The sequence below is a fragment of the Salvia miltiorrhiza genome, chromosome 1 (genome assembly GCF_028751815.1).
Source record: "Salvia miltiorrhiza cultivar Shanhuang (shh) chromosome 1, IMPLAD_Smil_shh, whole genome shotgun sequence".
Classification (NCBI taxonomy): Eukaryota; Viridiplantae; Streptophyta; class Magnoliopsida; order Lamiales; family Lamiaceae; genus Salvia; species Salvia miltiorrhiza.
The window spans coordinates 1,177,786-1,249,874 of record NC_080387.1 but is presented as its reverse complement, the minus strand read 5'-3'; the positions used below and the strand labels follow the sequence as shown (position 1 = coordinate 1,249,874).

At 42.0% G+C, this 72,089-nt stretch overlaps 2 protein-coding genes and 2 long non-coding RNA genes across 4 annotated transcripts; 1 reads left to right on the top strand and 3 right to left on the bottom strand.

Annotated features, from left to right (window-relative positions):
- Nucleotides 1–13,171: 13,171 nt before the first annotated feature.
- LOC131006457 (uncharacterized mitochondrial protein AtMg00310-like) lies at nt 13,172–13,993 on the bottom strand. Its single transcript, XM_057933616.1, has one exon. The coding sequence runs from the start codon at nt 13,991–13,993 to the stop codon at nt 13,172–13,174; it is 822 nt and encodes a 273-aa protein (XP_057789599.1).
- Nucleotides 13,994–30,924: 16,931 nt separating this feature from the next.
- On the top strand, nt 30,925–35,354 carry LOC131007215 (uncharacterized). The gene is made up of 7 exons (XM_057934367.1): nt 30,925–31,231; nt 31,336–31,410; nt 33,272–33,329; nt 33,596–33,651; nt 34,444–34,506; nt 34,586–34,654; nt 35,023–35,354. Exons 1-7 carry the CDS (start codon nt 31,172–31,174, stop codon nt 35,200–35,202), a joined length of 561 nt encoding a protein of 186 aa, XP_057790350.1. The 5' UTR covers nt 30,925–31,171; the 3' UTR covers nt 35,203–35,354.
- Nucleotides 35,355–44,451: 9,097 nt separating this feature from the next.
- LOC131007214 (uncharacterized) lies at nt 44,452–47,110 on the bottom strand. Its single transcript, XR_009095972.1, has 3 exons — nt 46,744–47,110; nt 45,295–45,355; nt 44,452–44,689 (listed from the first exon to the last, which is right to left on the bottom strand). It is a non-coding gene; the product is annotated as an uncharacterized LOC131007214 (long non-coding RNA).
- A 6,869-nt stretch (nt 47,111–53,979) lies between these two features.
- On the bottom strand, nt 53,980–56,800 carry LOC131007213 (uncharacterized). The gene is made up of 3 exons (XR_009095971.1): nt 56,507–56,800; nt 55,058–55,118; nt 53,980–54,452 (listed from the first exon to the last, which is right to left on the bottom strand). It is a non-coding gene; the product is annotated as an uncharacterized LOC131007213 (long non-coding RNA).
- Nucleotides 56,801–72,089: the final 15,289 nt, after the last annotated feature.

Below are 72,089 nucleotides of genomic sequence, written 5' to 3'. Positions count from 1 at the left end.
AGAGAAATCACCTGCCAGAGAAATCGCCTGCCAGAGAAATTGTCTGCCAGAGAAATCGCCTGCCAGAGAAATCGTATGCCAGAGAAATCGCTCGCCAGAGAAATCGCCCGCCAGAGCTAACTTCCAGAGCTAACCTCCAGAGCTGACTTTGGCAGCTAGAGCTGTCTTCCAGAGCTGACCTTCAAGGCCAGAGCTGACTTTGCTCGGCAGAGCTGGAAATTCACTCATGCTCAACACACACAATCTGTCTTCATGCTTCTCTCTTCTAACATCCCTCTAAACTTAAAAACTCAACTTGCATGCTCAAGACATCAAAATATATCTATCATGCTCAACTTCCAACTTATAACACATAAATTCAAAGGAAAAGCCTTAACATGCATCATCTTGAACCTTACGGATATTACAGCCATGCTCAACAAAACAAACAACTTAACATGCTTGGTAAATACAATTTTTAACAAAGAACAAACCTAGCATGCTCCTAAAACACAATCACAAGTTACAACGATTAAACAAAAATCGAAGAACGAGTGACGACGACGAAGAACACCGTCGGGCTGCCCTCATGGGTTTCCTAGCTAGGGTTCGATCCGTCCTTAACTCCTTCATTAAACATGCTTGACATCTACCCAAGAACAACATACTAAAAACTCACGACGATCCGACGTCGTTTCAAAATAAAGTCGAGAATCGACGTTTTTCGACGTCGATGAAAATCGAAAAGAAAACCATCAAAACGTAGGTAGAGATGTTACCTACTTAGATACGTGATCGAAAAGATGATCGGGGCTCGTCTCCTCGCTCAAAACGGAGCTCGAAAGCTCCAACTCCAAGCTTTAATGGAGCATGCGTGAGTTGTGTGTGTGTTTAGTGTGTGTGAGATAATTGAAAAGTGTTTGGCTGATCACTTAACGTGATATTTAAGGGGAAAAGGTGCTTTGGGCGGTTGGGGGGTGGTTAAGGGTAGGGTAGGTTAGATATTTAGTCGTTAAATATCTCGTTTCGTCTCGTCTCGTCTCATTTTAACGACTAACTACCTGTACTCTTCGTTACTCGCCCTCTCAACCTCTACTCACTTTCACTACACTCGTAATTCTATATAAATATAGAAAACGTAAGTTCGTTCATGAAATTCTGATAAACGAGCTCGGTTCGTTTATCGAGAAATTCCGGTTTACTATTCACTCGTCGTCCAAAAATAAAAACTTTCGTCGTTGGACTCGTATCGAAAAACTAAGAATATTTCTCGACGACGTGCACGTAAGATTTTGAAAGTCGACAAAAAGACGAAATAGCAGTATTTTACTATTCATCGTCAAAAAGTCAAAAATTTCAAAAAAAGTCTTAACGGACTCAGATCTCACTTCCGAGTTCATCGTTCTCATTCAAATAATTATCTCAAATTATTCGAATACTCAAACTCCATTACGGATATAAAATCCCACATCATCCTCACATCATCAAAAGAACATCTCACATCTTTAAAAAAATAAGAAACTTCATATAACACTTCACATCATTACACAAAGTAATTTCTAACAAGGGATCTAAACCCTAATTACTCAAACTTAACAATTAAACACGTCATCAAAAGCCCGGGTATTACAAGCATACTCTAATGTCTAAAATCTCAGTTTTTTATTAGTGTTTATTTATTTTTAATAAAATTATACTTCATTTGTTCATGATATCGTTTCTACTTTGTGGACGGCAAGAACTGTCTAGATTTTAGTTGATAATAGTGATATTACTGTGAGTGGAGTTTGTGTTTCACTATTATTGTGAGTTTATTATTATAAATGAAAGTGAAAATAATATTATGGACAAACTTAAATGACAAAAATGAAAATAATATCGTGGGTAGGGATGTCAATCCAGCCCGAAACCCGTGGGTTGACCCGATTAACCCGTCAATCCGAGAGGGTTAGGGTTGAAAATTTTCAACCCGATAAAAATTACAACCCGACTAGCCCGGAACCGAGTAACCCGGCACCCGATAGGGTCGGCCAGACTTACCCGATGGGCTAACCCGAAATCCGAAAACTTAACATAAAATATTTAGCTATAAAATTTCAAAAAATGACAAAATATTATAAAGTCCCATCATTTCCCTTTTCTATATTTTTAAGATGCTTTGTTTCTATAAGTTCAAATTATTGTTGGATATTTTATTATTTTTTCTTTAATAAAGTTGAACATTTTATTGTTTTTTTTTAGACAAAGAAGCAAACTTCAATAAATCAAGAAGAAGAGTTCGCAACAGCGAGAAGAACATCAAAAGAAGACAAGCAACTCAAAGAACTAAGAGAAAAAGAAGCTAAGATATCAGCAGTGGAATTTCTTTCACACAGCGTCCAGCTGAAAGCTAACCGTTGGAACGAACTTTTCAAAAAATGAATCTCATCAAGAGTATCACTGATTTATGCTTAATTGTTCTAATTTTAGGGGTTTGAATGTGCTCATTGTAAGATAAATCTTCTGGAAATTGGTGCGTTTTATGGTGTATTTGATGCTTTTCAGGAGATTTAGGTTTTAAAGGTGGAAGAGTATAATTTTGGGGATTTTTGGCTAAAAATGGCGTTTTTACGCCAGACCAGACCAGAGCAGAGAAATCGTCTCAGACAGAGCAGAGAACTCGATAAGTCAGAGAACTCGCTAAGTCAGAGAACTCGCTAAGTCAGCGAAATGAAATGCCAGAGGAGTCACCAACCAGAGGAGTCACCAGCCAGAGGAGTCACTAGTCAGAGAAGTCTCTAGCCAGAGGAGTCAAAAGTCAGAGGAATCGAGAAGCCAGAGCAGAAGAATCACCTATTCCTCTGCCGAGAAGCGCCAGCATCAGAGAAGTAAAGTCCAGCGCTCGATAGCAGAGAACTCACCGTTCCTCTGGCGAATGCCAGAGAGGAAGCGATTCCGCTGGAGACCCATTCCTCTGGCGAATGCCAGAGCGGAAGCCATTTCGCTGGCGAGAGCCCCGAATTCCACCAGAGTAGGAGTGTTCCCAGAGCGCGCATTGCAGCTGGAAGTTGCCTTATTTTGCACGATTCTATTGCCTTTAGAATTCTTCTTTGCATGGCAACTTCCATGGTGATCCATAGGGAATTGAAGTCTATAAATAGGGCCATACTTTTCATTGTAATAATCAATCCCTTGCCCTAGTTTTAGACGCCATCTTTGCAATCTGTTGGCATCCGAAGCTTAGGAATTTACTTACTTTCATAGTTTCAAGTTTTTATTGTTCTAAGTTAGATTTCAATTTCGTTTTTAGTTTAGTTTCTTGGATTGTGATTGCGTGACACGATTACACGTTCAAGGATTTTACGGTATTTCGTATTTAATTTAATTTATTTCTGTTTAATCATGTTTACGTTTTTCATTCATGTTTATGCTTTCTTCTTAATTATGCAATTTAAATTATGCACTTTAGTTTATGCCTAGATTAGAAGTCTTTACTTTTACAAGTATTTACTTTCATAAGTAGGTTTAATTTAAGTTCTTTAAAATCTTGTCTAGGGTTTAATAGTTCAATTCGCCTAGCTTAGTTTTACAATTCGGTTTTTACTTAAGTTTTTAATTCTAAGTTTTAGTTTAATAATCAATCTCTTTACTGCTTTCTTTATTGTTTTTCCTGCGATACTACTAAAAGCCCTTAAAGACTTTCCTTGAGAGATGACACTGGGTCAACTTACCATCACTAGGATGTCCTTGTTCTATTGCAAGTCAAACTAGAGGTGTTCTAGGTTGAGTCAAATGTTGGCGCCGTTGCCGGGGAAAGTTTTAGGCGTTTTAGTTGTGTCATTTTTACTTGCTTTATTTAAATTTCTGTTTTTCTCGTTTTTACTTTTCCTTTCAACCGGTGCGTTTGATCCGTGTGTTAAGTGTTGTGTATGCAGGGACGCCGTAGTCTGAAAAGAAAACTTACTTCCCCGCTGGATAACACTCGCACACATACCTGAGCAGACGTGTTATACTCTGACTCTGATTCTGAGGCACATTCTGAATTCTGCTCTGACTCTGAGACTTCAGAGTAGAATACATACGAGGAGAAAGAAGTCATGGCGCAGAATATGGAATACATGGGAGACTATACTAGGCCGGTGATTGGAGATACCAACACGTCGGCAATCGTGCTCCCTGCGGTTGTGAGAAACTACAATCTCAAACCCAATGACTCGAATTTGCTGCCGGTGTTCCACGGGATGCCAAGTGAGGATGCTCTGCAATTCATCCGGGATTTTTGCACCCAAGTGCAAACGATTCCTCTGCTTAGCCTCACGGAGGACCAACTCAAGCTCAAGTGCTTTCCCTATGCACTTAAAGACCGGGCAAGGACGTGGATGCTATCTCTGCCGCCCAACTCTATCACTACATGGGGAGATACTTGTGAAAAATTCATGCTGAAATACTACCCAAGTCACAAGACGCAGGAGCTGAGAACAAAAATAATGGAGTTCACCCAAGGAGCGGACGAACCTTTGCACGAAGCTTGGGAAAGATATGAAGAACTCCTCCGTCAATGCCCTCAACATCAGTTCACTAATGTGATGTTGATGCAGTTCTTCTACGATGGGTTAGTACAAACTGCCCAATTTATGGTGGACAGCACGGCAGGAGGAAACATAGCTCGGAAGACTGCGGCAGATCTGAAAGAGATTTTCAAGACCTTGGCCGAAAGCTCCCAACAGAAGTCAATCCGTGGACGGAGAGTGGAGGCTAGTGCCGTGACAAATCAGTTTGAGCTGCAGAAGCAAGTTGCCGATCTTGTGAGACAAGTGGAGCATCTTAAGATGGGAAAGATGGAAACTTCAGCTCCGGTGCAGAATCCAGCGCTGCCGATGTCAGCACCGCCGAATCCAGCCATGCAGTACGTTGAGCCTTGCGGTATATGTGGAGATTTCAGCCATGGAACCAATGAGCGCCATCGAATGGGAGAATTTACTCCATAAGGGCAAGCTGAGGTCTATGCGGCACAAGGATTTCAAGGCTACAATCAAGGGCCAAGCAGACCCTATGGGCAGAACATGAATCAAGGCCAACAAAATGCCATTGGAGGATGGAGAAATCAGCCGAATGCTGGATGGGGAAATCAAAATTTTGGGGGGAATCAATTCCGTCGACCACCCCAAATAGGCTATCAACAACAACAACAGTATTTCCCACCACAGCAAGGGTCTTCTCAACCATACAGACCACAATACCAGCAGCAGCAATCCATTCCGTAGCAGAGTGCACAGCCGATTCCACCACAAAAATCCACGCTCGAAGAAACGCTGCAAACCTTTATGGAGATCAGCAAACAAAGTATGGAGGCCCAAGCATCTACAATCAAAAGGCTCGAGACAACGGTTGGACAACTTTCCGGTGCCTTGAATCAAATCCAACAACAACAGCAGCCTGGGAAATTTCATGGCCAACCTGCTCAGCCACATCAAGCTCTTGCTGTAACTGTTCTCCGCAGTGGTAAGATTTTGGATAACAAAATGGAGGTTCCAACACAAACCAGAGCAGAGGAACCGTTCCGCCAGAGCAGAACAGATCCCTCTGGCTTTATCAGAACAGAGCTGCCGAACTCTGCTCCGTTCAGACCAGAGCTGCCGAGTTCAGATCTGCCCAACTCGACTGATGGAGAAAAGGGAGACCAGCAAAAGGAAGAAGAGAAGGAGAAGGAGGTCAAGCTCCACAAAGCTTCTACACCTTATCGACCACCGATTCCCTTCCCAGGCAGATTGAGCAACGGAAAGCAAGACCAACAGTTCACCGACTTCTACAACATGCTTGCCAAGGTGAACGTGAATCTTCCTCTCCTTGATGTGATCAGAAAAGTCCCAGCATATGTGAAGTTTTTCAAGGAATTGGTCTCCAACAAGCGGAAGTTCGGGGACAATGAGAAGATTCTAGTCTCAGAAGTAGCGACCTCAATCATGCAGCAATCCTTACCACCAAAGCAGCGCGATCCAGGTAGCTTTGTGATTAATATTGCTTTGGGAAATGGTAAGGAAGCCACGGGTATGTTAGATCTGGGAGCGGGAATTAATTTGATGCCTTACTCTATTTTTCAACAATTAGAGTTAGGTAATTTGAAATCCACTCGCATGTGTCTACAACTCGCTGATAGGTCCGTTAGGTATCCCCGTGGGATAGTTGAGGATATTCTGGTGCGAGTCGGGGATTTGATTGTGCCTGTTGACTTCGTAGTCCTTGAGATTGGGGATGTGCATGAGAATGGCAGAGACCACACTCTGCTATTAGGACGACCCTTTATGGCGACCACTAACACTTTGATTGATGTCAAAAATGGAACTATTAAAATGACAGTGTTAGGGGAATCAGTGTCTTTCTCAGTGCATGAAAATCGGGCTATGCCTTCTGCCAACTTTGTGACTGAATGCTCATATATAGATGCTATTAATGGCTTGGTTGAGAAGGTATTTTTACAGGAGCAAGAATGCGTGGAAATTTGCGCAGGATCAGCCGACATAGAGGAATTAGCGAGGGAAGCTGAAGAGTTCAGCGCTGCCCAGCCGCCTCTGACGATGACAGAGCTGCCGAAGCCAGCTCTGCCCTTCAGCGATGCCCCACCAGCCCTGCCGAGCTCAGCGCTGGAACTGAAGGAACTCCCCGCCAATCTCAAGTATGTTTTTCTGGAAGAAGGCGAGGAGAAGCCAGCTATCATCTCGGCTACTCTGACTTTAGAGCAAGAAGCAGCGCTGCTCGAAGTATTGAAGAAAAACAAGGCAGCACTGGGATGGAGCATAGGTGACATCCGTGGCATTAGTCCAGCCACATGCATGCACAGGATCAACTTGGAGGAAGGAGCTACACCCAAGAGAGATGCCCAGCGACGCTTGAACCCTATGCTGATGGAGGTTGTGCGCAAGGAAATCCTTAAGCTTCTGGCCGAAGGGATTATCTACTCTGTCGGTGATAGTGAGTGGGTGAGCCCGGTGCATGTCGTGCCAAAGAAAGGAGAAATGACGGTTGTGCGGAATGACAAGATGGAGTTGGTGCCAACGCGTCCTACCACGGGATGGCGGATGTGCGTCGACTACAGGAAACTCAATGCCGTCACCAAAAAGGATCACTTTCCTCTTCCTTTTGTTGATCAAATGTTAGATCGTTTAGCAGGACATGATTTTTATTGTTTTCTAGATGGTTTGTCAGGATACTACCAAATCGCAATCGCACCGGAAGATCAAGTCAAGACTGCCTTCACCACACCTTTTGGGACATTTGCATGGAAGAGGATGCCGTTCGGATTGTGCAATGCACCCGGGACGTTTCAACGATGCATGATGTCCATATTCTCTGAGATGATTGGTAAATTCGTGGAGGTTTTCATGGACGATTTTTCGGTTTTTGGGCAGTCTTTCTCTGATTGTTTGCACAAGATTGATGTAGTTTTACAAAGGTGCATTGAAAGTGGCCTAACCTTGAGTTGGGAAAAGAGTCATTTCATGGTTACACGAGGTATTGTTTTGGGTCATGTGGTGTCTAAGCATGGACTAGAGGTCGACAGAGCTAAGGTGGAGGTAATCCAAAAGCTGCCGCCCCCTATTGATGTCAAGGGAATTAGGAGTTTCTTAGGTCACGCCGGTTTTTACAGGCGTTTCATTAAAGATTTCTCTAAAATTAGCTAACCTCTATGCAAACTGCTAGCTCAGGATGTTCCTTTTAATTTCGATGACCCTTGCATGCATGCCTTTGAAACATTGAAACTTAAGTTGAGCTCTGCCCCGGTTGTGATTGCGCCTGATTGGTCATTACCTTTTGAGATCATGTGTGATGCGTCTAACTCCGCTGTAGGAGCAGTGCTAGGTCAGTGAGTGGATAGGATGTTGCGTGTAATTTACTATGCTAGTTTAACTTTGAATAGCGCTCAAGTAAATTACACCACTACTGAAAAAAAGATGCTTGCTGTGATCTTTGCCTTGGATAAATTTCGAGCATACATCATTGGTTCTAAGGTCATTGTCCATAGTGACCATGCTGCACTTCGATACTTGATGACTAAACCTCAGGCTAAAGCTCGTCTCATCCGTTGGGTCTTACTGTTGCAAGAGTTTGATGTAGAAATCAGGGATAGGAAATGGAGCGAGAATCACGTAGCTGACCACCTTTCCCGATTGGATAAAAATCGGATAGAATCGAGTTTCAATTGCATCCCTGAATCTTTTCCTTTTGACCATACATATGCATTAACCCTTGATAAGAGCAGCACTGCCGAGATCCACTCTGCCCAAGCCAGAGCAGAGGAGTCGAATACCAGAGCAGAGGAGTCGGTACCAGAGCAGAGGAGCCGACATCTCCAGCGCAGAATCGAAGCCAGTTCTGCTCTGACCAGCTCTGCCAATATCACCTCTACCAGCCTTGCCAAACTCAGCGCTGTTCAGAGCAGCCCTGCGAGTGCCGAGCCCTGAAAGAGATTTTTAGCTCAATGCAGACACTATTATTGGGAGATTCCTCACCTTTTCAAGCTTGGAAAGGATGATGTCATTCGACGGTGTGTGCCGGCAGAGGAGGTACAACAAGTGTTGAAAATATGCCATGAGGATCATTGTGGTGGACACTTTGGGGGGCAGAAAACAGCACATAAAATTCTTCAATCAGGTTTGTTTTGGCCTTCCATTTTCAAAGATGCACACACCTTCACTCTTGCTTGCGATCGGTGTCAGAGAGTAGGAAATATTGGCCGCAGAAATGAGATGCCCCTCCAAAGCATTTTAATTGTCGAGATCTTCGATGTGTGGGGCATTGATTTCATGGGACCATTTCCTACTTCGCATGGATTTCAATATATTTTACTTGCTGTAGATTACGTGTCCAAATGGGTTGAGGCTATCCCCACGCGGACATGTGATGCTAATGTGGTGCTTAAGTTTGTGCAAGAGAACATTCTTTCTAGATTCGGATTTCCTAGAGCTATCATTAGCGATGGAGGCAAGCACTTCTGCAATAAGTTGTTTGCAAAGCTCATGAAGAAGAATGGGATCACGCACAAGGTTGCAACACCATACCATCCACAGACCTCTGGACAAGCTGAGACGAGCAATCGGCAGATCAAAGGAATTTTGGAGAAAATGGTGCAGCCCTCGCGCAAAGACTGGTCCGCAAAGTTGAATGACGCTCTCTGGGCATACCGAACTGCCTTCAAGGGAGTGCTTGGGATGAGTCCATACCGTCTAGTATATGGCAAGGCTTGTCATCTGCCGGTGGAGATAGAGCACAAAGCTTATTGGGCGATCAAAGCTGCCAACTATGACCTGGACTCTGCTGTGAAGCAGCGCACGCTGCAAATGGAGGAGTTAGATGAGCTACGCAATGAGGCGTATGAGAATACAAGCATTTACAAGGACAAAGTGAAGCGACTCCATGACCGCCGTATATGCCATAAGAAGCTTTGCCCTGGGATGAAGGTACTTTTGTTCAATTCTCGACTGAAGTTATTCCCGGGTAAGCTAAAATCTAGGTGGAGCGGTCCGTTTTTACTTAAGGAGGTGTTTGAGCATGGTGCTCTTGAGTTGCTCAATGAAAACACGAAGGAGAGTTTCCGAGTGAATGGCCATCGAGTGAAACCATACTACGAGCACCAGATTCAGACTATGGAAGTGGAGTCTCACACTCTGCACGATCCTCACTAAAGATCAAACTGAAGTCGGGCTGGAGACTCTAACTCTAGCGCTTGGTGGGAGGCAACCCACCGTTGGTTTGTTTATGTTTTTCTTGTTTTGTTTTTCTTATTCTTTTCTTGTTTTTCGTTGTTTGTTTTGTGTTTTTCCTAAGCTTCGGTTGCTTTGCGGATACTATTATGCTGGAGGTTTTCATGTTTTCAGCGCTGCCGTCTCTACTCTGCACAGACCGCAAATTCCCCTCTTCACCACCTCGCACGATGCTTCAGTTTCTCAATGCCGATAATTAGGGACGTTTTCTTAACTCTTCTAATTTCTTTTGTGCCCTGAGGACATGGCATGCCTTAAGTGTGGGGGGGTGTTTTATTGTGTGTATACTTTCAATTGGGCGAGATTAGTCTTTCTATGCTTAGTTTTTGGTCTCGAATCTTGCAAATTTTTATGAATCTGTGGAAGAGTAGATGATTTTCGATGCGAATTTTGGGTTTGTGAATGAATGGTGGTTATTCTTGTTTTACTTTTGATATATGTTTCTTAATTGTGCAAAGAATTATGAGTTTTGTTGCAACACGATTGTAAGTAAGTAAAACGTGATTTGTCCGGTAGATGCTAGAAGGAGTGTTGTCATTGTGATTGCCTACGATCGTATCTTATCTGTGAAATGTGAAAAATGTTGGACGAATTGCCAATTTTAAAATTGCCAGCTCTGAAACATCTGGCCTGTTCTGAAATGTGATAGCTCTGAGTCTCTGCTTCTCTAGTCTAACTATGAGCATGGGAAACCACGTGAAAAGACTTTGGATTACATCCAAATGGTTTTTATTTCATGAATTATGGCTCAACTGTCGAAAATCTTAAGCACACAAAGTGTGAAAAATGGTGATATTGATTATAAAGGCGATCACATTAGGGAATTCACTTCTAGCGGAGAATTGGGTCTGATCGAATTGCTTACCTTACTCTTTTGTTGCTTCTTAAACTTTGAGTTACTTGCATGATTGAGAGATGTGTGTTGATTGTAAAATTTTGAATTGACTTGATGAATGTTTGGATGGAAATTAGCATTGTTGAAATCAATCTCTTCCTATGATTCATACGGATTTTGCTTGAGGACAAGCAAAAGGCTAAGTGTGGGGGGGTTGATTTATGCTTAATTGTTCTAATTTTAGGGGTTTGAATGTGCTCATTGTAAGATAAATCTTCTGGAAATTGGTGCGTTTTACGGTGTATTTGATGCTTTTCAGGAGATTTAGGTTTCAAAGGTGGAAGAGTATAATTTTGGGGATTTTTGGCTAAAAATGGCGTTTTTACGCCAGACCAGACCAGAGCAGAGAAATCGTCTCAGACAGAGCAGAGAACTCGATAAGTCAGAGAATTCGCTAAGTCAGAGAACTCGCTAAGTCAGAGAACTCGCTAAGTCAGCGAAATGAAATGCCAGAGGAGTCACCAACCAGAGGAGTCACCAGCCAGAGGAGTCACTAGTCAGAGAAGTCTCTAGCCAGAGGAGTCAAAAGTCAGAGGAATCGAGAAGCCAGAGCAGAAGAATCACCTATTCCTCTGCCGAGAAGCGCCAGCATCAGAGAAGTAAAGTCCAGCGCTCGATAGCAGAGAACTCACCGTTCCTCTGGCGAATGCCAGAGAGGAAGCGATTCCGCTGGAGACCCATTCCTCTGGCGAATGCCAGAGCGGAAGCCATTTCGCTGGCGAGAGCCCCGAATTCCACCAGTGTAGGAGTGTTCCCAGAGCGCGCATTGCAGCTGGAAGTTGCCTTATTTTGCACGATTCTATTGCCTTTAGAATTCTTCTTTGCATGGCAACTTCCATGGTGATCCATAGGGAATTGAAGTCTATAAATAGGGCCATACTTTTCATTGTAATAATCAATCCCTTGCCCTAGTTTTAGACGCCATCTTTGCAATCTGTTGGCATCCGAAGCTTAGGAATTTACTTACTTTCATAGTTTCAAGTTTTTATTGTTCTAAGTTAGATTTCAATTTCGTTTTTAGTTTAGTTTCTTGGATTGTGATTGCGTGACATGATTACACGTTCAAGGATTTTACGGTATTTCGTATTTAATTTAATTTATTTCTGTTTAATCATGTTTACGTTTTTCATTCATGTTTATGCTTTCTTCTTAATTATGCAATTTAAATTATGCACTTTAGTTTATGCCTAGATTAGAAGTCTTTACTTTTACAAGTATTTACTTTCATAAGTAGGTTTAATTTAAGTTCTTTAAAATCTTGTCTAGGGTTTAATAGTTCAATTCGCCTAGCTTAGTTTTACAATTCGGTTTTTACTTAAGTTTTTAATTCTAAGTTTTAGTTTAATAATCAATCTCTTTACTGCTTTCTTTATTGTTTTTCCTGCGATACTACTAAAAGCCCTTAAAGACTTTCCTTGAGAGATGACACTGGGTCAACTTACCATCACTAGGATGTCCTTGTTCTATTGCAAGTCAAACTAGAGGTGTTCTAGGTTGAGTCAATCACCCAGGTAGGACAGATCTCTATCTTGCCGAGCGAGCAACCACTAGAGCTGTTGACAATCCATTTCGGCAATCACCTCCCGCACACCCTTCTCCCTGCACAGTTTAAGTCCCTCCAGCAATGCAAGCGCTTCCCCCCCCCACCACTGAAAAAGCTCCTCTCATAAAACTAAACCGGCAACCCATCAACAGGCCATCATCTTGCCTCAGCATAGCTCCAAACCCAATACCCGAACCCTCCTTCAAAGCAACATCCGAAGCAATTTTGTAAACACCTTCCCCTTCGCTACTCAAGGTGGGAGCAGAGTGACGAGCAGCAGCAACACATATAGGTTTAGACCAGAGAGCACGTTCAGCAATTCTCAAACAATCAATATGTGATAGCTCTTTATTCTGAAAGACAAGTAAGTTCCTCTCATACGAACAGGCCCATGCAAGAGAAGCAAAAAGAGCATGAACTTCCCTGTGAGGGCAGGATCTAATCTTGTCAAAACTAATCCACAATGGAAATCTCCATCCCTTGCGCCACTGGCTGAAGATGAATGGGAGAAACAGCCCACAGAGTGCTAACCCAACCACAGTCCCGAAGAGCGTGTTCCAACGTTTCCTCACATGAACCACATCTTCTACACAAACCATCAATCTCAATAGCTCTACCTCTCAGCGCCTTTGCCGTAGGAAGGCAGTTAGATAAGCATTTCCACATAAACATCTTCACTTTAGGAATAACCTCAAGCTTCCAAATCCACTTCCAGAGATCTCCTAGATAGCGTGAAGAGGAGGCTTCATCGCGGAGATTTAGCTCAACAGCCAAGTTGTATCCAGACTTAACAGAATATGTATTAAGCTTTCCTCTTGGCCAAAACGGTTTGTCACTCTCATTTGGGCGTATAGAGATCTGAGCGTAAAGCTTCCATCTATCCCCGGGTTGCAAAATATCATTCAAAATATCATTGTTCCAACGACTTCCATCCGAATCCATCAGGCCCTTGGCACACAACAGATCATGCCTATCCTCAACTCTTGCAGTCATAAACTGACCTTTACCATCGGGCAGCTACGAATCAATCCCAATCCCAACTCGAGCACCATTCCCAATCTTCCATGCGATACCTTTCACCAGTAAATCTCTACCAACTAGTATGCTTTTCCATGCGAAAGACGGGTAATGAGCATTACTAGTCATGAGTAGATCATTTCTCGGATGGTATCTCGCCTTTAAAGAATGAGCCAATAAAGAGTTCTCATTAAGAGTAAGTCTCCATGCTTGTTTAGCGAGCATCGCTTGGTTGAACAAGGAGATATCACGAAAACCCAAACCACCATCCCCTTTACAAGTACACAACTTCTTCCAACTCCTCCAATGTATTCGCCTTTCCTCATTTTTTTGACCCCAAAAAAATCTGGCAGCCACACTGTTAAGTTGTAGGTAAATTTGTTCAGGAAGAGCGAAGCAACTCATAATATAGGTCGGGATTGATTGGAGAACCGACTGTATAAGAACCATTTTGCCCGCTCGCGAAAGTAATCTTCTTTTCCAGTCCTTCGCCTTTTTTCGAGTTCTGTCGATCAACATTTGGAAAATCTCACTTTTGGATCTACCAACCGTGCTTGGAATACCGAGATAAGACGATCTTGCACGAGACCAAGTGACTCCCAAACTACAAGAAAGCTCAATCTGCCTCGCCTCCACAACCCCGCTACTAAAGGATATAGAGGATTTCTCCAAGTTCACCAATTGGCCCGACACACCCTCATAGTCACAAATAATATTATTCACCAAATCAATCTCATTCACATTACTCCTTCCAAAGATTATACAATCATCAGCGAATAACAGATGAGAAACCCTTGGTGTCGTTCTGTTTAAACGAGCCATGTGCAGCAGCTCCTGAGTTTTTGCTCTTCTTAGCAACCCCGAGAGGGCCTCCACACAAAAGAGGAAAAGAAACGGGAAAAGAGGGTCACCTTAACGCAGCCCACGTCCAGGTTCAAATTGGTTCCCTGGAAAACCATTAACAAGTACACGAAAGGAAACAGAAGCCACACAACGCATAATCAAGTCCACAAAAGGAGCATTGAAACCCAGATGAAGCATAATAGACTCAAGAAAACTCCATTCGACCCGATCATAAGCCTTAGCCATATCAAGTTTAAAAGCGAAAACACCATGAGCTTTAGCTTTGTTTAGTTTCATCATATGAAAAATCTCAAAGGCAAGCAGAGCGTTATCCGTTATATGTCGACCAGGAACAAAAGCAAACTGACTCTCACTAATAATAGAGGGGAGACACAACTTCAGTCTATTAGTAATAACTTTTGAAAGAATTTTATAAATCACATTGCAAAGGCTAATAGGCCTGAAGTCAGACGGACAAGTGCACTTTTTTTTCTTGGGAATGAGGCAGATGAAAGTAGAATTAATAGGACCAGGGGAAACACCATTATTGAGAATATCAAGAAGCATATGAACAATATCATGCCTAGCCGAAGACCAAAAAATAGAATAAAAAAGAGCAGGCATACCATCAGGCCCAGGGGCCTTAAGAGGCGGCATTTGTTTGAGGGCTTGGGCGATCTCAGCGTGGGTGTAGGGGCGGGACAGCTCTGAATTTATCTCTTCAGTAACAACCGGATTAATGGAGCGGAGAACTTCATCAGGGTTATGAGTATGGCCCGCAGAAAAGAGCGACTAAAAGTAATTTCTGAACACCTCATCCATCTCCTCATTCTTCCGAGTTTTTGTACCATCCGTACGCTGGATCTCACGAATATGATTCCTTTTTTTCCTCCCCTCAGCAACCTTATGAAAAAACCCGGTATTTCTATCTCCTTCCGCCATCCAATCTGCCCGCGATCTTTGTTTCCACATCAGCTCTTCCTGTTTTAAAAGTTCATCAAGCTCATCCTCTAACCGCTTTTGCTCATCCTTTGAAGTAGCTTCCCTATGAACTATCTGGAGCTCAGCCAACTCTTCCCTAATCTTCAAACACATTTTCCTCACATGACCAAAAACATTCTTTTCCCAAATTTTCAGTTCTCTGCCCATTTTCTCAATTTTATCCCTAATATTCTCCGCCGTAGTCGACAAACTGCCGTCTGCCCATAAGTTCTCACAAAACGGCTTACAGCTATCATTGCGAAGCCACATTGCTTCAAATCTAAACGGCTTTGGCTGATTCAACGTCTCCTCAGAACTCTTCTCAAGGCAAAGCAGAAGCGGGCAATGATCGCTTGATTTCTTAAGAAGATGAGAAACTTCAAACCCCGGGAAAGAAGACATCCTACTTTCACTACCAAAAATTCGATCAAGTCGCTCCACAATATTCGCATCCCTTTTTTGATTGCTCGTCCAAGTAAAAGGATCACCCATGAAACCCAAATCATGGAGACCACACACCTCCACAGTCTCGCTGATGCGTCTTCGACTTTTGGGCCATTTGGCCCAATTTTTCTCTTTATTTATGTCAGTACAGGTCTGTCCGGAGGAAAAGCAGAGTTGTGGAGAAAGGAAGATCAGTGGAGCGGAAACGAGGGAAATGCGGTCAGAATGGGCATTACCGAGCCCAGAATTGCTAAGTCATGTTTACCAGCATGGAGCTTCGGCCAACAAGTACCTCCCCAGTCTAACTTAGGGCATGGGAACCTGGAGCAACCCACCTGGTATGAACCACACCGAAGAAAGCAATCCGTCTGACCGATACCATGAGAAGCAGACAGCCCGAGCCACAAAAGGAAAGTAAATCTCGGAGATTTTGAAGAAGGAAGCGGAAGCAAGAGGAAGGAACTGGAAGGATCTAAAGAATGGGAAAGGTTGACTAAGCTTGCAGCTGGACGTCATCTTCAATCGGATCAATCAAAGATTGAACTAAAAAAGGAAAGAAGATCCCGGCGAAGATTTGGAGCTAGCGCAGCTAGGGTTAGACCTCGACCATCCGACAGTATAAAAGACTAATGATGTGCAGCGTGCACGGGCTCTTGGCACTTTTGAACTCCTATTTTTACTTTAGCTAATACTTTAATTCGCCGTGTGTGGCATCCAAAACATTTTACGTTTCAGTACTACTTTTCGATTTCCGTTGTGTGTTGCATTTGAACAAGATCGAAGGCTTAAAGCCTAGGTACTATTTATCTATTCAAGTATTCCCTTTTGTTCCATCATGTGTTTAATCTATTTTGCATTTATGAATTCTGCTATGTGTGAGTAATTCTTTAGGTGAGGTTTTAGGGGTGGAAATAATTGTAGTTAACATGTAAACATTCGTGAGGCATTTGTTCTTTCGGTTGAATCTCGTGGTTCCAGAAGGATCTATTCGAAACCATGGGCAGTAGGGGCCTAACGGGTGATCTCCGTTCGGTAAAACGCTGTCCGTGTCAAGCAAAGGCCAGGGTGTACCAAGGTACAATGATCGGTATACCCAAGACCGAGTAGCTGAGCAGCGTCAACAAAAGGCGTTGTAGATCCAGAAGGTGGGGAAAAGATTGATGGGATACACTGTCCTTCCTCAGTCTTGGGCTTCTCTAGAGACTATCCATCAACTGTGACGAGGTATCAAGCCATGGTTATCAAACGAGGAAAGCAATCTCGGCGCCGTAGCATGTCTATGACTGGTCAGTTGACAAAGCCGGAAATGGTTGTGTCCAGGAGGCATGTGTCACTCAAAGCGCGGAGTTGGGGACCTCGGGAGAGAAGGTTGATGAGGGCCATACTTGGTGAGTAACGGGTATGACTACCATCTAAGGAGAAGTGAAGCACTGCCTTGTGACCGGGGAATGTGTGACCTTCGGACCAAGTGACCACAATGGGATCAACCATCCTATATGTGAAGTGTAACCCCTTGAAACGCCCCAATGTCTTTGGGCCACGCCTTGGGTTTATATGGATCATGGACGGATCATCAGTTTGCCTATGACCGAAACGAATGTTAAACAACAGTTATGACCTAACCGAATAACCTCACCCCTTGTTATTATTGATCTTGTTTATTTCTTGTGTAGAGTATACAGATTGAGAATTGTGACACCTCAGTTTGTCGTTGGAGAACAAAGTGGTTCCTCACTCCCTGTGGGATTCGACCCTACACTTACTGCTAAGACTAAGTTCTTGTTGTGAGACGTAGGAGCGTGTACTGTCTGTACTGGGCATACACAGGTATTTTGTCCACACCGTACGACAGGTGTATGTCAAAATTGGCGCCGTTGCCGGGGAGTGACGCGCAGCAATTTTGTTCTCTCCTCACTCCATTTTCCGCTACTGGTGTATGCGTGGAACTCGTAGAGCTGTAAGAGCATTGGTGTTTGATCCTGATATTGATCGTACAGAAAGACGACTGCGCGTAGGAGCAAGAATAGCGAGACGCGAAGCTATGGCAGAGGCTAAACAAGCAGAAGCCGTACCGGAGCAGACCCTCCGACAGTTGGCATACCCAACTAACCTCAACCTGAGGTCGAACGGAATCACCCTACCTGCAAATCCGGTCGCACCTCGTCGGTATGACATGAAGCCCTCATTGCTTCAGATCTTACCGAAGTTCAATGGATACCCAGGAGATGACCCTCATACCCATCTCCAAGATTTCGAGATGACAATCATGCACCAATCAACTGATGAGCAGCAAGAGTATGTCAAGTTGATACTCTTCCCTTTTACCTTGGTAGACAACGCGAGAAGATGGCTGTATGACCTACCCGAAGGCAGTGTCACTACATGGGCACAACTGCAACAAGCCTTCTTGGAAGAATTCTTCCCAGCAGCACGAGTGGAGCGGATGAGATGGGATATCCGCAGCATCAGGCAAGATGGGCTAGAATCCTTCTACGAATACTGGACGAGATTCAAGAGAATGTTAAGCAATTGTCCTCATCACCAAATCTCTCCAAAAGATCAGGTCGAGAGTTTTGTAAAAGGCATGCGAAAAAATGATCGCAGTTTGGTCCTAGCAGCTTGCAATGGATCGTTGATGAGTAAGACCCCATTGGAGGTCTTCCAATTGTTAGGCACCATGGCAGAAGAATCACGCGATGAAGGACATGAAAGGAAACTGGAAAAACCAAGGAGAGCTGAAGAGAAGGAGGAGATGTCTAAACTGGAGAAAACTATGGAGAAGAGCATGAACGAACTCAAGGAACTTCTGTCGGGCTTGACTATACCGAAGAAGATTCGCCAGTGTGGCCTATGCGATGCCACAGGACATCAATCTGAAAATTGCCCCAATTTTGGCGAAGACATTGTAGATGTCAATGCCATCGGAGGACATGATGGGAATCCACGGAAGTATGATCCTTATGCAAACACTTACAATCCAGGGTGGAGAGATCACCCTAACTTTCGATGGAAGCAAGATGGTCAGCCCCAACAGCAGAACAATATGGGCGCACCAGTGCAACGTCCCCAGTATAATCAGAACCCGCATCAACAACAGTACCAGTTGGGACCCCCTCAACACCACAACCAGAATCAATAACAACCCCCTTATCAACCACCACATCGAAGAGCACCCTGGGAAGAAGACATTGAAAGCATGGCTAAGGAGGGCGAGAAATTTCGAAATGAAATTCATGCCGGTATGAACCAGACCAACCAGCAAATTAGTCATTTGACTAAAGCAGTGGCCAAACTAGAAGAGAACGCTGGTAAACTCCCAGCCATGGGAATCAACCCCAGAGAACATGCCCAAGTTGTGCTGACTGAGTTTCCTGAGGGAGAGGAAAAGGAAGATGAGTTGTTAGCAGAGGCTGAATTGCTTCAAGGAAGCTGGAATAAGAGTGGGAAAGGTCCAACTGATGAACAAGCTGGAGGTAGCAACCCAACCGAGGCACCCTACCCAGGACGCCTAAAACAGAAAGCTAGAGAGAAGGAAGCAAGTGAAATGATGAAGATGTTTCAAAAGGTTGAGTTGAGCATACCTCTACTCGATGCTATCAGGCAAATTCCAAAATATGCCAAATTCTTGAAAGACCTTTGTTCAAGAAAAGTCAAAATGGAGGAAGAAGTCCGATACGTGATGGGAGAAAGTGTTTCAGCGGTGATCCAAAGGAAGCTACCCACCAAGCGGAAGGATCCAGGGATGTTCACCATTCCATGTAACATAGGAGGAACTAACATGGATAAAGCAATGATGGATCTGGGAGCCTCCATTAATGTGATGCCATTGGCTGTATACAAGAGATTGAATATTGGCGAGATGAGGGACACCCGTGTGGTCATACAGTTGGGCTGACAGGTCCAACGCTTACCCTGAAGGAGTGGTGGAGGACGTACTGATCAAGGTTGGGGATTTGATTTTCTCAGCAGACTTCTATGTTCTAGATACCGGACCCGAAACAAGAAAGAATGCCATACTATTGGGGAGGCCATTCATGATGACCGCTGGAACTAAGATCGATATGAAAATCAGGATCTTGACATGTGAGTTCGATGGAGTCCAAGTGGAATTCAACATTTATGAGACCATGAAGAGGAAACAGGCAAGGGAAACGGTGGACATGATCGATGTATTTGAGCCCTTGGTGCAAGAACAAGGAATTGCTTTCGGTTCCAGGGATACTACAGAGAAGGTGATTCAGTATAGTCTGACTGATCGGGATGCAGAACATATGGAGAATGATGAGATAAAGGAAGCCATCATGGAGCTTTACTCTCTCCGAGAAAGCACTTTAGAAGCCGAGGTGGAGGTAGATCAGAAGATCAAGGAATTAATCCAGGAGGTCTATCTTACTAGGGGAACAGAGGCAAGCAAACCGGAGTTATTGGCTCAGTATGGGCAGAACAAGAAGCTGTTACCTTCAATTCAGAAAGCACCCGTTCTGGAGCTCAAGCAACTACCTAAGCATTTACAATATGCTTATTTGGGACCAGAAGAAACGCTACCAGTTATCATCAGTTCTGATCTAACCGTCGTGCAGCAAGACCGATTGGTCAGAGTATTACGAGAAAACAGGGAAGCCATCGGTTGGACCTTAGCTGATATAAAAGGCATCAGTCCCACGGAATGCATGCATCACATTTACCTTGAGGAGGGAGCCAAACCCGTTCGAGACTCTCAAAGGAAGATGAACCCGGTCATGAAGGAAGTGGTATTGAAAGAAATTCTTAAGCTGTTGGAATTGGGAATTATCTATCCCATATCCGATAGCCAATGGGTGAGTCCAGTCCATGTCGTACCGAAGAAATCGGGGATACAGGTTGTGGAGAATGATCAGGGCGAGCTTGTGCCCACCCGATTGCAAACTGGATGGAGAGTTTGCATTGACTACAGGAAGCTGAATGATGCAACCAGGAAGGACCACTTCCCATTGCCCTTTATCGACCAGATGCTGGAGAGATTGGCCGGTAATGCCTATTACTGTTTTCTAGACGGATATTCTGGATACATGCAAATCTTTGTGGCACATGAAGACCAGGAGAAAACCACTTTCACCTGCGTATTTGGAACATTTGCATACCGGAGAATGCCATTCGGACTATGCAATGCACCGGGAACCTTTCAACGGTGCATGATGAGCATATTTTCCGATTTGCTGGAAAATTGCATTGAAGTCTTCATGGACGACTTCACCATATATGGGAGCTCTTTCGACACATGTTTGAAACATCTAGAGCTTGTATTAAAAAGGTGTGTGGAGAAGAGCTTGGTCCTTAACTATGAAAAATACCATTTTATGGTAAGGGAAGGAATAGTGCTGGGGCACGTGATTTCAGAAAGGGGAATTGAAGTGGACAAGGCGAAAGTTGATTCCATCGCCAAATTGCCCTACCCTACAACCGTCAAGCACATACGGGCATTCCTTGGCCATGCAGGCTTCTACCGGCGATTTATCAAAGACTTCGCCAAGATTGCCCAGCCCATGACCAGACTTCTTCAACAAGATGTGCCGTTTGAGTTTGATGATGATTGTAAGGAGGCATTCACGATTCTGAGAAGCAAGTTGGTGTCGGCCCCCATTATCCAACCGCCGGTTTGGGACTTACCGTTCGAGATCATGTGTGATGCCAATAACCACGCCGTTGGAGCAGTACTGGGACAGAAGAAAGGCAAAGAGAGTTGCGTGATCTACTACGCATCCAAAACACTGAATCCGGCACAATGCAGCTATACCACTACTGAGAAAGAACTCTTGGCGGTGGTGTTTGCCATAGAAAAGTTTTGTTCCTATCTTTTGGGAACAAAGGCGGTGGTTTACACGGATCATGCCGCATTAAAGTATTTGATGGCCAAGAAGGAATCCAAACCTCGACTCATCAGGTGGATCTTACTGTTACAAGAATTTAATATAGAAATAAGGGACAAGAAAGGAGCTGCGAACCTCGTGGCGGATCATTTGAGCAGGTTGCAACTGGAAGAAGATGATGGTATGCCCATTACCGATACCTTTCCAGACGAGAAGTTATATTCGATGAGCACCCTTGAAGAAGAAGAAGAACTGTATGCTCTAACCAAGTAGGAGCCCTGGTATGCGGATATAGCTAATTATCTGATTACCAAAGAGTTACCCCCAGGATTGACAAGGTTCGAACAACGGAAATTACTCGTGCAAGCACGATACTACTACTGGGAGGATCCATATCTTTGGAGAACTGGAGCAGATCAGGTCATACGGAGATGCATGCCTGAGGACGAGCATGCCCAAATCTTGGACATGTGTCATGGAACAGCAAATAGTGGTCATTTTGGAGGAAAGCGCACGGCCCACAGAATTTTGGAGAGTGGATTCTACTGGCCCACCATATTTGCGGATGCAAGAAAATGGGTACAGAGCTGCCCGAAGTGCCAGATGACTGGAGGTATTACCGCAAAAGATGAGATGCCACAAATTCCAATCATGCCGGTCGAAATTTTCGACGTATGGGGAATTGACTTTATGGGGCCCTTCCCAAAGTCAAGGAACTACGAGTACATTCTGGTGGCAGTGGATTACGTGTCAAAATGGGTTGAAGCCAAGGCAACCACAAGCAATGATGCTCATACCGTGGCAGGTTTCTTGAAGGAGCAAGTATTCGGGAGGTATGGTATACCCAAAATCCTAATCAGTGATCAGGGGTCTCATTTCTGTAATGTCATTATCAGAGCGCTAACTAAGAAGATGGGGGTGACACACAAGGTCACCACTGCATATCACCCCCAAGCAAATGGCCAAGCCGAGATTTCTAATAGAGAAATAAAGAGCATCCTGGAAAAAGTAGTGCACCCCAACCGCAAGGACTGGAGTGACCATTTGGGGGATGCGTTATGGGCATACAGAACTGCTTTCAAGACACCCATTGGAATGTCCCCGTTCCGCTTGCTTTATGGGAAAAGATGTCATTTACCTGTGGAAATTGAACATAAGGCGTACTGGGCAATCAAGCAAATTAATCTCAGTATGACCCTAGCTGGAGAAGCAAGAAAGTTGCAGCTGAGTGAGTTGGAAGAGCTTCGGTTGGAGGCTTACGACAATGCGGTGCTCTATAAAGAGCGAACCAGAAGGATCCATGATGCCAAGATCAGGAAGAAAGAATTCTTGGTGGGACAAAAAGTCCTACTTTTCAATTCACGCTTCAAGATGATGGCTGGGAAGCTTCGTTCAAAGTGGTCAGGACCATTCGTGATCAAAGAAATTTTTTCAAACGGAAGCATTGAAGTGTATGATCACAATGGAGTTGATACGTTCGTGGTGAATGGGTATCGCCTAAAGCCCTATCATGAGCTTGCTGAAGTAGAAAAGGAGAAGGAGAAATGCCACCTTCTCGACCCTGAGTACGAGTGAAGAGTGAAGGAAGGTCGAGCTCAAGACGGGAAACAAGAGCGCTTGCTAGGAGGCAACCCAGTGTGGTTTCTTCGGTATGGTCTTTACCAAATTTTTGTTTCTTCTCTTTTATTTCGTTTTGTTTTTGTTTGGATGCACTAACCCTACAGGGAGACGGGCCAAGATGAATTTGGAAGGAGGCCCAGAGGTTGATCCGAGCCCACTTTGCGTTGCAAAGTGTGTAGGTGGAGAGTTGGGGGTTGGAACGGTCTGGAAGAGGGCTTACAAAGGGAGGTGACGCGAGCGTGTCAGAGGCAGGCGGCGATGTGACTGCAACTCTTCGGTTTCCGCAGAAATTTGAATTTCAAATTATGGCCATGATTTTATTTCCTTAAAAAATTCTTTTTCTGCCATAACCGCCACACTTACCATATTCAAAGCCTTAACCCACGATCTTCTCTCCCACAAACCCTAACCTCCGAAAACTGCTACACCACGATCTCCACTCGCCTCAAACCCTAAATTTCCATAATTACCGATCACCTTTCTTAAAGACCAACCTTGCCTCCAAAAACCCCACAAAATCCAAAACTTCCGCACAAATCCTAAGTATTTTGATCTCTGAAAAGAACAATGGCAAAAACCAAGGGAGGAGCAGGCTCCGGAAGTACACAACCGCCGAAGAAGAAAGGCACCAAACTCCCACCTCCAAAGCGTACCACAAGGCGAACCGCTTCGGAGGAGACCTCCACCAAAATTACTGAAGACCCTTTGCTGAAGATCCAGCCCGAGGACAAAGGGCGTGCCGAAGTCCTTCAACAAGAGGAACAAGAAGTAGCAAGAGCAGCCGCCGAGACAACGCAACCGAAAGAAGGGGAGCCCGAGCTCACCCCTCCTGTGAAGAAATCAAAGAAGGCTCAGGCGAGCAAAGCAACTCCGGCGCGATCCACTGTCGCACCACCACCTATTCAAGCTCAACCGCAACCACAAATTCCAGAAACCTCCATGCAGGAGGGAAGAACAGCTTCCGAGGATACGGAAGAGGAAGAACAAGAGAAAGCGGAGGAGGAGAAGGGCGAAGAAGAGAAGGTGGACGAGGAAGAGGATGATGAAGCAGAGGAAGTTGAGGCCGTTCAGGAGAAGGAAGTAGAAATCCCGACACCCCAGAGCAAGAGACCCGGAGTGAAAAGAAAGCTAGATGTTGCCAAACCCCCACTACCAGTTAAGGCCAAACCGGCACCGGCAGGCAGTAAGACCCGAACAAAAGCTGAACAGAGTAAGAAACCAAGGAAACCCACTGCAGCCGAAAAAAGGAAGGCCAAGGAGATGGAGGAGCCGATGGAAGTAGACCCAGAGAGAACCGAGACGGTTGAAAGCTCCAACTTGGAGGATGTGATCGCCCCTGCTAAGCCGGTGACGAGCACAATCACCTCAAAACCCAAGGGCGTCAAGCGCAAGGAGTGGTTCGGCCCAGCACTATGGAGACGGTCATACCGAGGGACAATCAGAGGTATGCCGTTTTACAGAACCGGGAGATAACCCCTTGGTATTTTCTGGTGACTGAAGTGCTGGAGGATTTCGGGATAAAAGCACGTGTGGAGGGATATGTCAAGAGCATTGGTTGGGGGAAGATTCTGAAGTGGAATGTGTTGGCGTTCAAGAATTTGTCGGAAGAGTTCATGAGTACGGTGGAATTCAAGCCAAAGGGAAATTACTCGATTGAAACACCAGGTACCCTCCGCTTCCAATTGCGGGAAAAGATGTTCCCACTGTCCATCAACGACTTGAACATCCACTTGGGGGTAATCGAGGACAAGGAGGTGTACAATGATGAGTATAAGCAAGCCGAAACCATGGCTCCACCGGAGTGGCGCAGTCAGATTGACCAGTACTGGTCCCAACTCTCAACGGGGGCCAAATATGTGAAGAATATCAGCAAGTCCAATGAACTCCGCGACCCAGCCCTGCAGATTTGCCATCGTTGGTTGGCCTATAACATTTATGGCCGGATTGAGGGATCCAACGTAGTCACGCAGCAAGAGCTCTTTTTGCTCTGGTGTATGGTGGAGAGAAAGAGGGTGAACTTTGGGTTCACCGCTGCACTACAATTTCAGTATGGGGTAACCCATACCAACAAGTATCTCTCCCTATGCCCGCTGGTGACCCTCCTGGCAAAGAAGCTTGCAGGTTTCAACGAGAAAGCCCCGGAAGAAGCAGCCGTGGCAGAAACCCGACTCTTTGATATCGGGCGGCTGGTGCGTTGGCGGATTGTTGAGATGGATGAAGGAGGCGACTACCGTTTGGTCTAACCAGAAGGCAGCTCAGTTCGACCTGAACCGAAGGTTGCACAGGAATAGGGAACTTCTCGCCCAATCAGTGGCGAGATTATCAAGCTGACGGTCGAACTGAAGGAAATCAAAGACGAGCTGGTGATGCTGGGAGGAAAAGTGGCCACGTTGAGGGATACTGTGGAAGAAGGATTCAAAGTAGTGGAGGCTGGTTTTAAAGAAATCAAGGAGATGCTGACTGCGGAGGCGAGATCCTCCGACCGAAACGATTAAGTACTTTTCCCCTAAACTCGTAGATTAGGTTTTATTTTATCTTTTGCTTTTCTTGTTTTGGCACCTGTTTAGTCTGTGTTTGAGTCGAGTCTACTTGCATTGTTTGGTGGTGAAAGATTGTGCATGCTGATTTCGGTCTTGGTATGAATTGGTGGATTGAGTATGAAATGCATGATGGTAGTTGTGAGGTTACTGAGAGTACCCCACCGGTGAGATCAGGACTAAATTGAAAAATGCATGTTTCTGGTGAGAATTTGCTGTGACTAGGAAATCTAGACTTTGTTTGAGGACTTATTTTGCTAGTACATGACTCGTGTGATTTGGGCACAATTCTTTGATTTAGGGCCCCAGATTCTTCTTTGTGTTTAATGTGAAAAGAATCACTTGTATGCCAATTTGAGCCGAATTCATTCTTTCTTGAGCCTTGCTATTGTTATATCTAGGAGAAAGAGTTTATGAAGTGAATAAAATGGTGAACAAGGAATTATAGGAAAGGAAGAAAATCTGGGCACAAAAAAAATGAATGAATGAAAATTATTGCCCACAAAAGAATCAAAGAAAAGATGAACCCCATTGAAAGCGGGGGAATGAAGGGTTGGTTGTAGCTGTACTGAACGTGTATACTGAGTAAGGGTGATACTGAAATTAGCCACTGGACCATATAAATCTCACCTTAGCTCCGTATACCCCATTACAACCCAACAATGACCCTTTGATGAGTCATACTAGTGTGCTTAACTCGTAGTCTTCAATCAAACTCTTAGAAGAACTGGCACAACAAATTATGAGTGTATACACTTAGCCCGGTGTTTGAGCGAGGAGAGAGACTACCATCATACTTTATGCACGATCATTACTCTGGTTTGTGGTCTGACTGAACTGAATGATGCATGTTGGTATGATCTGATCCTGAAATCTATGCAAGTTTCGTGTCTCTTAGTTTTATTTCTTTTCTTTCAACCTTTTCGTCCGTGTCTTCTGTGAATCCACCTACATACTTGAGGGCAAGTATGCTTTAAGTGTGTAGGTGTGATATGTCTTCGACTTTTGGGCCATTTGGCCCTATTTTTCTCTTTATTTATGTCAGTACAGGTCTGTCCGGAGGAAAAACAGAGTTGTGGAGAAAGGAAGATCAGTGGAGCGGAAACGAGGGAAATGTGGTCAGAATGGGCATTACCGAGCCCAGAATTGCTAAGTCATGTTTACCAGCATGGAGCTTCGGCCAACAAGTACCTCCCCAGTCTAACTTGGGGCATGGGAACCTGGAGCCACCCACCTGGTATGAACCACACCGAAGAAAGCAATCCGTCTGACCGATACCATGAGAAGCAGACAGCCCGAGCCACAAAAGAAAAGTAAATCTCGAAGATTTTGAAGAAGGAAACGGAAGCAAGAGGAAGGAACTGGAAGGATCTAAAGAATGGGAAAGGTTGACTAAGCTTGCAGCTGGACGCCATCTTCAATCGGATCAATCAAAGATTGAACTAAAAAAGGAAAGAAGATCCCGGCGAAGATTTGGAGCTGGCGCAGCTAGGGTTAGACCTCGACCATCCGGCAGTATAAAAGACTAATGATGTGCAGCGTGCACGGGCTCTTGGCACTTATGAACTCCTATTTTTACTTTAGCTAATACTTTAATTCGCCGCGTGTGGCATCCAAAACATTTTACGTTTCAGTACTACTTTTTTATTTTCGTTGTGTGTTGCATTTGAACAAGATCGAAGGCTTGAAGCCTAGGTACTATTTATCTATTCAAGTATTCCCTTTTGTTCCATCATGTGTTTAATCTATTTTGCATTTATGAATTCTGCTATGTGTGAGTAATTCTTTAGGTGAGGTTTTAGGGGTGGAAATAATTGTTGTTAACATGTAAACATTCGTGAGGCATTTGTTCTTTCGGTTGAATCTCGTGGTTCCGGAAGGATCTGTTCGAAACCATGGGCAGTAGGGGCCTAACGGGTGATCTCCGCTCGGTAAAACGCTGTCTGTGTCAAGCAAAGGCAAGGGTGTACCAAGGTACAATGATCGGTATACCCAAGACCGAGTAGCTGAGCAGCGTCAACAAAAGGCGTTGTAGATCCAGAAGGTGGGGAAAGGATTGATGGGATACACTGTCCTTCCTCAGTCTTGGGCTTCTCTAGAGACTATCCATCAACTGTGACGAGGTATCAAGCCATGGTTATCAAACGAGGAAAGCAATCTCGGCGCCGTAGCATGTCTATGACTGGTCGGCTGACAAAGCCGGAAATGGTTGTGTCTAGGAGGCATGTGTCACTCAAAGCGCGGAGTTGGGGACCTCGGGACAGAAGGTTGATGAGGGCCATACTTGGTGAGTAACGGGTATGACTACCATCTAAGGAGAAGTGAAGCACTGCCTTGTGACCGGGGAATGTGTGACCTTCGGACCAAGTGACCACAATGGGATCAACCATCCTATATGTGAAGTGTAACCCCTTGAAACGCCCCAATGTCTTTGGGCCACGCCTTGGGTTTATATGGATCATGGACGGATCATCAGTTTGCCTATGACCGAAACGAATGTTAAACAACAATTATGACCTAACCGAATAACCTCACCCCTTGTTATTATTGATCTTGTTTATTTCTTGTGCAGAGTATACAGATTGAGAATTGTGACACCTCAGTTTGTCGTTGGAGAACAAAGTGGTTCCTCACTCCCTGTGGGATTCGACCCTACACTTACCGCTAAGACTAAGTTCTTGTTGTGAGATGTAGGAGCGTGTACTGTCTGTACTGGGCATACACAGGTATTTTGTCCGCACCGCACGACAGGTGTGTGTCACTCGCGAAACTTATCAAGTTTGGAATCCGCTTTCAATTGACCACCACACTTTTCAAAATGGAACATAGTTTCGTTAAAATCAGCCCCACATATCCATTTGTCTGAGACTTGGGAAGAATGGAGAGCATAAGCTCCCACGTCAAATAATGTTCATCAGTAGCACTCCAACTGTACAAACCACAAAAATCCCAGGGCTCATGTTTTCCATTATCCAGAGTCGCCAAAACATGATGAAAAGAATAGGATTTGATATTGACCAACAGATCGTCAACCCACAGCAAACAAAGACCACTCTTACGTCCACCATTCGCACAATCACAATCAATAGAGAAAAACTTACTGAAACCAAGTTGAGGGAGAATATAACACCAATCCTCCTGCAAGAGTTTTGTTTCCATCAAAAAAATCACCTCGGGCCGCTTATGTTTGGCTAACCAAACCAATTGACGAACTGTCGAAGGGTTCCCAAGCCCCCGACAATTCCAGACAAGGGAATTCATTGTGCTCGGTGGGATTGCTCCGAGGCAATCTCCGCCGTTAATGCAAATGAGGGGGATTCAGTTTCCAATACAGTACACTTGAGTTTTTTCTGCACAAGCTCCAGAACTTCAGGATTTGTCGAAGAAGTATTACTTTCCTCCTCGCACAAGTAACGCTTCTTCTCAAAATCGCCACCCACTACATCAAGTATAGGGAGGGTAGGGGGGTTCCGAGCCCGACGTTTTCACTTTTTTCCACTTTTATCAGCTGACTCAGTTCCCTGAGTAAAGTCAGATGAGAGAGAGAGTTTTGGATTATGGGGGAGATGTTGGATATTGAGGAGCTTTAGAAGTTTGGGAGTTGGAGTGAAGGGAGCTGCTTTTAGAAGGGGTAACGGCTTAATGGACTCAGAAAAAGAGGAAATGGTAGATTCGAAAGAGGGGCTGAGTTTAGCATGATTAGAGGATGGATTTGAAGGATTGTATGGTAGTTGCATGATGTCCAGGATTGTAGGATCAGAATTATCAGTAGGTAAGGAAGAGGAAGAGGGATGAGTTTTAGTATCAGAAGGGGTGATAATAGGCGTTGGAGCGGTGGTGTGGGGAAAAGTAGTGAAAGGGTGTTTATGTGTATGAGAATCCGTTTGTTTCAGAGGAGAAGGAGAGTTGTTTTTATGGTTAGTATGATCATTGAGATCAGAAAGGACCGGATTAAAAGATAGAGGTGGTGGGTGGGGTTTGCGAAGGGGATTATGGGTTAGGATGATCGCTTGTTGCTTTTGGTTAAGGCCAGAGGGTGGGGGTGGGATATTTGGAGCAGAAAAGAGGCATTTGGGTGAAGAGGATTCAGATTGACGAGTGGGCCGGATGCGTTTCAGAGGGGAAGCTTTGAGGATAGGACCATATAAGAGGTCTTCGAAGTGTTTACATTACCATCATCCTCCGTTTCTTTATCACATTAACGAGTATGATGACCAATTAGACCACACCGGTAACAGAAAATGGGAAGACTTTCGTATTTCAGAGAGATCCACAAATGTTGACCTTCAAAGGAAATAGTTATTCCTCGCAAAAGAGGCACTGATATGTCCAAACTGATTTTAAAGCGAGCAAAACACCCAACAAAATTCTCCTCCGTATCAATATCTTCCACAACTCCAATTTTCTTTGCAACACATCGAAGGATGGCTGGACGTGTACACTTCATCGGTAAATCATACGCCCTGACCCAGAAACTTCCGCGGTCAATTTTTATGCTTGAAGGTTGCGCTGCTCCATTAAGTTCAGCAATGGCAAACAAGTGTCCATCAAAATGCCAAGGTTGTTTTTTACAAACCCACTCTCGATCCTCATTAGTTTGGAATGAGAATAGGAATAGATTCTTCCGCCACTCCTTCGTAACTGAACTCGTTTTGTGTTTTCCAAGATTTTTTAATAATTTCCAGCAGGTTAAAACCATTTGGGGATTTAGCGCAAATCAATTTCCCCACCAGGCAAAAGCTTTTCTCTTTTGATTGTAATCCTTCTTCTTCACCATCCCCATTAATCTCCAAAATCTCACATTCACGATCTGTTCGCGTCTCATCTCCAGCCGCAAACTCATAACCCCGAGATACTTCACCGCGCTCCATAAAACCTGCAGAGAACAAAAAAGACAAAAAAAGAGAGACCACACGACCCCCACGACAAACCACACCAAGGGGAAACAAAAGGAAATAAAACACGAAGGGAAACAAAACTCGAAAGCAAAGGGAAAAGAAAGGGGGAGACAGAGGGAACCGAGACCAGCACCAGGGAAACAAACCGGACAAGACCGTCGCCGGCGAAAAGGACACAGTCCTAACCAGAAAACTCACAAGGAGGACCAAACCCTAGCAAAACCTAGAGAACCAAACCCTAGACGCCTAGGGAACTATACCAAATTGTTATTGTTACTAACTTATTTTATATGTTAATATTGATTTTTGTTCTTCAATATCTTATATTTTTGCTTTTCATGCTTGCTATATAATTTATATCTTTGATTTCTATGTATATTTTATACATTATACATTAGATCATTAAAAATAACAAAATACAAATGATAATTTTATTTTTACGCCTGTAACCTGATAAGCCCGATGGGCTAGCCCGAAACCCGAATGTTTAGGATTAGAGTTGAAGATTTACAATCCGAAAAAATCTCCAGCCCGATAGCCCGCACCCGATTAACCTGGAATCCGATAGAGCTAGCCCGAAACCCGATGGGCTGGCCCATTGTCGTGGGTGGACAAAGTAGCATGGATTGCAAGGCAAAAGTGGAAAAACAACGATTGTGCTTGTATTTGGTTAGGGAAGCCAATCCCTAGCAATTGCAACGGAACGTTTTTCTGAAACTCAATGAAAATGGCGTGGTGGTTTTGTGTAGGAACAGATACCTAATTCTCTCAGCCAACATTCAACAACTTGTATTGCTTAACCCAACTCCTGCATCTTCAATCGCCGGAGGAATGGCGGATGATGATTTGCCGCCGCCAATTAGGCTAATGAATTTCGTATCCGAAGATCAGGTTTAGCCCTAATTTCTTTCCTGATATAATTATGACTACTGTGGTTCCGTTAATTCTTGGGCATAAAGCTCGGGCTTTGTTGGGTTAATTGTACCTGCTATCAGTTGGCAGAAGCTCGGAAGAACAGGGGAGCTAGAGTTGAAGATGGTACTGCTCAGAGAGATAGGCCCCTTTTCGAGGTCTGCCTCTCCATTTCGATTTCCTATTTCTTTCTCAATGATTCATTTAGGGGTTCACTATGTCTGAAATGCTCTCTCTCTTGGGTTTTACTCTTAATTCTTGCACGGAATGAAGCTTTTCTTCAGTTATTTGCAAGGGCCAGCTTCTGTTGTTTTTTTGTTCAGTTTAAACTCAATTGAGATTTCGCCTGTGTTTCTTGTAGTTTCACCGGTTGACAATTTTGATCACTGGATTTCCTAGCTCAACTTACTCAATTCAATAAAACACCTATTTATAATACAAGAGTCCTTCCTACACTAGGAAAACACTAACTCTCTAAACAAGACATACCATATATAATTCCAACACCCAGCCTCAAGCTGGAACATTGATCTTAATCATGTCTATCTTGTTACAAGAGGAGCATCAAAACAATTACTGACTCAAAAGCTAGAACTAACAAGACTTACTTATCCAAAGAAAACAATAACTGAAAAGAAAGCAAGAGTGGACAAAGCTCCTCAAAAATGGGAAGACCCATTCCCTTCACCAAAAATCTTCTTCCTCATAAGATTTTGAATCAGCAATGGCGGTGACAGAAGTAGGTTCAGATCTCGCAATTTCTTGAACTTGCAGCAACTTTGCGTACTCTGATACTCATCAGCTGATATAGTGATAGAGTTAACAGACTCTCTAGGCCTAGAAACATTACCACCACTAGCAACATGAGGAGATAAAGTCTTAATGCCCAAGACCTGAGGTTCTGGGTTCGAGTACTTCGTCGCGCGGTCTTTGAATTTCTTTATTTACTTATATAATTTATCAAAGAAAAAAAAAAAAAACGAGATAGTCTTCTTATTAAGCAATTTTGCACAATCTCAGTTGATATACCCAAGCCCATGACAATAACGATATTCCACGTCTGGCCATCATCCACGAGTATCTGTATTCCCACCATCATTCTGGTATTGTGGCTTCCCGTGCTCATACTTACTAGTATGACTAACTAGAACACTATTAAACTGAGAAGTCGGAGCAACAATCGTGTGCTCAGTACGAAGATTCTGCTAAAAACCTCTTCCAAAGACGAAATCTGAGAATCGGAAAGAATTTGCAACTTAGCCATCTCAAATTCGGTTGGAAGACCTGCTAAGAAACTCATCGCAGCCATTTTCTCCCGCTGAGTCTGTTGCACTGCAATGTCAGGGCTGAACGGAAGTAATACATTAAGCTCTTCATACGTTCTCTTAAACTCCATAAAGTAATCTGTAAGGGGCCTATCCAGTATCCCCTTTGTCTGGCCTGTAAAACGCTTGACATACATCAAACATTCGTGAAACATACCGTTTTCCAGAGTACAAGAATTCAAGATACGTCAAAAGTGTTATAACTGTCGTACAGTGAGTAACCAAAATCTCAAAAACCCTACGATATGTAGGAAACATATTTGGAACTCACCCTACGATATATAGGAAACAAATTGCTAGGGATTGGCTTCCTAACCAAATCCTACAAACACTTTTCAAATCCTCAAAAACCCAAATTTCGAAAACCCTAGATCCTATGGCTCTTGATACCATGTTAAATGATATGTAGGAAACATACTTGGGACTAATTTTCTGCATATTCATCAACTCAATAAAGCACTTATTTATAATACAAGAGTCCTAACTAAACTAGGAAACCGCTAACTTGCTAAACAAGACATGCCATGTATAATTCCAACAGTTACATAATGTGGATGTGTATTATGAATATTTACACACTTTTGGAGCATCATTTCTGTCTCTCTCTCCAATCCTATGCATGTGGTGTACTGTGCACTGTGACATAAAGTGCTCGAGTCTTACAGTCAGTCTTACACTTCCTTAAAAATTGCAGATTTTAAAGGAAAATAAGGATAAGAAAGATGCTGAATTCAACGAACGCTTCAAGCACAGTAAGTTCTTCAGTTATACACTGCAACTATATATAATTATTTGTTTTAGAACTTCATTATGACATTCTAGTTATGAACTTGAGAACTGCACCAGTAGACCAGAATATATTTCTAGCATACCTTATAATTAGTTTACTTTGTAAAGCTTGTATAAGGTGTCGATACTATTTTCACATGCTTGTCCTTCCCAGAAGCTTATAGTTAGGTAGTTTGAGTTGCACATCTCTGAATTCATGATCCATATTACTTATAGATTGTTCATGCAGGGCCACCAAAAGCGCTGGATGAAGATGAGACTGAGTTTCTCGATAAACTGGAAATGGTGAGGCTATGCCTGCTGTTACTTATTAATTGAAACAGTAATAATGGGGATGTAGATTCCTTGTACGAACCTTTCTTCTTCACTTCAATCAAAATATATTTTGCTATGTTGATCCCTTAATGTTGAGTCACTTATGAACTTCTTTCTTCACCGTAGGAAATATGGATTATAAACCATATAATATAAGTACTTTTCTCTAATTTCAAATAGTTCTTATTGTAGCTCAATCTACAGAGCTTATATCTCATTGTAGATTTCAAAGTTCTTCGGGTTATTCAAATTCGTCCAGTTAACATAAAGTAGTTTTCTAATAAAACATTTATGTTGGTACCAAATTATTGTTAAATTCATTATATGGCTCCAAAATTGATAATACCCGATGCTGCTTGCTTTGTCATCGTGGTGCCTCTTCTATCCCCCCTCATATCAGCTTAGAATCTGATGAACACAGTTACAAAGTGAAAAAGGAAAGGACAAAAAATGGTTTAAAGTAGAAGCCTCTTTCATAGAGAGACAACATGTGTTTTTAGAGCCATGATTGTTGGTGTAATCTTGGCTACATTATAGTCAGAAAGTTGAAGGCCGGGATCAATAGGAAGTAAGATTAGAAAATAGAGGTCTAAGATTCTTAAACCTGATGGAAGGAGGGATCATTGGAAATGGAGCAAGTGTTTTCTTGAAGCTATCATGTATGCATATGTAAAATATGAATCTCAAGGAAACTCGTGTGCTCTTTTTCATGTATTCTCACAATAGGGATAAATTTGTATAGCTTTTGATTACCCCTTACAGTCCAGGAGAGAACATGAGCGACAGATTGCGGAAGAAGAAGAGCAGTATCTGCGTAGTTTTCAGGTATTTTCCTTTATCCCACACCTGAATGTTCAATATCAATTTGGCACATGACCAATCTCATCTGTATTCTCGGATACAGGCTGCAGTCGAATCACAGTATAATGTTGTACACAAGCTAGAGGATTCTCCTCCAGCTCCAAAGGATCAGGTGAGTCGACATACATAATGTGCTGATATGTTTTTCTAGTTTGTGTCTGACTATATGGAGCACCATGGTTATGTTTTGGGTATTGACATATTCGTAGAGTTGTTAGGTAGTGAAAATTTGAGAAGCAAAGCTGGTTCAAATAATCATATACGTATACATCAGAATAAAAGACAGATTAGGTGATTTAGGTTTCTAAGCTAAGCAGTAAACACTAACTGGAATTATGTTTCTATTGGCGAAGGTTTTCAAAAGATTTTAAATCTTGGCTGTTGGGAGGGGGTCATATTGTAGTTGCTGCAATGCTATTGTTTATGAAATCCGCTGTGTTTCATATTTGCATTAAAAGTGTAATATATATTGTTGTGTAGGATAAGAGTTCAGTGGGTGGAAAGAAGAAGGCTCGAGCTGGGTCTTTAGGCATGGTGATCAAAGTGATGCCCCAACCTAAGAAAGCAAAAGTGGAAACTAGAGATGGCAAGGAACCTGAGACTACTGTTACTGGATTGGTTTCGTATAGTGATGATAGCGACAATGATGATGACTCATAGATATGCAATCTTCAAAGTTAGTTGATTGATTTCGTCTGAGTCTGTTTGTTCATGTTATGCAGGTGTTCCTTTCTTTTCTTTACTAGTGTATTATCCTTTCGATGCACGGAAATAATTTCATTTTATATTATCTCTCTCAATTGTTTTTATAAGTTATGTTAATATAACATCACATATTTATATAAATGCCTAATTTGAAATTTTAAAACAAACTTGTTTTATTACTCTTTCCGTCCCAACTTTTTGTATCCACTTTTAGTAGTATTTACTATTTACTATTAAAAGTGAATACAAAAAGTTGGGACGGAGGGAGTACAAATTTTGGAATACTTCTTTATAGACAACATTTATAGTAGATGTACAATCTATATCATCTTCCTTGCAGATTAATATTTTCAAACCCCGGCGGTTTGTAGCTCTAGAAATAGCTACATAAAGTTTTTGTTTTTTTGAGAAAGTTAGCTACATAAAGTTGGTTGTGACTAAAAATAGGTCTTTTAAAAAACAAACCTATTTGAGATAGTGATTGACATTGATTTTTATTTATAGTCATTACGTAAGAAATAATGATAGGAAATTGCCTTTTTTGGAACTTGAAAGGTAGCCTTGGATCTGCTGGTGTTAATGACATCATCGGTATTAGGACTTTGTAGTGTGCATTATGGCCTGTTAGAACTTTTCCTTCCAACACATGAGTGCCGAGTCTTGTAATAATCAATCTTGCTCCGTTACACAGTCCATTGGAATGATCTATGTTCCTCATCAACATAATTGGAGTGCCAACTTTCAAAATTAACTCATAATTTGGAACACCGGAACACTTCAAAGTATTCAAGAACGCATGAGTGTGGATATCTTAAAAGAGATCAACATTTGAATTTGCATGTGCTATTCGAACTCAGATATACTCATTCCTCTGATGGATTGAGTAACACCATGTATTGATTTATAAGTTCAACCACATCCAAAGTAGGAGCAAGTATTGCCTGTTCTTGGAAATAAGAAGTGTCATCAATGTTGATGGAATAAGATGGATATGTGCTTGACATAATGCCTTTGATTGGATCTTTAGATGGTTTGAGCAATATGTCCTTAGGAATATCGATAGATGCATGCCCATCATTAGCATCACCAATTGTTCCATCTCCAATGCTTGCGATCCATTATGAGAACTCAACTCATCAGATGCTTTGTTGGACTACATATTTTGAAGTTTCATATTCTTAGTCAACCGTAAAATCGTGCAGTAGCGCCATAGTTATGAAGAACTAATAGTCGCGTGCACTACATCTTGTCTACTACCCTTAGGAATAACATGTAATATTTGCCAAAAATCTCCACCAGAGACGACAGTTTTACCCCCGAAAGGCAACTCCGAACTTAATGGATTGGAAAAACGCATTATATCGCACATGCTCTTATTTAAAAGCTTCAAAGTAATACTTATGCATCATGGAATCCTCATCCCAAATAATAAGTTTAGATCTTACAATAAGTTCAGCGAGTGATGACCCTAAAGCATAGCAAGCGTCTCGAAACGAAGTATATTGAACGACATTAATGCAACATAGATCTTCAAAACATGTGGCACCACGAATCACATTGAGGAGACATCTTTCACAATACAATTCACCTGAACCTGGAGGTATGAAACTTATCCTTCCGATAGGCATTCCCTTCTTTCTTCGCGTCCATTTTATTTTGCGTTTATTCCAAACAAATTTGGTTGGAAATTCAGCATATGTCAATTCTCTTGCTTCTGGATATCTTTTATTAGCTTCCATCCAATCTAAAAACATGCTTTCATTAACTGTAGGGCAATCAAGCACGCCTTCAATTGGGTCTGAGTCAGAAAATAACACACTTTGCTCATTTGAAAGATCAAAGGTAAGACATTTAATAGAAGGATATCTATATTGAATTGGGAAGCCAAATATACGCCACGCAGCTTCACATGCTGAGATGTATCTACAATCATAATACATGTTAATTTCATCAACATTTCTTCCACCTTCATCATCACCATTACTTCGATAAACGACGCAGTTACTCGTCATGACCTTTATTTATGTATTTGAATAAATACTTGATAGACCGAGATTGATTGCACCATTCCACATTTATATGAGCTCCATATTTCATAAGCAAATAGTAATTGTGTGGAACCACATACCTATTATCCAAAGCAACACCATTCTACGTAACTATGTTGCCATTATCCCGTCGTCTGTAAACAGGTACCCTTCTTCATCAATTGTCGTGGCTTCCACTCTTCAGAAAGTATTTGGAGCATCGACCATTAGAAATACATGGAGATGTTTTTCTTGCAGCACCACATGGTCCATGTATCATAAAATCCTGAACAGCTGCATAATATAGAGGATCTGTTTTCTGATTTGGGATTTCTGCTGAAATAATGTTGTTGATATTTTCTTATTATCGTAGTTGATCTTCCTTGGACAAAAAAAAAGAGAGCAGAATATGTGCATGTGGGAGCCCACGTTTTTAAAATTCCACAGTATAGGCAACTGCACATTTGTTAATAAAAAATATTTATTATAAAAGTTAATAGTAACAAAGGATATGACTATGATATAATCATGTAGAAATAACATACCTACTTTCACTGTTTCAAACAATTTATTTTGCCGAATATCTTTGATTAAGAGGTCCAACTTTACTTTAAAAATCCGACAAACAATATATGGCCGATCATCCGCTTTTACACCTCTGCTCTCAGCAAATCTCGAGATTTCTGGCCATTTAGGATTGAAAGTAAAGGTAATGAATAAGTTCGGATACCCACACTATCGACACATGGCCATTGCATCATGGTAATTTTGGATCATGTATCGAGGATCTCTAGTGTAGCTTGATGGAAAAATCACTCACTTCCCTTGCGTTGAGGGATGGGTATAGCCTCTCAAAAGTGCATCAGTTAAACCTTTATACATCTCACTGTGTAACTATTTTTGATGCAATCGAACATGCTGATGAGGAGTAAAATATGCGTAAGTTAGATCAGACAACATTAAAGATTCCAGCCCTAAAACTGAAGGAGCAAGGGAAACTCCGAACGATATCCTTTGCGAAGAGCCCACACAGTAAGAGCTTTTGAGTCGAAATAGAGGAATTATATTATAGAAGGAGCCAGAGCTGACCTGACGAGAAGAGCGCAACAGGGATCGGATGTCAGAGCTGGAATAAATAAGGAAGAAACAACTCGCTTCATCGAACTAGGCTGACATGTCTACTGAGGAAAACCCAGAGCTGAAGAGATTCTGTGCTAGATTATGGCCAAGGACGTACGAATTGCAGACAAGTTTTGTGGGAGAATCATCATAGCCGACACGGGGTTCGTACGGAACGTAAAAAGACTTATGTGCCCTTCTTGTAATATCTTTATAAATAGGGAATGCATCCACCATTGTAAATACACATTATCAGCAATACAACTCTCTTTCCACTGTTTTCACTACTTTACCGTTCCCTTGCAATACACATTTTGTTCTAAATCAATGATTGTAGTTAACGAACTCATCAACTGGCATCGTCTGTTGATGCGCTGTCTGTGGGAATTTCGTGAACCGAGTTTAAGACGTGAAGGAATCTATGTATGAACAATGCTCACCGGGATTTTTTTGGCAAAAGTTGTGTATCTTTGTCAAATAATTCGGGTTAAAGGAGCATACATGATTGTTTACGTGTATATTTGTGTGGATTTATTAGATTCGTTGTTCTGTACCTATTTGGGTCCTTTGGATGTTACGTGCTCTATTGTTGATTGCGAGATTTCAGTGTTTTTATGTTACGTGCGTTTTTCACCGATTAGCTTTTATGTGGTTTATGTTTTGTGTTGTGGTGGGAATTTTTGTTTGTTGATCTAATGGTTACAGGTGATTCGATTTGTTGTCGCTTTATTTGCGATAGGGATCCGTCCGATCTATCGGATTTCTTGGGAAAAAAATTCTTGCATGACTTTGATTTTACGTCGGAGCTGGTTTTCTTATGGGAGTTCTTTACAAAAACTTATGGGTTATCCTTTCTACGGGTGGAATAATTATTGCTCTGGAATAAATACCTTATAATATCTATAATATTATAACAGTTTCTCTACAGGTTATGGAAGATACTAACATCATCAAGAATTTGATGGGGAAATTTACACGGGAGGGCAGGGATCCTGCTACTGCTGCTACTGTAACTAATGAGGGAATATACGTCCACTGGCCCCCTCAGGCTAGTATTTTTAGGGCTGTGCAGGAACCGACGACACAGGGAACAGGATTGGTTAATGTCACTATGACTGAGCAGATGCTATCTTTTCTGAGTTACGCCTGCATGAGACAAGTATTGGGTACTTTTTGAACATCTCCATGATGCCTTCATGTGCCAATTCGCGAGTTCCAGGCGCGTTATAAAAACTACAATGTCATTAATGGACATGAAACAAGGATTAAATGAGACTTTGAAGGAGTTTGCAGTGCGTTTCACCAAAGTGTCTCTGGAAGTTCCCAGGGCTGAATCACGAATCAAAGGGTATGCTTTCGTCCGAGGGTTGAGGCCTGGAGCCTTTTTTGATAACTTACAAGCCAAACCGCTATAAGATTTTGAGGATATTTTAATTCCTCTCCCGAGATATATACAATCGGAAGAGGCCAGAGCTGCTCGGAAAATGGAGTATGACAATAACAAACCAAAGAAAGTAGATGGCAAACTTGCACAAATAGACATCCGCTACCAGGGAAGGGCGCCATATAGGGGACTGCCCCCCAGAGTGATGCAGAGAGATACACAACCAGCATACCAACCCGCTCGAAATGAGCAAGGGCCTAGGGTAGTGCACAACGTGAATAGACTCACTGATCAAACCCCATGAAGAAATCTTTCACTTGATCAATAATGAGCCTTGGTTCAGAACTCTGAAGGACTTCACAGTCGGGGCTCCCAAGCTCGGCCCAAATGGTTTTCTCTACCAATATCATAATCATTATGGGCACCCTACGGAATATTGTGGACACCTTCGGCACCAGCAGGAGATATTGATAAGACAGGGAAGGTTAGACCAATTTGTGAAGCAAACGCCACCCCCTCATTTGTAGGACAACAATTACAATACCAAGGCGGATGGGAATCAGAGGAACCAAGGAGATGGCCGCAAAGCTGCTACACGACGGGAGAAAAAGAGGAAAGTACATATGATAATTGGGGATGAGAATGGTCATATTTCCAATAGAGCAAGAAAGTAGATTGTTCGCTCATGCAGAGCTGGAACTTACCCGAGGCATGTCATGACTGTATGCAATGCATAGGAGGAGCCAATCATTTCTTTTAGGCCAAGGGATCAAGCAGGGCTTGTCAACCCGCATGATGATGCATTAGTTTTCTCAGCAGATGTGGCCAATTGTACTCTTCACCGTATTTTTGTGGATTCGGGGAGCGCCGTCAATATAATGTACAAGGATTGCTTAACAGCCATGGCTCTAAATGCTACTATGAAACCGTCGGGTAATCCATTGTATGGCTTTACTAGATAATCCATTACACCATTGGGATCTCTCGAATTACCGATGACTTGGGGAAAGGAGGGAGCTTCGCGCACCAGGATCCTCAAATTCTTAGTGGTGGATGTTTAGTCCTATTCTGTGATGTTTATATGGGTGATTAGGTGTGTTATGATTTTATATTTTTGGTCTCGTTCACTCAATAATTGATTGATTTGAGCTTATGTGCTTATTTTGTTGTCTCTGGATTGGATGCTCTAATTGATTAATTAGTGGAAAAATATGGAGTTCGAATTTGGTTGGTTAGTCTTCACAATAATTGTAGCTCGTCTCGATAGGAGTCCGTAGGCGAAAACGGATCCAAATTCCAACTTGTAACAAGGAAGAACGGACCGAAACAAAAATATCGTGCAGTGCAGTCCGCGCGTGAGAGACCCTGCGGGCGCTGGGCTTTTCCCGCGACCGAGGGGCACGATTTTCCTCGCCCGCTGACTCCTTCCCTCGCCCGAGCAGCCTACCCCTCGCCGCTGGACCTTCTCCCTCGCCCAAGCAGCTTCTCCCCACGCCTGAGCTTCAAGGCCAGCGCCCGAGGGCTCCTCCATGCCCTTCATCCCCCTCGTTCGAGCAGCTAGCAGCACCCCTCGGCCGGGCGAGCGCCTCGTGCATTCCAGCGCCAGCGCCCGAGTAGCGCCTCCCCTCGCCTGAGCTGTTTGCCCAAGTGGGCGAGTGCCTCGTGCATTCCAGCGGCCGAGGCGTTCAAGCCAGTGCCCGTTCTCTCATCGCACCCTTCTTTTGCTCCAATTAGAATGCGCCATGTGTCCCGGTCCAGAATAAAATGTCAAAGGCGTATTTCACAATTTCGGAGTATAAAAAGGCTGACTTCTCTTTTTCCTAGGGCAACTCTCATACTTGTACTTTTTCCCAAACGCAGTTCTAGCCATCATTCCAGACACCAGTTTCTTAGTTAGGGTTTACTGCTTTCATTCTTAATTCCCACGCCTAGAGTAATTCAGTAGTTAGAGATTTATTTCCAGTTATCATCAATTACTATAAGTTTCTATTTATTGCTTAGATAAATTCTGGATTTATTCTTTCAATACAGTTTCTATTATTTCTTTCCGTATGCTCTTTAGATTTATTCTGATTAATAATTCCGTTCTCTGTCTAGATAATTGTTATTTATATTGCACAATTAGTGTAATGAATTATTGCTTTTCCTCATGAACCCTAGAGTAGATTTCCATGCTTTTTATTTCTACGTATTATTTCTACATTTTACTTGCTTTATTTCCTACCTAGACAATTTACATGCTTTATTTTAATTACGTGCTAGATAAAAAGAGAGAGAGAAGTCAAACCCAAAATCTTGATTAGAGTGTTTAGGTTTATTTTATGTTATCTGTGTGCAACACGAGAGAACACCCTGTTTAGACTTCCTTGAGAGACGACTTGGGTTAGCTTATTCCACTGCAATTGACCTCGTACGATTGCGAGTCAATTCAATAGGTGTTTTGAGTTGAGTCAGTGGACTTCCCAAAACCAAGCTATAACATTATTATAGGAAGGCCAGCGTTAAATGCTTTCCAAGCTGTAATTTCTATGTATCATCTGAAAATGCAATTCCCGTTAGAAGGCAGTCGTGTGGGGAAAGTTGTTGTGAACCAGATTGCCTCTAAGGAATGCTTCGTGCGAAGCTTAACATCCCAGGCTGGATCTAAACGAGTTCAGATTGTGCAGGGTGGGTCAGCGGAGAAGATTTTCAGGGTTGAGGGTAGCTCGGGGAATGCGGCAGAGAAGGCCAAGATTGAGAAAATCGGGAGGTCTCCCGACAAACAACCTATGATATCAATGGATGATAGATGCATGCTGGTGGAATTATTTCCTGGAAAAACGGGTTTTACCACGCGTGTGGGCACCAAAATAACTCCAGCTCTGGAAAGAGAGGTGATGGAGTGCCTTCGGCGCAATTCGGACGTGTTCATTTTCACCATGGTAGACCTGAAAGGGATAGACTGGACATTGGCAGAGCATCGTTTGAATGTGGATCCTACAAGGAAACCAGTCATTCAGAAAACAAGACACTTCGGACCAGAGAAGGATGCAGCGATCAGGGAACAAGTGAAAGCTTTGTTGCAAGCGGGCCACATAGTGGAAGTACAATATCCCATTTGGTTGTCCAACGCGTTGATGGTCGAAAAGAAGGAGAAAGAATGGCGAATGTGTGTGGATTATAGAGACTTCAACGCAGCTTGTCCGAAGGACTGCTACCCTTTGCCTCGCATAGACCAATTGGTCGACTCAGCCGCTGGTTGTGAGTTATTGTCAATGATGGACGCTATCCAGGGATATCATCAGATTAGCATGCATCCAGAGGACAGCGATTTGTTGTGGAGTTTTCGGTTTCGCCAGAATGCCATTTGGACTCAAGAACGCTAGAGCCACTTATCAGCGTATGATGAATACAATCTTTCAAAACCAAATCGGGCGAACCATGTCGGTCTATGTAGACGACATGATGGTTCAGAGCAGAGCTGCCACGTCACATCCCTCATATCTAGAAGAGGTCTTCACCGTCATCCGTCAGCACAAATTGATGCTTAATCCGAAAAAGTGTGCATTTGGAGTCAGGACTGGAAAATTCTTGGGATACCGTGTAACCCCACAGAGTATTGAAGTAAACAAAGACAAAGTACAAGCTATCATGAACATGACACCACCAAGGAACATCAAGGAAGTACAAATATTAAATGAGAGAATCACAGCGCTTGGGCGATTTATTTCCCAATTAGCAAATAGAAGTCTACCTTTCTTCGAGGTTCTAAGGAAATGGACAAAGTTTAAATGGACTCAAGGCTGTAAACAGGCCTTTGACCAGCTAAAGAGATATTTGTCAGAGTTGCCAGTGCTCACCAAGCCTAGCATCAGGGTGATTTTATACCTGTATATTGTGGTAGAGGCGGAATCTTTAGGATCGGTCCTTATGAGGGAGGAACGGGGGCAACAAATTTCGTCAATAAAATATTACAAGGCGCAGAGCTGAATTATTCAGAGATCGAGCAGGCAGCATTGGTTACATTGGTTACAGCCCGAAGGTTGCGGTCATATTTCTTGGCGCACAAAGTCATTGTGCGTACATCCTTACCATTTAAACAAACACTGGGACGACCAGACTTATCTGGTCGAAAGGTGAAGTGGGCAATTGAACTAAGTTAATAGGATGTGGACTTTGAACCACGAACCGCAATTAAAGCATAGGCGTTAGCAGATTTTGTACAAGAGACAACTAGAGCGGAAAAACAGAAGCCCTGGAAGGCGTCGGTTGACGGATCCGTCACTAAGGATGGGTGCGGGGTGGACATACACATTCAGTCCCCCATGGATGATTATTTGCAATCTGCTATCAAGTACGATCAACGTTTATCTAACAACGAGGCTGAGTACGAGGCTGTCATTGGAGCACTGAGGATTTTAGCAGAGCTTGGAGCTGAGTCGGTACATGTGAAGTCCGACTCACAACTAGTAGTACAATAGTTGCTGGGAGAGTTGTCACGGACGCTACTCGACTTAATTGAGGATAACTAAGCCGGGAAACCGCGACGAAGGGACACAGTTATCGACGGCGATAGAAAGGGAGTTTCTGTCACGACCGGACTTAATTAAGGATAAATAAGCCAGGAAAACGTAACTAAGGACACAGTTATCGACGGCGACAAAAAATGGGGTGAACAAATAATAGAGGATCGAACTAAAATTTGTTTAAAGAAGGGAAAATTTATAATACACCTGATGTTTAGTCACAAGACTCGAACAGACTTGTAGGTTTAGATAAAACTGGCTTAACTGCAAGAACATAAAACCTAAGAGTACGCAGCGGAATAACATAATCTGATTACATGTATGAAGACATGTATCCAAGAGTTCATTCATTTAACCTATGACAAAAGCTCCGCTCTTCACTTCATCTCCATCAGCCACTGCTCAACCTGCACATTTAGAAATATATGCAGGGCTGAGTACGAGAGTACTCAGTGGGCACGTATGCCTAAATATAAAAATACATGCATCATAAAACTGTAAATTTGTCATGCCATCAATAACAGTACAGCAAGGGAGTTTTTGTAAAATAGGCCCAAGCTTACTAAATATATTTGTGATTCTTAAAGTTCGTCTGATCAGACTAAGTTCTCTTGTATTCTATCATATCTGGAACTGTGTATCGGAGAGGTGGCCACCTCTCACGAACACTTGACCGGCCAACCCGCTAGATGACTCACGGTCATTGGTGTACACTAGTCCTGGCAGGAAAGCTATCAACTGCTCAGGACCCGAATTCGATTGCATCAATGGCAAAGCCAAAGCAGATAGATATCATACTGAAATTGAAACATTTTATGGCAAGACAATACTTGAAATAACTTTAATTCAAAGATTTTGTAACGAAATAACCTGTTCAAACGGTAGCATTTAAACTTGTTTGATAGATATATAAAACTGAAATTAACAGTTAAATCATCTCATGCATTGATTCGTATAAGAGGCCTACGATACGCAGGGGATCTCTATATACGTATAGTAAAGTAATGCCCACCTGATCCTCGGTGTGGAAGAGAGGTGATCTTAAGCGATGGTACCGTCCTGTGAACCAATTCCTACAAGACGAGTTCTTAACTCTTAGCACATATCATGGATAACAAAACCGTTGTCTACTTGGGATCTCTAGGTCAACCTATTCCCGGACTTACAACGCAAAAACGAACTAGGGATTATGCATTTTACATACGTTAGCTTATCTTGATGCCTTATCTAGGTTAACTCACTCATTTTCATGAAAACTTTGCAAAAAACATCTCCCAAACTCGTCATGCACATATACATAATATTTCATGAAACATCCTTTAAAACCAACTTTCAAACTTAGAAAAATAATTCAACAACTTGAGCTCTTAAGGGGCTGTTTTGCAACAGACACCAATTCTGCCTCGGATCTCTAAATGAGGTTCCAAAGGACATTCTGGAAACTAGACATTTCAAGGATCATTCTCTAATTTGAATTGAATGAAACAGAGTTCAAACGAGCAAGATATGCCCACTCAAAGATGGGTACTTAACAAGCAAAAATCTAAAAATTTCAGATTTCCAGATTAGAACCAAGTCAATGGGCCTTCTTTAAAAATTCATATCTCCCATTACAAAACTCCACTGGGAACCCCAAGGGTCAATCCGGAAACTAGGGAGAGAGCGTGACACTCTCCAGTTGGATTTACCCCAAGAAGATTCATGGTTTAGAAGATATGACTGTCTAAAGTTCACTGCACAAAAAGAGTTCAAGTTTGGCAGATTCAGAACATAAATCGGAAAAACCACTTTAGACTTCACCAAAAATTCTAAAACTGAACAAGTACCTTCCCAACATGTAAGTGAATATTCAGTAGAAAGATAGGCTTGAGAATCAAAGATTTAAGTCGGCCTTTGCGAGCTCAAAGTCGTAGGTTTGTAAAACCTACTGGATGTTACAAGGAATAAGAACTAGATCTCAAGAATTTATACCGGTTGTTTCCCTTTCTCAAAAATGGTGAGGCCGATGCCAAAAGAAATATACGGGAGTCTAGAGTGACATATTCAAGTTTCAGAGGCTTTCACCGATTGGAACCTGACTTATGGCCTCCCAAAGAGTATTTACCAAAAATGTATTCCAGATGGGCAGTGATGTTTTAAAAATTCATAAATAAATCATAAGAGATCAAAACCTTCTGAAATTTTACCAAAGTTCAGAAAACTTGTGAAAGATGATACACAATTAATTTGGGAATTTTTGGGGACCGTTTGGATGGATGGAATCGCCTTGCAAAATACTGCCGGAGCAGTGTGCTTATGGCAGATTCGCTGCCTTACCTCATGCACGGTTTTTCACCCAATAAACTCTACCAAAATAATCATCCAAAATCATAAAACATATCCTCACATAATATATCACACATATGTGTAAAAATCCATGGTCTTAAAGTATTTTCAGTTGAGAAGACAAAAGAAAACTCACCCTCGAAGCACAACCTTCACTCTAACTTTACGCCCTAGTTTTCCCATGCTCTCCCTTGCTTTGATACTCCTCTTGGGGCTTCAAGGGCTTCTATGGAGTGTGATAATGGTGGGAGAAGAGTCTTGGGAGTGGGGGAGATGTGGAGGGACGAAAATGGAGAGGGAAGAAGAGAGTGAGAGCACTTTCTTGTCTTAGCACTTTCTTGGAGTGAAAATGGATGGAATGGGAGAAGTTTGTAGCCACTCTTGCTTTTGGGGAGGCTATGCACGAAAATTTGGGGTAGGATAGGGTGGGGGTGGCTACCACCAATGGGAGGTAACTTGTGGCATGCAATTTGGTAGTTCCAATGCCAAGTAATGATGGTTCTTGTTGCCACCAATGGGAGGTAACTTGTGGCATGCAATTTGGTAGTTCCAATGCCAAGAAATGATGGTTCTTGTTGCCACCAATGGGAGGTAACTTGTGGCATGCAATTTGGTAGTTCCAATGCCAATAAATGATGGTTCTTGTTGCCACCAATGGGAGGTAACTTGTGGCATGCAATTTGGTAGTTCCAATGCCAAGAAATGATGGTTCTTGTTGCCACCAATGGGAGGTAACTTGTGGCATTGGCAAGTGTTAGGATTGGGTGGCTTGAGAGGTGAAGTGATTTAAGAGAAAAGATCTAAGTAAAATCCTTCAGGGTTGATTTCTCAGTATTAGAAATACTGGTTTCGCGTTTCTGTAAAATCGATAAAAGCTAAATTAAATCCGTAGATTTAATTCGTTCGTCATTCTAATTCTTAAATTAAATCTGTAGATTTAATTAGCCTCAAAGTCGGGAATAATTCACGACTTAAGCAACAAAGTGAAAATAAACTCCATCTTGATAAATAACACGACTTAGCTAAGTTGGTTATAACTCGGAAAAAATAATAATTCATCGACTCAAGGATTCTCATCGCGGTCTTAAACACGCGAAGATAAATAAATGCATACTTGCTAGTATAGTGACTCTGTCTCCAAAAAGCAAAATTCATAAACATAGATGAAAACATAAAACGCTTCAATTACTGGCAGATAGAAAATTAAACACGCAATACTGTAATTAAAATACTGATAAAAGAGCGGGTCACTACATCCTACCCCTCTTAACAAAAATTTCATCCCGAAATTTGCATATCTCTACTAAAAAAAAACTTAGGGTTTTTCTTCATAGTTCAAGTCTGGGCTAAGGATCATCTCTCCTTAGTGGATCACATGCTTTGGATCGTGAACGTACTTCCTGAGTGGTGATACGTGGAAAAACGTTGTGGACGTTTCCAAAACTTGGCGGTAACGCCAACTTATAGGCCACTGGACCTATCTTCTTTAGAATCTCATACGATCCTATAAATCAAAATCTAAGCTTTCCCTTGACATCAAACATAGTTTTCCCTTGGTGGGAGATACCTTTAGGAAGACCTTGTCTCCTATTTCAAAACGTAACTCGGTTTGGCGTGAAACAGCGTAAGATCTCTGTCTATCCTATGCCTTCTTTATTCGTCCTTTGATCTAGCGGACTATCTCAACCATCTCATCGACCATGTCTGGTCCTAAAACTTTTCTCTCACCCACTTCATCCTAGTAAAGTGGCGATCTACACTTCCGTCCATAAAGCGCCTCGTAAGGTGCTATATCAATGGTCGCCTGATGACTATTATTGTAGGTAAACTCGATCAATGGAAGCATTGATTCCCAACTTTTTCTGCAAGCTGATCCTAAATCTAGAAGTAAATTTTGAATCTCTACCCGAAGTAATGGATATTGGTATTCCATGTAGCCGTACAATCTCACGGATGTACAATTGGCTAGCTTCTTCGATCCATGGGTAATTGGAATCGGTATATATAAAAAGAGCGCACTTCGTGAGACGGTCTACTATTACCCAAATAGCTGTGTTACCCCTATTCGTTTTGGGTAAACTTGTCACGAAATCGATCGCTATGTGCTCCCACTTCCATTCTGGGTGTGTCATGAGCTTCACTCATGATCTCGTTTCTGAGTCCCTCGTTATAGGGAACACACAATCTTCCTTCAAAAGAACGGCGTTATCCATTGCCTCTTGGTAGCCTCCTGGCGTGCCTGTTCGGATCTTAAGACGAACCCTTTCCAGGTATTCGTCCGCTCTCTGGGCGCTGATGATCCTTTCTCTAAGGTCTGGGGTGGCTACCAGAGTTGCAATAATTGCTCTTATCGTTGCCGGTGGTTGAACCACTTCTATCTTCAATCTGTCAAAATCCTTTACGAGCGTGTCCTCTTGAGTGAGAAGAAGTCCTAACTCGGATTGAGTTTTACGACTTAAAGCATCAGCTACTACGTTAGCTTTCCCTGGGTGGTAATTGATACCGCAATCATAATCCTTCACAAGTTCGAGCCATCTTCTCTGTCTCATGTTCAAGTCCTTCTGCTCGAAAAAGTACTTAAGGCTTTTGTGGTTTGTGAACATCTCGCACCTAAATCCATATAGGTGGTGTCTTTACTATAACTAATTCTAGATCATGAGTTGGATAGTGCAACTCATGTGGCTTAAGCTGTCGTGATGCATAGCTATCACCCTTTCTTCTTGCATCAAGATGCAACCCAGTCCCCTCTTGGACGCATACGTATAATTCACATGTTCTTTGTCAGCTATTGGAATGGCTAACACTAGTGTGTTGCTAACTTCTCCTTGAGCTCTTGAAAGCTTCTCGCATTCTTTTATCCAAGAAAATTAGATTCATTTCCTAAGTCATTGTGTCATTGGCCTTGCTATCTTGGAAAATCATCCTATGAATCTACAATAGTAACCTGGTAATCCCAAGAATTTCTTGTCTCATTAGGATTTGTAGGTGGTCTCCACTCATGTACAACTTGTACCCTTTTTGGGGCCCACTTTGATCTCTTCTGATAACATGATATGCCCTAAAAATATGACTTCGCCGAGCCAAAAATTCGCACCTGAAGAGCTTAGCATAAAGAGTCTCTGTTCTCAATGTTTCTATGACTATCCTCAGGTGTTCCTCATGTTCTTTCTCGTTCTTCGAGTAGGTCGAGTCATCATCTATGAAAACTAAGACGAATTGGTGCATTGATCAATCCGAAAGGCACCACTACGAACTCATAACGGCCAATCTGGTTGTGAAGGCTTTCTTAGGTACATCTTCTGGTAAAAAAAAAAAAATTTAGTAAGTGGTATCAAAGTCTCAAGTATATCTTTGAGAATGCACTCGATCCTCTGAGCCACTAAAAATGCCATCTATCCTCGACAAATGATCAATATAGGATACTTTTTCTTAAGTGTTACTATGCTAAATTCTCACCCCTTTTCTTTTTGTCGTTCACTGGGCGGAGACGACCGGCTTTCTCCTTCCCATGTTAATCCACGGGGACTTATTAGCTTCTTTCTTTCTAGCTTTTCGTGGCTTTCTAACGTGACGGGGTCGTACATGTTGTTGTTGCTGTCTCAGAAGCTGCTAGCGTGGTTACTACTGTTTGGTTGGGGCAAGGCATGGATCGCTTGCATATACGGAGCCTGGTCAAGCAAGTTCAGCATAGACCCGTCTCTTGTTCCTTATTTAAACAACGGTTTGCAAAATGCCCTTCTGGTTACCGTGTAACAACCTTCGCTTTCACTCTTCCATTATTGCAGCATCTTCTAGGGTTCTTGTCATACTTTGGGCAGGGCAGGATCCTTTGTTGGTTATCTCCTATCTGTTTAGGAGTACCCTGGTTTTTCTTAGCTCTGTTGTTGGGAAAATTTCCATTGCCATAGCTTCCTTCTCGCTTGGCAATTGCTACTTGTTGTCCCATTTGTTTTCTTTACGACCATCTTAAGGTAGTCTATACCTTGACTGTGCGTGGGTTTTCCTTTACCAAAGGATAGTAGCAACTAAATATGAGAGTCTCACTCATTTCTTACTTCTACGAAAAAAAATCTGTTTGGCTTGTTAGGGAAATTCAATATCTCATGACATAATTCGTTTCCAAACCTCTTTATGCGTTTCTCAAAGGTGTCCACCCTCGTGGAACATACTTTGACATTCGATGGAAAACTTCGTCATACACAGTAACTGTTCCGGCTCTCCGCTCGAGACTCCAGAAGCAGCTTTGTTTCTACCGATCCAAGGTCAAAAGATAGTTTGACGCTTAGTGTATCCTTCTAATTGTGAAAGTATCACTTCCTAGTGGTTGATAACTAATGACAAACTGAGTCATCCTAGTCGTCACTATGCTCTTCGGGATAAGGCAAGATCTTATGGTGCGAGTCTATCTATTGGGATACCTCTCTTCTTCAAGATTGCAAATCTCGATTGGCAACCACTAAGATCTTAGTTATGTGGAGGTGTTGGCATAGGCATTGTTATTGGTCTTGCTCTCGGCGTTGTTGCCTCCCTGTCCATCGTTCCGCTATGCGATTCCGTGTAAGGTAGTCCCCAATGGCTTGCCAAAGCCATCCGGATCTCGTGCCTTTAACCGGCACAAAATTTTTTAGCCATCTTTTATTCCGTCTCTACTTGCTCTGGCGCATATCTCGACATATCACAGAACATCCTATCGTACTGAGTAATGGTCATTAATCCCTACTTTAGACTGAAAAAAAAATCCAATCTCCTTCTTCTTGCGATAGCCATGGGGTATTACTTATCATATATCTCTGTTTTAAACGTTCCTGCGTAAAATTTTCCAGTTGTTCAGCTGTCATCGTTTCCCTCTGTGCTTTCCTTCCTGGTCCAAGTCTCAGCTTCCGCTGGATCTCCTGTCCTACTGAAGGCAGGTGGGTTTTGTTGTGAAATAATTCCTCTATTCTACCTTCTGGTTGTATGGATGGTGGGGCGATATTTTGTTCTGGCCCTGGTACTGGACCTCTTTAATCATCTCGGGGAATTCTTCTCCCTCTTCTCGGATGCCCTCGTCTTGGTGGCATTCCGATGGGTTGACATATAGTCGTTACTACATTATGAAAAACGTACAGATGCATATCATCAAATCGGCAACCCGTTTCTTGGTTCTCAAAACTCGCTCATACTCTTTCTCATGCTAACATATGAGTAAAACGTGGCGGAAGTAGCTTGCCGCAAAAGATTGATGGGTCACTAAATAGTTATGAAAAATTGCCTTGATGAGGACTTTTACATCAACATTCGAATCAGGATCTACTGAACTATCCAGGTACTGCACGTGATGGACTGGCGGTCTAGCAAAAATCATCACAAAAGAACTTAGTCACGTTACGTCCAGTGGACCAGTGATTTAGTACCAGTCAACACAACTGAGCTAACATAGGGGCATACATAAGCATCGGATCAATCATCGTTTCCGAAATACAAAAATAACGTCCTACTAAAAACATACGAGGTGGTCTAAAAGTATCACGTGCTTGACCCTTGGGTCGAGGCATTCGTGTCGGACTGATTTAATCTAGTGAATACTTGCTTGTCTTTGGGTCACAGAAAATCTACCAACAGTTAGTAGATCGCAATGATTCAAATCACAAATGGCAATTGGGCAAAGTGTTCCAATAATTTGCCAAACAATTTAAATGAATAACCATAGGGTAGAAATGAATTGACTAAAAGATCGAAACGAAATGACCTAATAGTCTGAACCCGTCTGGCTTTTCAGATGAAGGTTTTACATATATAGGTGTAGAGACCCATATATGACGACTACTGAGATTTTGGTCATGTGGACTGGCCAGGTCCAACACAATTACTTCTCAGTCACATGGAAATACTTTTCCGAACTTGATAGGTCTTGATCATTGGCTGCAAAAGGTACTTTTGGTATAAAGTCTCTACTTTCTCCTTAACATCTAAAACCTATCCTTGAGAATGTTTGGAAGATTCTCAAGCTTGAAGTCTGGTTTCTAAATCAACATCCTTCCTTAAAATCTTCTATAAGCAAACTAAGACTTCTCAACTGTAATCAAGCTTACTTAACAACTTCCTCTAAATGATCTTAATGTGGGACTTCTAGTACTTAGCATTAATTCACATAGCGCTTGTATGTAATCGTATAATTTGAAGTATACTCGTGCCCTTGCGAGGGACCTTTTGAATCATCACTCTCCCACAAAAATGGATTTTGCTTCTCCGAGCCTCTTATAGGATATGGGTCACCTCACATAGTACTAAGGCATGTAATGATCTTAGTCAACACTTTCATTCTTCTTACTAAACTGAACGTCTAATCTAAGATGTTCTAACAAGGGCGATGCCTCTGATAAGCTAAAGTATGTATACTTTTCCTGAGTATACCCTTAGAGTCTCATTAGGGTCTCAGTCCCTTAATGTATGCGTCAAACCGCTATTGATGTCCCTAGCTCTATTTACCTCTGAATCTTTTTTGGGAACTTCTCCCATCTTATGCACTTGCGTAGATTTTCTAGTCGATGATAAAGGTTGGTAACTTCTAGTTACCCATGTCACATCTTATCTTTCTGATTCGTAGCAGGTGATCGTAATTAATAGGGGTTCTAAATGATGCTCACGTGTAATGTAATAGGTAACTTTAATCAGAAAGGTTTCGAGTATCTAAAACTGTAAGCTAACAGTTCTAATCGCAATATTAAGGAATCATGCACAAAGCGTTATAACCCCTTGTGAGCCTAGCTCTGAAATTCGAACATAAATCATGAAGGTTCTCTTCATGTCATAACTGGTGATAATTGAGGGGTTTGAAATGAGTATTAGCTCATCACACCACCGCTAGCTAATTGCATAAATCACTCTCATCGCTGTGAGCAATGTCTCAACTAAGTTCTGGTCGGGTAAGGTAATAGTTGGTTCGGTATTCTGTCACGTGTGAACAGCCCGAATAATGAACTATGCCCGTGTCACTTACTCGTGTGTGACACTCTTCTTTTCATCTTAGTGCATACCTTCTCATTGGATTCTCGTGTCTCTTCAAGTGACATTTGATTTTCTTCCTCTTTCTTGGCTCTTCACTATGGCTATAGTGAAAGATAACTGAGTTTCTAGTTTCTACTGTTCTTCTCGTAACAGTGATCATGCATTCTTAACGCATCTAAGTTCATTGATATATCAAATCAATCACTAAAGCATAAACCTTGAAAAGTAAGCATCAGCACATTCGTATGAAACGTGGACTTTTAACGTTCGTAAATTATTACCTCTTTCTTTCTTGTTGAGCGTGACGATGCGATGAAGTGCTGAGCTTTTGTCGACTGACTTTTCCAAACTAATATAAAATTCAGGACTAACTAGGTAACTCTTGGATTCAGAGCAAACGAACTGCTCTGATACCACTCTGTCACGGACGCTACTCGACTTAATTGAGGATAACTAAGCCGGGAAACCGCGACGAAGGGACACAGTTATCGACGGCAATAGAAAGGGAGTTTCTGTCACGACCGGACTTAATTAAGGATAAATAAGCCAGGAAAACGTAACTAAGGACACAGTTATCGACGGCGACAAAAAAGGGGGTGAACAAATAATAGAGGATCGAACTAAAATTTGTTTAAAGAAGGGAAAATTTATAATACACCTGATGTTTAGTCACAAGACTCGAACAGACTTGTAGGTTTAGATAAAACTGGCTTAACTGCAAGAACATAAAACCTAAGAGTACGCAGCGGAATAACATAATCTGATTACATGTATGAAGACATGTATCCAAGAGTTCATTCATTTAACCTATGACAAAAGCTCCGCTCTTCACTTCATCTCCATCAGCCACTGCTCAACCTGCACATTTAGAAATATATGCAGGGCTGAGTACGAGAGTACTCAGTGGGCACGTATGCCTAAATATAACAATACATGCATCATAAAACTGTAAATTTGTCATGCCATCAATAACAGTACAGCAAGGGAGTTTTTGTAAAATAGGCCCAAGCTTACTAAATATATTTGTGATTCTTAAAGTTCGTCTGATCAGACTAAGTTCTCTTGTATTCTATCATATCTGGAACTGTGTATCGGAGAGGTGGCCACCTCTCACGAACACTTGACCGGCCAACCCGCTAGATGACTCACAGTCATTGGTGTACACTAGTCCTGGCAGGAAAGCTATCAACTGCTCAGGACCCGAATTCGATTGCATCATTGGCAAAGCCAAAGCAGATAGATATCATACTGAAATTGAAACATTTTATGGCAAGACAATACTTGAAATAACTTTAATTCAAAGATTTTGTAACGAAATAAGCTGTTCAAACGGTAGCATTTAAACTTGTTTGATAGATATATAAAACTGAAATTAACAGTTAAATCATCTCATGCATTGATTCGTATAAGAGGCCTACGATACGCAGGGGATCTCTATATACGTATAGTAAAGTAATGCCCACCTGATCCTCGGTGTGGAAGAGAGGTGATCTTAAGCGATGGTACCGTCCTGTGAACCAATTCCTACAAGACGAGTTCTTAACTCTTAGCACATATCATGGATAACAAAACCGTTGTCTACTTGGGATCTCTAGGTCAACCTATTCCCGGACTTACAACGCAAAAACGAACTAGGGATTATGCATTTTACATACGTTAGCTTATCTTGATGCCTTATCTGGGTTAACTCACTCATTTTCATGAAAACTTTGCACAAAACATCTCCCAAACTCGTCATGCACATATACATAATATTTCATGAAACATCCTTTAAAACCAACTTTCAAACTTAGAAAAATAATTCAACAACTTGAGCTCTTAAGGGGCTGTTTTGCAACAGACACCAATTCTGCCTCGGATCTCTAAATGAGGCTCCAAAGGACATTCTGGAAACTAGACATTTCAAGGATCATTCTCTAATTTGAATTGAATGAAACAGAGTTCAAACGAGCAAGATATGCCCACTCAAAGATGGGTACTTAACAAGCAAAAATCTGGAAATTTCAGATTTCCAGATTAGAACCAAGTCAATGGGCCTTCTTTAAAAATTCATATCTCCCATTACAAAACTCCACTGGGAACCCCAAGGGTCAATCCGGAAACTAGGGAGAGAGCGTGACACTCTCCAGTTGGATTTACCCCAAGAAGATTCATGGTTTAGAAGATATGACTGTCTAAAGTTCAGTGCACAAAAAGAGTTCAAGTTTGGCAGATTCAGAACATAAATCGGAAAAACCACTTTAGACTTCACCAAAAATTCTAAAACTGAACAAGTAACTTCCCAACATGTAAGTGAATATTTAGTAGAAAGATAGGCTTGAGAATCAAAGATTTAAGTCGGCCTTTGCGAGCTCAAAGTCGTAGGTTTGTAAAACCTACTGGATGTTATAAGGAATAAGAACTAGATCTCAAGAATTTATACCGGTTGTTTCCCTTTCTCAAAAATGGTGAGGCCGATGCCAAAAGAAAGATACGAGAGTCTAGAGTGACATATTCAAGTTTCAGAGGCTTTCACCGATTGGAACCTGACTTATGGCCTCCCAAAGAGTATTTACCAAAAATGTATTCCAGATGGGCAGTGATGTTTTAAAAATTCATAAATAAATCATAAGAGCTCAAAACCTTCTGAAATTTTACCAAAGTTCAGAAAACATGTGAAAGATGATACACAATTAATTTGGGAATTTTTGGGGACCGTTTGGATGGATGGAATCGCCTTGCAAAATACTGCCGGAGCAGTGTGCTTATGGCAGATTCGCTGCCTTACCTCATGCACGGTTTTTCACCCAATAAACTCTACCAAAATAATCATCCAAAATCATAAAACATATCCTCACATAATATATCACACATATGTGTAAAAATCCATGGTCTTAAAGTATTTTCAGTTGAGAAGACAAAAGAAAACTCACCCTCGAAGCACAACCTTCACTCTAACTTTACGCCCTAGTTTTCCCATGCTCTCCCTTGCTTTGATACTCCTCTTGGGGCTTCAAGGGCTTCTATGGAGTGTGATAATGGTGGGAGAAGAGTCTTGGGAGTGGGGGAGATGTGGAGGGACGAAAATGGAGAGGGAAGAAGAGAGTGAGAGCACTTTCTTGTCTTAGCACTTTCTTGGAGTGAAAATGGATGGAATGGGAGAAGTTTGTAGCCACTCTTGCTTTTGGGGAGGCTATGCACGAAAATTTGGGGTAGGATAGGGTGGGGGTGGCTACCACCAATGGGAGGTAACTTGTGGCATGCAATTTGGTAGTTCCATTGCCAAGTAATGATGGTTCTTGTTGCCACCAATGGGAGGTAACTTGTGGCATGCAATTTGGTAGTTCCAATGCCAAGAAATGATGGTTCTTGTTGCCACCAATGGGAGGTAACTTGTGGCATGCAATTTGGTAGTTCCAATGCCAAGAAATGATGGTTCTTGTTGCCACCAATGGGAGGTAACTTGTGGCATGCAATTTGGTAGTTCCAATGCCAAGAAATGATGGTTCTTGTTGCCACCAATGGGAGGTAACTTGTGGCATTGGCAAGTGTTAGGATTGGGTGGCTTGAGAGGTGAAGTGATTTAAGAGAAAAGATCTAAGTAAAATCCTTCAGGGTTGATTTCTCAGTATTAGAAATACTGGTTTCGCGTTTCTGTAAAATCGATAAAAGCTAAATTAAATCCGTAGATTTAATTCGTTCGTCATTCTAATTCTTAAATTAAATCTGTAGATTTAATTAGCCTCAAAGTCGGGAATAATTCACGACTTAAGCAACAAAGTGAAAATAAACTCCATCTTGATAAATAACACGACTTAGCTAAGTTGGTTATAACTCGGAAAAAATAATAATTCATCGACTCAAGGATTCTCATCGCGGTCTTAAACACGCGAAGATAAATAAATGCATACTTGCTAGTATAGTGACTCTGTCTCCAAAAAGCGAAATTCATAAACATAGATGAAAACATAAAACGCTTCAATTACTGGCAGATAGAAAATTAAACACGCAATACTGTAATTAAAATACTGATAAAAGAGCGGGTCACTACAAGAGTATAACATCAAAGATAATAGAATGGTACGTATCATGTTCGGGCTAAGGAACAATGTCTAAATTTTAGGACTATTGTATCGAACAAATACCGCGAGAACAGAATAACAGGGCTGGCCTTCTAGCATGCATGGCCAGCACAGTCGAACATAGCTGGATGAACTCAGTGACTCTGCTCTCGGAGGGGAAACAGGGCATACCAAGTGTGGAAGTCAAAGAAGATTGGCGAGCTCCCATTATCCATTTTTTACAAACGGGAGAGCAGCTCGACCCGATCATTTCCCAGCGATGCCTTTACGGAAGATACTGCATGATCAACGATCAATTATACAAGAGGTCCTTCACTGACCCGTTGCTAAAGTGCTTGTCTCCAGAGGAAGCACAATTTGCCATCAAAGAAATTCACCAGGGATGTTGCGAAAACCATGCTGGTTACAAGGATTTAATGAGAAAGATCGTTAGGGCTGGGTTTTATTGGCCAAGAATGGGAGAAGATGCCATAAATTTTGTCAAAAAATGTGAAGTTTGTCAGAAGTATGCTCCGCGCATCAATCTCTTAGGGGAAACCATGGGGACTATGTATGCCACCTGTCATTTCGACAAGTGGGGAATTGATATAGTGGGAAAGCTCCCTACTGCCCCGAGAGGGAAGTGCTTCCTTATATTAGCGGTGGATTACTTTTCCAAATGGGTGGAGGCGGAAGCAATATGAAAAATCGATGAATGTACTATCAAAAGATTTCTATGGCGCAACATCTGTTGCAGGTATGGATCACTAAGAGTGCTCATCTCAGATAATGGGTCACAGTTTATAGTGAAGCGGATAGAGGAATTCTTCTACAGAATGGATATCGTTCAGCATTTTGTATCGGTGGCTCACCCACCAGCCAATGGTCAAGTGGAGCTAACCAGCTGCACAATTTGCGAGGGATTGAAAAAGCGGCTAGAAAAGAGTAAGGGAAGATGGGTGGAAGAGCTAGACGGTGTCTTGTGGGCTCATCGTACTAGCCCAAAAACTGCAACATGGGAGGCACCATTCACACTAGTATATGGCTCCAATGCTGTTATACCGGTAAAAATGCGCTTGGCCTCACATTGGGTTCTGCATTACGACCCTATACGAAATGATGAACTCCAACGTCTAGATTTGGATTTCATTGAGTTGTGCAGAGATGCGTCCGTTCTCAGAGATGCAAAATACAAGGGCATCATTAAAGCAGGGTTCGACAAAAAAGTGGCAGTTAGAAAGTTTAACAAGGGCGATCTTGTATTAAAGCGAACAGACGCACTGCACCCAACCAAGAAGTTTGATCCCAACTGGGAAGGTCCTTTTGTGGTAACAGAAGTGCTGAGCGGCGGAGCATACCACTTGTCTGATAGTGAAGGGAGGCCACTCACTCGGCCTTGGAACATCAACACTCTGAAAAAGTTTTATACTTAAGAACTTACAGCTCTGATTTATCATTGTAGACAAAATACTCTTTTTCCCCACATGGGTTTTAACGAGGTTTGAGGCCAAGTTTCTTTAATAAAATGGGATTCTTGGTTTTAGGGTAATTACCCGCGTTTGACTCCATTTTTTCTATGCATTCACAAACAAAAGTTGCAGGGCTGCAGAACAATCGTGCTTGACTTCTAAAGTACGTGCACAACACTAGGGGGGAGTAGGGGTGTATACCCCATATATACCTTATACATTAATAGTCATATCATATTTTTTCGGGATAAAAAATTCGAGACTTTAGATGCTGCCTAAGCTCGAGCTTCCAGAGCTGTCTTAGCGCGAGCAGCTGCCTAAACCGGATTTCAATGTTGGTATTAGCGCGAGCACTTAAGATTTAGAAATCGCCTAATTGCAGGCATTTGGAGGGTTAAAATTTTTAAATGCTGCCTAAGATCGAGCTCCCAGAGCTGGCTTAGCACCGGCAGCTGCCTAAACCGGATCTCAATGCTGGTATTAGTGCGAGCACTTAAGATTTAGAAGTCGCCTAAGCGCAAGCTCTCAGAGCTGCCTTAGCGTGGGCATTAAGAGGGTTAAAAATTTTAGATGCTGCCTAAGATCGAGCTCCTAGAGCTGGCTTAGCGCGGGCAGTTGCCTAAACCGGATCCCAATGCTGGTATTAGCGCGGGCACTTAAGATTTAGAAGCTACCTAAGTGCGGGCATTATGAGTTAAGTTTTTAGGTATTGCCTAAACCCGAGCTCCTAGAGCTAGCTTAGTGCGGGCAGCTGCCTAAACCGGATCCCAATGTTAGCTTAGTGCGAGCATTAAGTTTAAAAGTCACATAAGCGCGAGCTCCCAGAGCTGCCTTAGCGCGGACATCAGCAGGGAGGATTTTAGAAGCTGCCTAAGCTCGAGCTCCCGGAGATGACTTAGTGCGAGCAGGTGCTTAAACCAGAGCTCAAGGTCAGCTCGAAGCAAGTATTAAGTTTGGAAAATTATTTGAGTATGAACATACAGAAGTGATTCAACATGGATGCTGAGTTTATAAAATAAGACAATAACAAGAGGAGCAAAATGATAAGAAATTGATAAACTACGGGTTTGAAGAGCAGAGTAAACATATACAAGTTATGAAGGCGAGAAAAACCAAAGGGAAGAAAATAACAGTTATCAGATCCACAGACCTACAAATCAAAAGAAGTTCAAAAACAAATGTTCAGAAACAGAATATTCACAAACATCGACGATGAAAAGGGGATAACAACCTATCTACTTGGGGGAGGTTTTAGATTTTGGAGGAGCCGGGATGGAAACAGGGTCAGAGCTGGGAGCGTCAGAGCCGGGGATGGTTGAAGAAGGGCCTTCAGCAAATACGGGCAAAGTCTTGGAAGCATCAACGTCCGGGAAAGGATCGGGATCCTTAGACAGATCCCCCACCAAGGAATGAGTGAAGTTAGCCTCATCCTTATAAAGTTTGGCCAATCGCTCAAGGACATCCTCTTGGGAGGATGGGAGGCTAGCTATCAAGGTCAGAAGTAAGCGGTTGGGGAGGATACAGTCCGAACTCCGTGAAGGACCTGGGGGCGGCACGGTCTCCAGACAAGTCCTGCACAAATTCATAAAGAACCCCAAGAAAAGGGCTAGCAAAGATAGGCTTCTCCGGTACATCTTCCGAGCAAAGTCCCACGGTGAATTACTGAAGAGTGCGTTCCAGGATCGGGTACCACCAGTCAAGACTGCCAGGAGCATTAGGATCAATGCCCAGCTTGGCACACAGTGCATTGTTATCCAGGGATCGCAAAAGGGCCTGCAAATCCAGCTTCGCCACCTGTGCTAGAGTGGCTCTAGTCATTTCGGCTCCTCTCCTGCCAATCTCTGTAATCATGCAAGCCATGGCAGGGACAAATTTTTGCAAGAAGTCAGGAGTCTTGCAGAAGGCCTCCAGCGTCCCTTCGAAGAGGATCTTGAGGAATTGATGCTCGTGGGGTGACAAGAAGAACTCCAGTCTTTGGTCGCGGGCCTCGAATACGTACGCTTCACGGTGAGCTCGGATACGTGCCTCCCTCCATCTCCTTTTAGACTCATCGTATTCCTTGGAGTAACGGTCCCTTAAACTGATACCCCAGCTCGTGACTTTCTCGCTTAGCCTCCTGGTAAGCTGACTCCAAGGAGTTCTTTTCAACTTCCAGCTCTATCAATCGAGCCTGGGCGCGGGCCAACTCTGCCTCCACCTCGCTGAGGCGGGAGGTAGCCTGAGAAGTTTCTTTCTCTTTGAGGGCCAAAGCAGACCTGGCTTCATGCAAACTCCTCTCCACCTCGTCAAAAATCTTGACTTGGCGCAGGGCTTCCGCCCTTTGGGCCTCCTCCTTGAAGTGATAGAAACTGAGCTAGATTATAAAGAAGGGCATAAAGATATAAAGAAAAGATAAAGCGTACCATCATGTACATGCGACCCAATGACTTAGCCAGTTCTTTGCCCGAAGCCTTGCGGGCACGGGCTTGATCTTCCAGGTGAACCCAAGCTGTCATTTGTTCATAAATTCCCGTCCCTCTATGCTAGAGACGGGGCAGACCAAAAGTGTGGTTCTTTCAACGGGGGCATCCCCCGGCAGCTCTGGATCCTTGGCTACAGATTTGCCAAAGCGGATTGCCTTCCTCCTTCGAGCTAACTCCTCAACATCTTCCTTGGTTGAATCTTTTTTTCTCTTTTTTTGGGCAGCTTCGGCACCCCCGGGGTAGATGGCAGATACGAGTGAGACGTCGAGAATCTCTATCTCTTCGTCTGGTTGTTCCTCTTCATCTTCATCCCTCAGCCTGGTATGAACTGTGGAGACTTCGGGAACGCGCTCCAAAATTGGAGCAGGGCGGCGGGGACCGGGAGATAAGGGGACATAAGAAATCGGAACTGAGAAGACACCCTCAGTTGTCGAAATGTTGATAAAAGGGAGGGCCTCGGTTGGCCCCCTAAACTCTTGGGTGTTGCTGACAGTCCGAGACGTGTCAGTGTCGAAGGGAGCATTTGTTAGGCCACTGTCATCTTTGGCAGCATCCCTGTTGGGAGTCTCAGCTCTGGTCTCATCCTCCTCTGTTGGGGCTGGCAGGAGGTTATCGTAGTCCGCCATCCAATCCATATATGAAGAATAATAATAAGTATCATTATCTTGCATATGTTATCATCGCACTCACCAAGTAAAGAAAGATCAGAGATAACTTCATTACCTATCTTGGACTCGAGGAAACGGGAAAACAACCCGTTAGCCGCCAGGGCTAAACTATTCTCCACTAAATTCTTGCAAATAAACGGTTTTACAGAGTGGAGGAAGTTAAGTCTATTGAAGATTTCTAAATCATCATCGGAGTGAGCGGGGATAGGACGGTACGACAGAGTATGTCGCTCCGGGTGCCAGATTACGTCAGTAACGTTGGCGAATGCACGCCAGGTCCCTTTGACTGTGGACACAATACAATATTTATTTACAAAATTCTTATCACTAGAGGGCAGTTTACTCATGAATGTGGTCTTAAATTTTTTAGTGGTAGAAAAATAGTAAGGGGTGTTCGTTTTCTTGAGGATCTGGGTCTGACAAAAAAGTTGCGCTGTGTCTTGACAGCCGTGATACTTAACCAGGATATGAAAGAAAAAAGCCTTTTGCAGAGCTGAATGGGCTATTTGATAGAAGGGAATGCAGAAGTAATTACAAATGTCTACAAGAAAAAGAGGAGGAAGACGCAGCCCTGCCACTACTTGCTGGTCCCACAGTGCTATGCTCTTTTCGCGAATATTGGAGGGAGTCTCTAAGGACTTATTGTCAGGAAGGTGGAAAACTAAACCGAGAATAGGCCCTCGGAGCGCCTTCTCCAATCTTTTCATTTCTTTTACCCCCATAACAGATGCGGGAACAGAATACGAAGACATCTTTATTGTCTTTACGACACACTCCCGAAAACTTTTTAAATCAAAAGACGACGAAGGTTCTTACGCTACACAACCCAAGAAGAAAAGAATGATGACAATACCTAAATCAGGTCGCAGGAAAGGGAAAGAAGTGAATAGGGTCTGGCAAGCGTCGAAGAAACGGCGGGAGCATAAAATAGTCGAAGAAGTTGTTGGTGAGTAAGAATGTCGAAAGTGAAAAATGAAGAAGTCGAAGAACTATATATATGTAAGGGCGGCGCGGAGAACGAGGGTTTCATCAGTGCAATAGGGGGACAACACGGGGCATTTTCAGAAGAAAGTTAAAACCGAATGAGCGTTTTTTTCTGAAAGGAAGCGAGATGATTAGACGTGGCCAGGGTCCACTAAGCTGACAGATAATTAATGCTCTGTAGAGGGAAAAATCCAACCCTAAAAAATGAAGAAAATATATCAGGAAGCTAATTGAGTATAAACAAAAGAATACTCAATTAGACTGGGGGGAGTAGCTGATAAGGAGTAAAATATGCGTAAGTTAGATCAGACAGCATTGAAAATTCCAACCCTGAAACCGAAGGAGCAAAGAAGACTCCGAACGATATTCTTTGCGAAGAGCCCACGCAGTAAGAGCTTCTGAGCCGAAACAAAGGAATTCTATTATAGAAGGAGCCAGAGCTTACTTAACGAGAAGAGCGCAATAGGGATCGGATGTCAGAGTTGGAATAAACAAGACAAAAACAACTCGCTTCATCGAACTAGACTGACATGTCTACCAAGGAAAACCCAGAGCTGAAGAGATTTTGTGCTAGATTATGGCCGAGACGTACGAATTGCTGACAGTTTTGTGGGAGAATCATCATAGCCGACGCGGGGTTCGTACGGGACGTGTTGTAATATCTCTATAAATAGGGAACACATCCACCATTGTAAATACACATTATCAACAAATACAACTCTCTTTCCACTGTTTTCACTACTTTACCGATCCCTTGCATACTACAGGTGAATCATTTTATTCTAAATCAACCATTGTAGTTAACGAACTCATCACATGCAATAGTCTAGAAGATTCCACCATGGTGTATGCATCAACCACAAACTGTTGATAAAGTCATCTAGATGATAATCTAATCAAAATTATGGAATCTAATCAAAGTTACGAGATTGAATTATATGCAAAAAATAATTAGGTGGTATCAATTACATCAATTGAATTAGATGGTATCAATTGCAACAATTTAATTACATCAGTTACGAGACTGAACTAGATGGTTAGGCGCCGGTCTCAGTTTCGAAACCTAGTACAAGTAAAATTTGTTGATTATGCGCCTACTTTATCATAATTTATTTTATTTTACTAAATATTGCAGCCCGTCAAAATAGAAAAACCAAGTACAACAGCTTTTTTCTAATCTAGAACACAGAAATAAACAAACATATGAATTGATTCTATATCTCATTACAGATCTTATGAATCATACGAATATTATAGCTATCAAAAGGAGATATATTATATAGAAACGATTGGATGCATAAAATCAAATAAAGCAGATTCTATCCCTTAAATCTCAAAATAGATTTCTTGATTATCAAGCCATTAAAATTCTAAAACTTCTTCTATAAAATCATACATAATATGAGAATTTTGTGAAATCAAATAGAGATGAAGTTATTTAATTAGCTACACTCTTATATAATTCACATAACATCGACACATATTGACGGCACAAAGATTAAAGCATAATTACCTTTTACGATCGGAGAGAGATGAGAGAACTAGAACTATCCTGCTGATAACGTGTTACAAACTAGAGAATAGAGAAGAGAATATGTATTGAGCGCCATCAATATGAGGGCCAAAGGCCTCTATTTATACAAGTAGGAAGCTAGGATTTTAGGGAGATTTCTTGGTCAACACACATAAGATATATCTATAAGATATATTTTCAACAGAGATAAAGAAAGTTTTAGTTCTTTTTTATGCTTGAGTATAGTTCTCTTATGTATTTATTATTAAAATTTTCAAAAAAAATCTGATATGTTAAAATGATCATGAATACATAGTGCATGCCAAAAATCTAATATAAAAAAATTATATTTTAGAATATTATATTTTATTTAGAATGAAGATAGTAGCTTTAAAATGAAAATGAAACCATCTTATAGATGGAGGCGTATCAGATTGTTGGGGTCCCGGAGGGTTGACTGAATAGGTGTATGGGGGGAGGGAATACACATGTAGGCTATTTTTCGCAAAACAAAATAAACTTAACCAAATTTCAGTTGGAAATAGGTTGTAGACTGATATTGAAAAGACTTCCGTAATTTGATATCAGCCGAGCGTAAAGCTTAACTGATATCCACGTAAGGCTTCAGTCTATAGTTTGTAAAACAGAGCAGAGTTATTGATCTCACTGACGATCCGCAGAATGATCACTGAGACTAATAGCTCAGCAGCATAATTTAAACTTAATGCGAATAGCCTTTTAGAAAAGGTTCGTCACTCATAAAATCCTTAGTTACACTTTTCAGTTAAGCCAATTTAGTTGAAAACAGTTTTAACGCAAATAAGGAATAACTGAAAGCAAGTAAAGAACACAAGGATTTTTATGTGGTTCGAAAACAACATTCCTACTCCACAGCCAGATGATTAGTTTGACAAACACTCTGGCTAATGCATATAAGTGCACAACAAACCTACCAACACCCTGGGTTAGATTTCTCGCTCACTCTTAGCACGGTTAGACACACTCGTACCCTATCAGCACTTCGCTAAGATCTTTGGAGTTAGAACCCTGGCCTGAACTCCCCCTTAGCCTGCTGGTGCCAAGGAACCGACTCAAACACTCTTTTCGCTTGATTGAAAAGGGGTTTGGACTTTTTCAACTAAGACTATTGAGAACAGGCTCTCAAGTAATCTATTCTAGGCTTAAGATAAAACAAGAATTGCTTAGTTTTCTAAGAGAGTTTAGGTAATCAGCTAGACTGATTTTACATCAATTAAGTACTCTCTTCTTCGATTAAAAGTTCTATCTGTGAAGTTGTTGGCTCGCGAATTTGTCAGAGTTTCAGCGTATGTCTTCGAATCGGTGAAGATTGCAGGTGTTCCTCAAGCTCTATTTATAGCCGAAGACTTGAATAGATCCGTTGGAGAGATGATCTTCAGGATTTCTGTCGTTGTGAGTGGATGTCACTTCTTGGGTTGAGGTGGCAATCTTCAGATACTCCATATAGCAACAATTTGAATTTGTGTTGTCCTCGGAGTATGGTGCTTCTGCAGCTTTAACATGAAAATGGAAGCTTTGGTACTTGCAAGAACGATCTTCATATCTTCGGCATTTAATGTTGTTGTACTTGAGCATTTAATGCGGCGTGTCTGATACTCTTTACTTCAGTTTGATGCAGAATGTCGACTGGTACTTGCTTTGGACTTCAGTTTGACGATGACATGAATTGCTTGAGTATCTCTGATTGGTGACTGATGACTTTCAGTCAGGATGCGTCCTTTGGTACTTCATTTAACAGGCTTCAGTGGTGCTGCCTTCAGTCTTCAGTATTTGGTTGTTTGATTTTCAGTTTAAACTAGTGAGGACTAAAATATTTAAGTCCATAAGAGAAATATAAGAAAGATAAGCTCTCTAATAGTTTTGGTATCATCAAAATCAAGAGGTTGGATATCTTTTTGTGTCCCAACAATTTCCCCATTTTTAATGATGCTAAAACCTTACAAGTAGTCCTAAAACAGGTGACGACAGTGAAGTATAATTCTAGTCGAGGTGACTGAAGTTCCCCCTAAACAAAATATTCTATCATTTCGAAAGGTAAGTGTAATTGACTGAAAAATAGAAATTGAGCAGAACATAACAGTATATAAGAGGTAATCATGTCATAGAAATAAATCGGAGCCTGGACAACAGAAAATTGTCATCAGGATGGGATCGGAAGTCATGATGATTTCATTACTAAAGAAACTGGTGAGACATCAGTTTGCATATATAAACTGAGACCAGATACAAGAAGATCATCACAAGAGATCTAGCTAAGGCTTCTAACCATAAATCCTTAACACAGTTAGTGTGACATGGCTGATACTCTTTTGATGTTCAGTAGGATTGAACTTCCAGATCTTGCAGATTGTGTCAATATCCTTTTTGATGATTTCTCGATTGACCAGTGCTTTGGGTCGAGGAAGAGATACCACTTTCAACAGAGGAATCATCGGGAGTTTACTGATATTCCTTACAGCCTGAATTAACCTTTCGATCTGTGGTCTTTCTGGCTAGTGGTTAAGAAAGTATTTCCATGCTGGCTCTTGGTTTTCAGAATCTTGACTGATGTTTGCAAACTTGACCCATTTGGTGTAAATCTCCTTGAGAGCTTCCCAACAGTCGTTTAAGTCCTCTGGTATCCAAGAGTCACTGTACTCGAACTTCTTTGCTTGAGACGGGTGAAGCGAAAAATACTGGAAAGCTCTGCCTCTTCAACGGCGAGGCTGTCAGCTGAGTCGATGGCTTTGACATCATGGATCTGAAAGTAAGGAGCATTTTTGAGAAAGGTGAAAATGAGGAGCCGGTGGATATTTCTGTGAGCTTCGATTGAAATATTAAAGCTAGGAAAGATATTTTGAAGATATGCAGTGGCTTCACTTTCGAGAGATAACTTGAAGTTGACTACTTCTCTTTCTAGTGCTTTAGTGCGAGAGGCAATTGGCACTGACGAGGATTTGATAGTAAAGGCTTTGGATTTGGGAGTTATCACAGAGATCCTTCCGGATTTTGGCTTTAAGGATTTAAGTGGTGAAAGAGAGTTTGAAGAACTAAGAACAAGTGCAGATTTGGTGGGGGTAATTCTTGGCCAGCGTGGGATATCATTTGGGATCTCAGGAGGTGAACTTCTGATTTCAGCGGGAGAGTATGGTAGAGAAACTTCAGTTGATGACGATGAAGTTTCAGTCTTAACTGATTTTGATTTGGAACCTCCCTTAACGAATCTGAGATACTGCTTGAAACTGATCTTATCTGGCCAGAAGGCAGTGATATGCTTTGATGCTTCAATTATGATCTGAGATACTCGGCTACCCTGCCTCAGCATCTTGGAAGTCTTCTTGAGTAATGGCTCTTCAGAGAGCAGTTGTAGATAAGCCTTCTCCCAATTGAATGGTCCTTCCTTCATTAAAGCAGCCAAAATGTTTTTCTGACTTTGTGAAGCTTGATCATGAGATCCTGTTGTCCCTATCCAGCATCTGTGGATAATCCTCGCCAAGAGCTTGTATTCTGGTTTCAGATCTAAAAGCTTCAGAGTGTTTTCAGAGGATACTTTTTGTCTTTAACAGCGGCTTTAAGAGTCTTGTTGGCCTCTTCATCTTGGATGTCGGGAATAGGTCTGATGTTGGGCAGATGGTACAATTTCTGGACAATTTGCGTGATGTCAATTTTGACCTCCTCTTTCTCCTTCAAATTCTCAGTTGTGAAGGCGATCACATAAGAAATATGGTGACATTCGGCATTGATCTTATGATTAGTGTAGAACTGTTGTACATGAGATTTCAAAAGAAATGGTGGTTCTGCCTGAACAAAATCCATCCAACTATGTCGTTGAAGGATAGTAGTAGCCTCTTCGAATCCTGGTTGAGTTTGAAAGCTCGGTATGTGAAGGGCGGCGTCGTAGCGTACAAATTTGTTGACGCAAGAGACATTAGGTGCCATTGTTTTGAGAAAAATGTTCAGAAATTTCCTGAAAGTTGAAGATTTCTCAAAGAAGAGTGCTGTGGAATCAGAGGTAAGATGAAGATGAAAGTTTGAAAAATGGAGGTGATTTTCGAAACCAACAATAGGAGACCTTTGTGTTCATAGAGAATTATGAACAGTTTGACTTACGACGTGTCGACGTGACATCATTGGTTCAGATTAATGTGTCACACGTTCGTTAACCACAATTTGAAAAACGCAGATGAAGGAATGCAAGTGAGTGAAGTAAAAATTCAAAAGATTTAAGTCACAAAAGGAAGTGGGAAATTATCAAGTCAAAATCCTAGAACTTCTTTAACACAAGTTTCTAATTGACTGATCATCTAGATAGATATGAATCAAGTTGATTAAGTCCCATTCCCCCTTACAGAAAGAGGGTGAAAATTAAATCTATTTAAGATGTTCTGGATCAAAACAGACTGGAGGAATTATCATTGGAAAAGATATTTGATAATTACCTCAGAGAGATCATTAAACGAATATTTCTCAATAATCATGATAGGAAAATTTAAAAGGTCTGCTAATGAGATGATTAGCGAGAAAAATATTGACAAGGAAGTTGAAAAATTTTTCTGATGTGATCAGTGCGCTGATGATCGTATTTCAGAGTAGGAGTTGATAAAAATTCACGTCCGTAAGAAGATTAATGCCTAAAAAGTCAGGATTTGCAATGATTTGCTGATGTAAGCAAGATACTTAGGCAACAAGGATTTGCAATGATTTGCTGATCTTTTCAGTGTCTCAACAATCATTTTCCTACTCAATCTGTAAGTTACAAGAATACAACTTATTACAAAGACATATGCATGTAAAACATAATCAGATTACATTCTAACATGGGTGTGAAATACTTACAAGTCGACTGATCCTTGTAATCAGTCGATGTCAACATTTTAGTTGTACTAAAATTGTTTGTTCTCCCTTGATTGTAGACTTAAGTCTTCAGTTGACAAAGCTTCAGTAGGGGAACTTCAGTTGACTGAACTCCAGTTGACTATGCTTCAGTCAACAGCTCCAGTGATGTTCTTCAGTGGACAAGCGACCCAGAGGATGGTGAACACCAGCTTCTAGTGGCTTCGTCTTCAGCTTTGGTTGAAGATATCTGGGCTTCAGTTGGAGTTTAGGATGCAGAGGTTGTGGAGATTGATTCTTCGATTTGGTGCAGTATTTTCCACGTTCTGAGTTCCCGAGCTCAGTTCCTCTTAAATGTTTGCCATTGATGACGTCTGTTTGATCTTCCTTGGTTGACTTCTTCATCTTATTTGGCAGATTCTTCGGTGATTCATTCCTTTTTAGAATGAATATGAGTGAAGCATTTGCAAACACCAATCTAAGGAAGGTCCAGTCATGAAGTGAATGATGTTGAGAACCTTCCTCGATGGCATGCTTCATAATCTTGCCTTCTTCTGGGAGACTATCGAAGGTAGTTCATTTTCTTGTTTCAAGTTTTGCAAGGTCGCTGATCATCAGAAGATTGAGGTGGATTGTTTCCAGATCCTCAATCGACAGAAGCACTGCATTACTCCTGTTGACGATGTGGGTATCAGTTTCAGTTGCAGGAGAAGATTGCATTGTCGTTCCTTGTCTGAAACTGATACTTTCTGTGCAGTTGGAAGTCTGAGTCTCCAGATCAACCCTTTCAAGCTTCATTTTCAAAGTTGACTTTGAATCAGCTCGATGCGTCATTAAAGAAGAGATCATCTCATGTCACGCGATGTGTGAAAGTTCTTGTGAGGGGAACTTCAACATCTCATGTAAATCAATGAGGACATCAATAAGAAGAATGTCCTACATCAATTATTTCATGGCAGAACAGGGATGATGTAAATTGAGAGAGTAAGACACATATGGAAGAAGAGTGTGTGACGGAGACAACCCACTTAAAAAAGATCTAGTTTAGTAAGAACTAGGTTAGAACAGCTTGTTCTTGTGAACAACCTGCTCTGATACCAATTGTTGGGGTCCCGGAAGGTTGACTGAACACGTGTATTGGGGGGGGGAGGGATACACCTGTAGGCTATTTTTCGCAAAATAAAACAAAATTAACCAAATTTCAGTTGCAAATAGGTTGTAGACTGATACTGAAATGACTTCAGTAATTTGATATCAGTCGAGCGTAAAGCTTAACCTACGTAAGGCTTCAGTCTATAGTTTTTAAAACATAGCAGAGTCCGCAGAATGATCAGTGAGACTAATAGCTAAGAAGCGGAATTTAAACTTAATGCGAATAGCCTTTTGGAAAAGGTTTGTCACTTATAAAACCCTTATTTACACTTTTCAGTTAAGCCAGTTCAGTTGAAAACAGTTTTAACACAAATAAGGAATAAGTGAAAACAGGTAAAGGACACAAGAATTTTTATGTGGTAGTGAAACAACATTCCTACTCCACGGCCAGATGATTAGACTGACAAACACTCTGGGCTAATGCATATAGGTGCACAGCAAACCTATCAACACCCTGGGTTGGATTTCTCACTCACTCTTAGCACGCTTAGACACACCCATGCCCTATCAGCACTTTGCTAAGATCTTTGGAGTCAGAACCCTGGTCTGAACTCCCCCTTGGCTTGCTGGTGCCAAGGGACCGACTCAAACACTCTTTTCACTCGGTTGAAAAGGGGTTTGGACTCTTCCAACTAAGACTACTGAGAACAGGCTCTCAAGTAATCTATTATGGGCTTACGATAAAACAAGAATTGCCTAGTTTTCTAAGAAAATTTAGGTAATCAACTAGACAGATTTTACATCAATTAAGTACTCTCTTCTTCGATTCAAAGCTCTATCTATGAAGTTGTTGGCTCGTGAATTTAATAGAGCTTCAGCGTATGTCTTCAAATCGGTGTAGATTGCAAGCATTCCTCAAGCTCTATTTATAGGCGAAGTCTTGAATAGATCAGTTGGAGAGATGGTCTTCAGGATTTCTGCCGTTGTGAGAGGATGTCACTTCTTGGGCTGAGGTGGCAATCTTCAGATACTCCATGTAGCAACAATTTGAATTTGTCTTGTCCTCGGAGTATGGTGCTTCTGCAACTTTAACACGAAAAGGAAAGCTTTGGTACTTGCAAGGACTATCTTCAAATCTTCAGCATTTAATGTTGTTGTACTTGAGCGTTTAATGAATATATAGTTTAATTTTAAAATTTATATTTTGATAAAATAATAACAAATACAACATAGCAACAATTATCCTAAAATAGATGATCAAGGATCATGTCACTTTAAATATTTTTTTTATGGATCAAATGAATAAATAATTCGATCAAATTTGGCCAACAACCAATTAAACTTTCAATCGAAATTATAAGTGATTTTGTCAAAAAAAAAAAGGTCCAATTATAAGTCATATTTAAGAGATAAAAA

Coding starts and splice junctions, on each gene's coding strand:
- LOC131006457 (XM_057933616.1), bottom strand. CDS start 13,993: ATGGCTCGTTTAAACAGAACGACACCAAGGGTTTCTCATCTGTTATTC.
- LOC131007215 (XM_057934367.1), top strand. CDS start 31,172: ATGGCGGATGATGATTTGCCGCCGCCAATTAGGCTAATGAATTTCGTA. Junction 31,411..33,271: donor GAGATAGGCCCCTTTTCGAG/GTCTGCCTCTCC, acceptor TAAAAATTGCAG/ATTTTAAAGGAAAATAAGGA. Junction 34,655..35,022: donor CTCCAGCTCCAAAGGATCAG/GTGAGTCGACAT, acceptor ATTGTTGTGTAG/GATAAGAGTTCAGTGGGTGG.